The 66,648-nt window shown below is 47.3% G+C and overlaps 1 protein-coding gene and 2 non-coding genes across 3 annotated transcripts; 2 read left to right on the forward strand and 1 right to left on the reverse strand.

The window, feature by feature from the left end:
- Positions 1–4,881: 4,881 nt before the first annotated feature.
- On the reverse strand, positions 4,882–4,953 carry TRNAM-CAU (transfer RNA methionine (anticodon CAU)). The gene has a single exon. It is a non-coding gene; the product is annotated as a tRNA-Met (tRNA).
- Positions 4,954–27,766: 22,813 nt separating this feature from the next.
- TRNAM-CAU (transfer RNA methionine (anticodon CAU)) lies at positions 27,767–27,838 on the forward strand. The gene has a single exon. It is a non-coding gene; the product is annotated as a tRNA-Met (tRNA).
- Positions 27,839–38,329: 10,491 nt separating this feature from the next.
- On the forward strand, positions 38,330–39,520 carry LOC144126365 (uncharacterized). Its single transcript, XM_077660424.1, has one exon. The coding sequence runs from the start codon at positions 38,330–38,332 to the stop codon at positions 39,518–39,520; it is 1,191 nt and encodes a 396-aa protein (XP_077516550.1).
- Positions 39,521–66,648: the final 27,128 nt, after the last annotated feature.

A 66,648-nucleotide genomic window follows, 5' to 3' on the forward strand; every position in this document is an offset into this window, starting at 1 on the left:
AAGGACGACATCGTAGACGCACAGTGAAATTAGAGGAATTCTTTGGAAACTTTTTTGCATGATTCCTGCGCGTGCTACAAGTATTCTTCAGCCTGAGTCATGAGTTGGTTGTTGACTATGCTGCCGATTAGATTTCCTAATTGCGCACCTTCATTTTCATAGATGTTCTAACGCGAAACCGTTAAGGAGCCCGTGTATCAGAAAATTTGGCGCTGTCGGCGTCGCTGACAGTGAGCAAAAAATCTGCGAAAAATCCCCAAAGAAGCACACAAGAGGCAGGCTAGCCACTTCGGTGACGTCACCTTGTTGCGTCATCACAACCTGCGCGCCGAATTGTGAGCAAACTGCGCACCATGCAGGTGGCAGTTAAATAATGATTGGTCACGAGGGGTTTGCTCGGGAAGAGCAGCTTCTGTCGCACAAGCCCCACCGGTGGCAGCACCTGCCGTCGCAGGGCAGCGGTGCATCGCTGAAGCCGCTGGGCCACTTCCCCAGGGCTAGTATGAGGACTGCAAGGGATCTATGAGCGCTAAGTAAAGAATGACTATTTCTGCATATGTGGCCATAACCTATTAAATCTATCGCGTCATTCCCTTAAGACGGAGCTTAAGTGCCCTCACAAATTTCTGTTCGCTTTGTGGTGGTGTGGTTAATCAGCTATGCACGCATTTCTTTTAAGATCCGTAGCATTCAAAGGCGCTTGACCCGAAGTCAGGTGAGCGCAATGTCTGGTACCTGTTAGACCTGAATCTGTCCGCCCCTTCGCTTGGACCCATTTGCACACCAAAATGGATTTGCGTACCAAGCTGTGCTATACTTGTGCACTGCAAGGTTAAAGAAGGGAACAATTTTTTTCTTATTTGAAAACTGAAGAGTCTGCACACTTCTCGAAGGAGTCTCGGAGACACTTATCTTATAAAAGCAGAAAATACTTCGACAAGCCCGACTTATGTGACCCTTAATCGTCGAGGATTAAATTTGCTTAATTTTGAAGTCTGGGGGTGGCCGTGCATTGCACTCCCGAACGACTTCCACTTTATGAATAAACGGATGAAAATACTCACTTTGCACTGGTCAGCATGAGAACGGTATTTACTTACGGGTAGGACAGGTTTCCGTTTCTTATTCATGTTTTTCTGTGCAAAATCTGAAAGCGCAGTGTCATGACAGGGTGAGAGCGGGCATATACAAATCAGTTGCTTACATAAAAGTATGGTTAGAGAAAGTTTTTCAATGCACGAACGTTGGGCGCGAACCGCAAAAGCAGACGACATCATGAAACGTCTGTATCTTTCACAGCGCGTCAACGGAAATAAGCTTGTATAGTACACTATTTCCAGTGCTAAGGACTTTTTTTTTAATATGTGGTCCCAAAAGTGTGTTTCTTAAACGCAAAAAAAATCGGTGGCTAGCAGTATTTGCCGACACGAAGAGAAAGGCCTCCTTTTTTCAGAAATATTTTTCTCCTTTCCCAGAGTACCCATAAAGGTGGCTGTTTGATAACATTATTCCAGCACTTTGAAAAAGAAGGTGATAGAGTGCATTACGAAATTTTGAAGCTAACTTTTTAATGTGTCACGTTTAGCGTGTATTTTGAAGCCGGGTAAGCTTTAAAGGCTTTCTATATCCTTGGCGTTTCCCTGAATCGCGCAAGGTCCTCGTGTAGTTTGCATGCTGCCAAGTGCGCTATATTTGCTGACGAATACAGTCGAACTAAAGTGGTTCTCACTAATATGTAGCGGACTAATAAAGTGCGCTACATTTTCTTAATAATACATGTGCATAGATGTGCATTGGACGGCTCTCAACCTCAGGCGGCAAAGACCGCAGAGATTTTCCACCACTCGACGCTTCGCACTACGCGTTACGAAGCCCTTTTCTTCAGATAACTCCGTCCGAGAGAACTGGTGGAACACATGCCACGTTCGAAAAGACGATTCTACAAGATTATTTAACAAGCGAAACTACCGTTGATAGCCGTACTCTGCTAAAGCTCTTAACTAAGCTAGTCGCTTACTGACTCGACATAGTACTGCAGGCCAGAACAGTAGAACTAGCGTGTCTCCTGTCGTTTCTCTCCCGTCCATTTTATTTGTGTGCTAGTTGCTATGTTTGGAGTCGTACTATGTTCGGTCAAGTGATCCATTCTTATAGTTCTTACATCCCCGCAACAGACCAACTTTCTTTCGTTTTAAGTTTTCTCTCAAGCCATATCTCGGTACAGTAAACGGACTCTAAATGTGCAACTGCGTCCGACGTAATTACGTACACGATTTGATTTTTTCTTGTTCTTTGCTTTCAAATGCCTGCAAAGTTACACATGTGGCACGAAAACATCATCTATTCCGTTTGCTTGTGGTGATCATATACTCCGCGTTCCACAGCGTCCTCAACCTTTGTCCATCGATTCTCTAGCAACCCCATCAAACGTACGTTTAGCGCTCTGAAATGAATGCGGGAAACAAAGCGTTTTCAAGTTGGCCTCCATTTTATCCGTTTCTCTTTTCTGCCTGCTACGTAAGAGACGCATGTTGGGAGCGACGCAGCACCAACGTGCAGGGTCTGTTATTAACACAGCACTTAGCCAAGCACACTCCAAGGGGAGTAAAACGAAGTCTGAGGTTGTCGTGGCTCTATTACAGATTACCTTAGTAAATGCCTTGTAGGCAATGAACAGTAAGCTGATCGGTCTGTAATTTCTCAATTCCTTGGTGTCTCCTTTCTTATGAATTAAGATAATGTTTGCGTTCTTCCACGCTTCTGGTACGGCTGAGGTCATAAGGCATTGTGTATACAGGGTGGCTAGTTTTTCTGGTACAATCTCCCCTCCGTCCTTCAGCACATCTGCTCTTACCTGATCTTCACCAGCTGCTTGTCGCCTTTGCATTGCTTCTAAGGCTGTCTTTACTTCCTATTTATTTACTGGCGAGATGAGGGATTGTTATGCTGTACCGTCTCTCTCATTAACACTCTGGTTTTATTCACTACTGTATAGATTTGTGTAGAACTCTTCGGCTACTTTGACTACGTTAGCCATATTGCTGATGACATTGCCCTCCTTGTTTCTTAACGCATACATCTGATTTCTATCAATGCCTAGTTTCCTCTTCAACGCTTTCAGGCTACCTCCGTTCTTTAGAGCATGCTCGATCCTCTCCATATTGAACTTTGTTATGTCGGCTACCTGCCCCCCCCCCCCCCCTCTCCTTGCACTTATTTATTTAGATAGCTAAGCTAGTTCTATCCTGTCTCTAGGGTTAGACTCTCTCTTGCTTCGGCGATTCTTGATCACATATTTCGTCTCCTGAGATAGCTTTCTGGTATCCTGTCGAACCGCCCTACCGCCTACTTCTACTGCGCACTCCTTTATGATAGCTGTCAGATTATCGTTCAAAGTATGCACATTAGGATCGTCTTCCTCAGTTAAGGCTGAGTATCTGTTCTGCAGCGATATCCTGAATTCTTCTATTTTCCCTCTTATCGTTAACTTGTTAATAGACTTCTTCACTAGCTTCATTCGTTCTCTTCTCAAGTCTAAGCTAATTCGAGACCTCAAAATTTTGTGGTCGCTACAGCGCACATTTCCGAGTACGTCCACATCCTGAACGATGCCACGTTGAGCTCATTTGTATTATTTACCTGCTCTCCACGCATTGTTTACAGGCCAGAAGTTTCGAGCACCGGTTCGCTATAGGGCGATCACTCACCTATGGGGTGCTACTCGCCGCGGTGGCTCTGGCTTTGGCGTTCACATGCCGATACCAGCGAAGTCAAAATACACAAATGGTCTGGTGCTCTATAGTGCCAACGCAAAGGGAACAAGTCCAACGGGCAAAATTAATTCCAAGCCCTGCAAAACGGCGCATGTTACAGCCAAAGTGTCGCTTCGGTATCTGGAACTCCGCAATGTATATTCTGAATCCAAGGAGTGCCGATACCAAATGTGCGATCTGTAGACGCCAATTATTTTCATAATACTACTTACACCTCTGCTAGGTACATAATTAAATACCTTTCTACCCAGAATAAGGGTAATCTTTAAAACGGATGCTTGGGCGAGTTGGTACGTCAATTTCAAAACAGGACTGCGCACACTTTGACAGGGACTACGAGGAGGGCACGACACAGACGAGCGCTCGTATGTGTCGTGTCTTCCTCGTAGTCGCTGTCAAAGTGCGCGCTGTGTTGTTTTAAAAAGAGTACTCTGCCAGGCTCAGAAGTCTTACATTCTGCAGCTGAGATGGCATGCCAGCAGGGCGAGCAGACGAGGACAAATACAGAAATTTCAGTGTTAGTCCGATTGGTTGCTTCTGTGCATATTTGGAAGTGTCATTACTACACGGTGTCGCTTACGCAAGTTTACTTTGTTAACTCACAAACCCTGTCTGTTTTCTACATGTGTTCTTCAGTATTGTTACATGGCGATCTGCATCAGTGTCAGCGACACGCAACATCGGCAAGGTCTATATAAGGCGAAATTTGCCTGTACCCGACTCTGAGCATGAAGATTCATTGCTTACCTCCAAATGGTACGAATGGAATAAGGGTAACCAGTGGCAGATCAAGGTAAAATTTTACAGCTATCATGCTAAACAGACAAGAGATAGAAAAAAAGATATTGAACGGCTTCTGCTACATAGGTATTCATTTGGCGTCACACTTAGCGGACTTAAAAGAAGCACGCCATCATGTTTACACGCGCTGGCGCAGCGCTGTCGGGTATATAAAGAAAACTGCTCATTTTTGTGCTGGTTTTGATGCCCCACATGATGCGTTTGAAACACGGTACAAGGCTACTGTTCTGCGGTGCCCAAAGAATTGGGGCCACGGATTCATCGTTCATATGAAAAAGAAAGAGGGTAGGAAAAAAGGCCAACACGATAGCAGAGCGTGGTTTCGATCCACGGACCTCTGGGTTATGGGCCCAGCACGCTTCCACTGCGCCACTCTGCTGATTGCGCTGCACTGCAACGTAGCCTATATTAGAATGAAAATTGTAGTACAGATTGAATCCTACAGTTGAAAAAAAAGGATAGAAGAAAAAAACAAACCATAGCAGAGCGTGGTTTCGATCCACGGACCTCGGGGTTATGGGCTCAGCACGCTTCCACTGCGCCACTCTGCTTATTTTCTTATAAACCGGTTTCTTCAGAGGCTTAGTTGGGCCTCCTGAACCTAGGCACGGCACCGAATGCCCTTCGCACAGATGCAATGGGAGCCGGTCGCTACGTGAGGAAGTGAATGACCTTGACAGCAGCGGCCGAGCGGGATAGACTGTCCGCGTCCGGCCTAACCGGCAGCGCCAGCTCGAGGGTGCGTTGCCCTGCTCCATCTAATTTCTCGTTTTAATCATCGAACGTCTTCGTAAGTGCTGAGTTAGCTCCATGCAGAAGGCCATATTTCATGAACCCTATCGCACGCGAATTAGAAATGCTAGTGCGACCATGCAAAATCCGTATGTTGTGCTGCATGCTCCACAAATCTTGCTGCGTTTCAAAACAACCTGCTCGAAACATATTTAAATAACTTCATTATTAACACATTTTTCATTTCGTAGTGTGATTCAAATTCTTGCTAGTTTTGCAGCCGCTTTCCAAACATGTTCTGATTGCACTTGTACTGTTATATTCGAGTTATTTCCTAGTATTTTTATATTTATGTGTCTTTGTATGGCTTCGGTAGTACAGAAAATACTAGCTGCAGTCTGTACTCCACAGGGTGCTCCTTTCAGTTACTGGCGAATAGATTTTTTTTCAGTATCTTCCTGTTTTCCAAGCATGCAGACACGAATGCAATTCGAGGCTGTAGAGAACCATGTGTCTGAATTCGTTCTGGTGAGCCGTTCCAGAGCATGTCTTTTCAGCAACATTGTCGAGGCTTCGGCATCAATCTGGGCGAGTTGAAGTCTCATGATGGGATGTTCTGGGCCTCGAAAACAAAAAATTTTCGTGTTTCCCTCTCGCCTCCATCCTTGTTCAGATAGAGAATGTAACGTCAACCGCATCAATTTCGCTCTTGGCGAACCTTGTTATATCCCTAAGATATACGATCTATAGACTTCCCATAGACTTTTCACAGACTCTGTTGCCTTCTAGCAGAACTTTTTGCTGGGCTAGTTGGTCCATACTGACAATAGTGAAAACAGCGCTAAAGAGGAAGCCGGAAGGCGAAACGAGGAAGTGACAGGAAAGAGCGCTGACTGACAACTGAATTTATTGAGCGAAACTCGCGCAATATATAGGAAGGCAGTGGCAAAGATAGTCAGATGGAGTCAACGTCACATGATGCAAAGAGCCAAAAAGCGATAAAAAAACAAAACAAGGTGATAACAAGGATATCTCAATGGAGAGTTTTCTTTCTTTGTTGGAATTCTACCTTAGTGCTACTGTGGTCGAGTTTGACAATCAGGTGTACATACAGAAGAAAGGAATTTGTATAGGGTCCTGTGTAGCGCCAGTGTTAAGTAATATTTTTCTCGCAGCAGTTGACAAAAATCTGGACGATAGGTTTGACAAGAGCAAAGTTTTAAAGGTTTTAAGGTATGTCGACGATTTTTTAGTTGTGTTAGCAAAGCAAGACGCACCAGCTTATAGAGCCACTGTAAATTAAATTCTAGATACATTTAATGAACTGAGACATGGTTTGGAATTCACTTGTGGATTTCCTCAGAACAACAACTTACAGTTTTTGGACTTGGAACTATCCTTGGTACGAGATAGACACTGTTGGATGTACAAGCCTCGAAGCCAAAAAGAGCTGTTGTCCTACGAGTCAGCTCACTCAAAGACAGTTAAACGAGCCACAGCCACATCCGGATTAGGATCTGCACTAACAAAATCATGCGAGCATTGCATGCAAGAGAGCTTCCAACTGCAGACCGCACGGTTACTGCAGGCAGGTTTTCCGCAGACTGTGATTTCGGCAGTGACTGAAACTCTGCTTCAAAAAGTTAAAGGCAAGGAGAAGAAAGTTACTCAGGAAAGCAATAGGAGGGTGAGGCCAGCCGTTATCCCGTATTCCCACCGGGTAGCACATAATTTGAAAAAGGTTGCGAATAAATATGAGATTCCCGTAGTCTTTTCTGCCCCTTGCAAGCTAGCTACGTTGTGTCACAGGATAAATAACGAAAAGCCGAGACAGCAAACCTGTGGCGTAAAGCATGCCAACATGTTCCTCAGGTGTAGGGTAGGGGTGATTTACCATATACCGCTTACATGCGACAAAGTTTATATTGGACAGACTGGAAGGTGCTTGAATGAACGTTTAAGGGAACATGAGCGCTCACTTGAAAAAGGCACTGGCTCTAATCTAGCGGTTCATTGCAAGGAGTGTAAATGCATGCCTCGCTTACGCGAAACTGTAGTTCTTGATAGGAGTAGAGGCAGTGTAGCCCGGGAATTGAAGGAAGCTTTCTTTATAAAAAGAAAGGGCTTGGAATGTGTCAGTGACGCGTCTAAATCCTTGTACGGAAGTGAACTTGCCTTTTTGGAACAACATTGCTAAAAAAATTGTTTATTGTTAACTACGCGTGTTTCAATCGCTGAGTGTCACTGTTGCATCGTTTTTTTTGTTAAGGTCTGTGAATTTTTTACCCTTACGTTGCTACATTGTCAATTTTTATTCTTTCCACAATTCCATTTCTTCAGTTTTTATCGGTTTTACCCTTATTATCTGCTATGGATGTTTTATTGGTTTTTATGGCTCTTTACACCTTGTGACATTAACTGTTTAAGTCAACATGTAGTTTTTGTTACCATCCCTATGAGTTTCTGCGGATTTTAAGCCTTTTCATCCGGTTGTGGTTTTATCGCTATTATGGCTCTTTACACCATGTGACATTAACTGTGTATAGTCATTGAGTGTAGTTTCTTTTTTGTTACCACCCCTTTTGAGCTTCAGTTCACTGTTGGCTTTATCACCTTGTTTTGTTTTTTTATCGCTTTTTGGCTCTTTGCATCATGTGACGTTGACTGCATCTGACTATCTTTGCCACTGCCTTCCTATATATTGCGCGAGTTTCGCTCAATAAATTCAGTTGTCAGTCAGAGCTCTTTCCTGTCACTTCCTCGTTTCGCCTTCCGGCTTCCTCTTTAGCGCTGTTTTCACTATTGTCTGTTGTCTTCCTATAAACTTTTTTTGCCTTTACAGAGTTGATTGCTGTCTACAGGCAAAAATCTACAAAAGTGTGTAGCCATAAGTATACAGATAGCCTATAAACGGCGTATAGTATTTTCATTCTCTAAAGGCTAGTCTATAAGATTTGTTTATAGGAACTCTATAGACTTGATCACAAAAGACTGGACAGTCTGTTGACAGTCTAAAAATTTTTTCCTTAGTTTTGGTTTTTTTTTTTCGGGTATGTTGATCGGTCCCCATAACAAAAGACGCGTTTTTGTCAATTTAGAGGAGTCTTGGCCGTTATAGTGCGGCAATACACCGATACAGATCAACTTCAACTTGTACTCTGTTTTCTTTACACACTACAGCTTTCACCATGTTGAGAAAAATCTCGCAACAGAAAGCAGCAGCGGCCACTGATGACGCATATTCTGTACTAGAGGCCGAGGCTGCGGAATCTGACCTCACATATGGCTGTAAAGCGCTGGCCCAAGCGTACCTCTCTTGTTCCCAGGTAACATGATATCAAGGGTTGTACTACCTTTGTACCGCCTGTTGTACCAGAGAGAGAGAAAGGGAATTTTAATGAAAGAAAGGCGGAGAGGTCGGCCGGTGGTAACAGGGCCCTGGCCTGCTACTCCACACAGGGGAAAGGGAAGAGGAGGAAAAGGAAAGTGTGAATGAAGGCTGATGATGGCATAATACAATGAGTTTCACGGGTGATGTCTATGCACACGCACACACACACACACACACACAACACTGGCTGGCGCTCGCATCGTGGTTACTGGACACACATAAAACTCAAAACTGGTGTCTGCAACACAACACCGACACATGTCATTAACCATGTAGGTTGTGCACAGGCGGTCACAAACGAGTATCCAGGCCTGTTTCACACAAAAAGTGGAGCAGGGCTTTTGTCACACGCCACCAATCAGAACGTCTCGTCCTTGCGCCCAGAAGAGTTTCCTCAGAGAGAGGGCGAGAGTCCAGGTTTTTCACGGTCGCCTCCAATGTTGTTCTTTCAGAAGTATACTTCGGGCACGCGCAAAGAAGGTATCCAATAGTCTCTGGTGTGTTGTACCAGCTTGTGAATAGCCGGATGCAATGCCCGGAAAGTCAGAAATATCTGCGCCGGTCGCGTAGGCTGAGGGGACTTAAAAGGACTCTGAAACGGTTCTCAAGCTTTTCCGTAAATGTGTTCAGTGCGTATAACGAATACTTTTGATCATTCACACGAGATATAAGACTTTCAAACGTAACTAGATATTTGTAAATAAATATCAAAAACCGTACTTTTTTAAATCTGCCAGTTGATTTATCACCTACGTAGTGACGGTTTTTGGAATTATTTTTCAGAAATACATAAAACACGAGTCCGGGGATGTCATGGTGAGTGACAAAGAGCCCGGCGCTTCCATTCCGTGCAAGCATGACATCATGGCTACACCTCCCGTGCGACGGGAGTGTCCTATGAGCCAACAAGTCATCACTGCCATCGCCGGCTTTCAGACGCGCGTTTCTACGCAGGGCATGTTTGTAGCTTTCGAGGAACACAGCAGTGGTCCCTTGCAGGACTCGCGGCTTGAGATCGGAGTTCATGATGCGCTCACAGTGATAGCGGTGAAAGGTATACAAGCGATTGCGATCACGGGTGGGTAAGCGAGTGTGGTCACCAGAAGTAAACAAACCGGCTGTCGATGGGTGAAGAGTTCTCGGGCGGGGCGCCGACCAAACATGTTTTCTTTAGAAGTCGGACTGTATCACTTGAGGGAAGAGAGGGCACGCGTCATTTTTAATCGCTGAGTGCTTGGGTCTTAATGAAGCTAGCTGATAAATTCATACTATAAGGTGACTGCTATTGGAATACCTATCGCTCCAATGCTTTACTTAGCCGCGGTAGACACCAGTCAATCAATCAATCAAGCAAACATTAAATCAACAAATTTTTATTCCACACTCCAGGATCGGGGCACCCCAGCAATATAGCAGTCGCGTACTGCTTGAGCGAGGGTGGTAATCCACAAGTTCCACAGCAAATGAAAGTTTACATAGCAACAATGCCCAGGCATAAACAAGCAGCTTATATTTCAAGGCATCTGTTCAGCAGGAAAAGCAGCTATATAGCAATATAAGTGGAAAGCACTGGAACTTGAATATGAAAATTACAGGAAAATATCGCAAATTTATAAAAGACCTCGCAATCTGTCTTCGAGTAAAAGTAAAGTAATCAACACATTCTTTTTGTATTTATTTAGCAGGAAGGTAACTTGATAGGCAAGTGGTTGCAGTATGTATCCCACACGGCGATGTGGTATGAGCCATCGGTTTAATGCACCGGTTCAAGGATCACTTCTCTGTGCGGTTAGGCTAGAACCAGCACTTAAATGTGCCTAACAATTTTCACCATAAAAAAACATTGAGTGCGCCAAACGGAATTCAAATATATTCGTGGCACCAATGTCAGTAACATATTGGCGACTTGGTTGTAGTCGCGGCAAATTGACAATGCGCCGCAGTGTTTTCATTTGCATCCGCTTAATAATGTGCGCATATATAAAACTAGTTTTATCCCGCGTAAGCGCGCATCAATTATTGTGAGATGCAAAAGCAGTGTGATGAATTTGCAGAAAGGCTTAAACTGGCAGAAACTGCTTGCATCAGAATAGTGCACCTGCTGCTTATTAGAAGTAATCTGATAATGATTCATTGTGACCAGTCCAGGTCTTATCAGCTGAAAGGTTATGCCCAATTATTTTAAGCTCATCAACTATTGCTATCACCCTAGTCCCGAAAGAAAGAGGCTAGCGTATGTCTGCGAAGTTGTCCTTGGCTTTTTATACCAATTTATGGTCCTTTAAGCGAGAAATGAAGAAAAGTTGGTGTCTGCAGGGTCACTCCGCACGAATGATCAAGGTGCATCAACAGATAATGAGCACTGGATATTTATAGGAGAAGCAGACGCAAAGAACGAACGTCGAACCCGCGCTTGTACTGTGAGTTAGCGTTTGGCGTCGTATCATTGAGTACATCCTCTACTTGTCTATTCATGCGCATGTGTCAGTGAAAGAGCGCGCATTTCTACTCTCCTCAAATCGGGTCCATCGTAAGGTACGTGCGAAGTCGCTTTGTTTGACCTGGAACGCTTTCTTACTACATCGCCTTCACAGCAATTTTCCAGGCGACATCACCGAAGCAGTTACTTCGAGGACATTCTCCTCCCATTCACACATCACATATATTCACACATATCACAATTCCCACATATCACATATTGGTCATATCAAAACTCGTGCTCACAACGACCGCACATATAGAACATTGCTGATGAGGCTCACTACGTTAATCAGACAGCAGGAACCGGTGAAACCGAATGAAATAAACCGAGGTGCGTAAGAGTGCTCTCAAGTTCTCCCCCCCCCCCTATTTTTTTTGCCTAAGCGGCTCACGGAGTCGTTTTTGGCGAAGAAAATCCTACAGCAGCCATTCTTTTTTTTTCATTTATTGTCTCTCTTAAACATTCCTCCCGAGGATAACGGTCCGTGCGTGGCCAATCGGAAAAATGATCAACGCCTCTGAAAACGGTTCGGCTACGGAAACGCAGCCCACAGACTCGTGGCTATGGGCAGCGTGCCCGGTGTTGACATTGTCGTATTGTTCATCTCTAAATACGTTGGTCGCTGCCCCCGGTACCGTGCGTATTGTGCCATTGTTTGCCTGCCTGTAGCTTCTGATTCTACTGTGTGCGTATGTGTGTGTGTGTGGGGGGGGGGGGTGACCATTATGAATTGGACTCCACAAAATACACGCGAGAAGATCCGTACTAATTGTGGCGCGCAAAATCTGGCCTATCAGATAGCAGACCTCCTTAATCATATTCCTCAAATCATGTGCCTATCATAAATTAAACGAAATCTCAAGAAATGTTCAAGAAGCTTTGTGATAAATATGTATTGTCCGTTGATGATTCAACATGTTCTTCCCACAGCTCCTAAAAATTAGAGGTTTGCTTGAAAATCTTTAATTACTGTTAGTTATATCTACTGTACAGAACGAATGTGTTTGTAGATGCAGCTGTATGTATATGTTGTCTTTCCGTTTTTATTTCTTTTATTTCCATGTTCTGTATGATGCGTCCCATGTTACAGAAGGTTGACGCTTAGCCAGGCATGTTTTGCCTTTTCGTCAGCCTCCCTGACACCTGTCCCGTTGCCAAAATAAAACTCAGCTTCAGCTTCAATTAACTTTGAGCATCCATTTCTTTTGAAGTCATCTCCCTCTGTCCGCAGCAACCAGTGGGAAAAGACAGCTTGCTTCGCCCGCCGTTCCCGTTCTTCGTCCAGGAAAGACATGTAGTTTGCTTTCTACGACGCCATCCGAGTGGCGCAGCCCGGAGCCATCGTGGACGCCCGCCGAAATTGGCCTGCCAGCGATGTGGGGCTGGATCCCTTTCTTCCCGCAGGGACGAAAAAGGATGGTTTCTAGTATCATCACCGCGGCTAGGGCTATACCGGGACCCGGCCCCGCGACGACGCCTTTCCTGACTCATCGTTGCCCAACCATAGACCGCCTGCTAATCCACTTAGGCTGGAGGTCGACGCCCGATCATAACACCACTGTTACTTGTTTCATTTCCGGACTGATAATAGTTGTGGTAATAAGGGTCGTTTACATGAACCCGACAGGCTCGGGTTGAGTCGAGCTATCAGGTCGATAACCGGCTACTAGGTTCATGTAAGCGCGCGCCGATTCGGGTTGGGAGTCGAGTCGTCGGCTCCAGTCAACTCTCCCGCGAAGGTTATTTCGACTCAAGTCGACCCTGCCTCGATGTGCTTGTAAACGCGGTGGAATCGAAGAGCTAGGGAGGGGGAGGGCAGAGAATAAACGGGAAATTGTTTTTCGTTTGCGCCGTCGTGCCTCCGAGACTGCGGTGCGGTTCTGCGATCTTGGAGGCTGCTACTGCTTCCTGGCACTGCGCTGGTCGACGCTTGGCGTCGCCGCAATTTAACCGGTCTCGACTCGTTAATATCAAGTTAATGTAAACACGCAACCGTCGAGTTGGGGTGACCTTGCTCAACCTGACCCCCGACTCAACCCGACGCAATCAGGTTCATGTAAACAGGGCTATTGTCCCACTTTTCTATGCAACGTTTCTCGATTTCTTCCTCGACGCCTTCTGCTATCTACGCAATAATTTAATTATCATTTAATTCTCCGTATTCGTTCTGTGTCATCTGCATTTCTCTTTTGTTGACGTCTCCCTTTTGCAGAGTAATACGTTTATGATCACTTCCAAAAACTGTGCTCCCGCTCCTAGTATGTTTCCATTTTTGCCAGCTTGCTATAAATTCCCTGCGACATTAGGTAACAGTCAATGGTCGACTGCCTGCTCCGGAATTCCCGCGCGATTTGTCCCCCAGATTAAGTTTCTCTATTTCCAATAACTAGGTTGCGCCTCTCACAAAGTTCTAGCATTAACTTTCCGTTACAATCTCAGTATGCATCCAGATCCTCGATTGGTCATTCATGTTCCCTCATTAGAGTGATATCGGCATTGTCTCCAAACTGCATTACATCTTTATTGAGACACTTAATAAGATCCTCGTTTTGTTGCCTATATGTTCCCCGTGTCCACATATAACTTCTTCTCCCGCCATTTGTCCCTGATACTTAGAAATGCTCTTTATATAGTTGATTTTATTCTTTGCCAATTAGTTCCTTGATGTATCAGCATGCCTTCCCCTCCCCTTCTTCCCTGTTGTTCTGTTATACCCTTCCCAGACATAGCCATCGATGAACGCTTGATCTTTTAGACATCTAAAATGCATGTCGCAGAGAGCGTATACACGTATTTGATCGCCCTTTAACTGCTGTTCTATTTCTAACCAGTTCGCTCTATTTCTACACCTATGTATGTTTATGTAGCTCATACTGGTGTTAACTTTCTTTTTAATAGTTTTGTTCCTGAACATTATAAAGTCTATTTTGCTGGGTTCATCCTCCAAAACTACACTTTCTTCGTTTCCACCTACCCCAGCACCCGGAGTCCCCGTCGAACCCCTACAGAGTGCTCACAGTCTTGGATAGCAGCGCCGCCATAAAGGAGTGGTTCCACTGTGACCCGTAGTTAAAGCACGTTTTTCGTGTAGTTTGCTAGCAATCGCATTCGTTCATCTAAATCATTGCAGGCCGACCGCGTGAGTTACCAAAAAATGTTAGAGATCACTGCGGCTACCCAAAATGCGAAAACCCTGATTCCTCTCTTTGCCCCTCTTTGAGTCCATTGACGTTTGTTTCTAGTTAATTAACTAACTAATCTAGATCAATCAAACTTAGACAATCTATGGTAGACAGGTTTATAAAACCTATGCATCTCAGATTGTTTCCCGCTCATTACTGCCATTGCACGTCGCCTAGGCGGTGCAGCCACCGTCGTGTCCGTGATGTTAACGCTCTTGCAGACGCCAACTGCAAACTACCACGAGAAATTGACAGTTCCACAGTTTCTCTACGCTACAGCCAGGCGTTCATTTATTTGAGAAATATGCTTTCGATTCTTTCAGAAAAAAAATATTGCCGAGAAAAGTTAGCACACCGTCCCTATAAATGTGGTTAAATTCATGTGACATCCCGAAACTCCACTCAGAAAACCTGTTTTCTTCTACTTATCAGAAAAGCGACTAATAAAGCCCACCGGACGGGGTCGAAAATTCTTAAAATTTTACGAAAGCCACGCCTATGTGTTAGTCAGGGCGGGTGTAAACCAACCTTTTGCTTAACTGCAGCTACCGATGATGTCAAAAGGAGGCATATTTATGGGCAACCGCGGCGCTTTTAATGTCAAACAGCATGTAATGCAAGCGCGTGGTGGATGAAACTATGTGTGTTGATGGTTCATACTTAAAAAGAAATAACAGCGCACAAAAGAAGACAGGGCGAACGAGAAGACACAGACGAGCACTTGTCCGCGTTTTTCCGTTCGTGCTGTCTTCTTATGTGTACTATTATTTCTTTTTAAGTAAAACCATAAACCCCGAAAGATTTCTGTCTGCAACCTATTTCGGAATCTCACCCGCGGTGCCGAAGTTTCTCGACCAGCGTCAAATTTCGAGAAAAATTACGATTATCTGGACACCGGCACATGTTGCCGTCCCCGGCAACGAGGCTGCTCATGAGCTAGCTCGAGGTTTAAAGCACTGGGCATGTGACGACCCTCTGGAGCAAGGGAGCGGTGAACGCTTGGCAAAATATGGGGAAATTACTCAACTTTGCAGATTGCAACGCAGGCTAGTATACACCCACCAGACTCGTCATTAAATAATACGCAGACAGTCGCGTGAAAATTACTCTAAACATGTACGTACCCACAACTGGTCCTGGCAAGCCAAATATTCGTGGAGGTAAGATCAGACGAGTGTACACACTGCGAGTTGGGAGGGTCTCTATAATATAAACTGAGAATGCCCAAATTCTCCTATCAGGGCGCTAAATATGGATTCATAAGAATCCTGGGAGACCTTGCTGCGTAGTTCGGGCTCTGAGATCCAGTTCCGCCATGTCCGATTGGCTGAATAAGCCGCCAGGACAAGAGGCCAGCATCTAAAGCAGTGTTTCCAGCCTCCTGCCTCCCCGGCCTAATGCCGAGGGAGGTGGGAGAATGCCATTTGTTGTTGTTTCTACCCTCTATAGGACTGCACATACCCACAGAGAGGGATTTGCCAGGGTGTCTTCTGATGATGATGATTGCCTCACAAAATACCACATGCCCACAAGGCCCAGTAAGACAAGTATCACCGCGCCAGACAGAGCGCGAAAGGTGGTTCTTCACTGCAACGCGCTTTGATTAAGGTCAAAACCAAGCCACAACTTTTCTTGGGCACCGGTTAAATTTGTTAACCCCTTCTAGTTTATTTCTCACCTTTTTTATGGCTGGGATTCTACTTGTGCTCATACTTAATTTAATAGCTTCAGTTTACTGACGTCATGACCATTTTGCGCCGCTCGGATCTCGATAGCCAGAGGAAAAAGACGACAACGAAGGACGTGGCCGCTGAATCCTTCTGTTCAGTGCACCACACAGGCGTGATATCAAGGCCGCTTGTATTGGAGTCTCAAGTAAGAAGACATTCCGAGACTAAGATGAAGTCAGGTATCAACGAAAGTGCGCCTTCTGGAAACGCTGGCACCTCCGTTCCCTCATCCTCAGGAGATTGCACGAAGTCCGTGAGCCACGACTGGACGACCAGCAGCGGCAGCAAGGTGAGGTTGCTGTCAAATATACGCGCGACCAAGAAATCTCTAGAAGGTCCGATTGCACGCGCACGCAAACGCAACGCCAACGCAACGGTGGTAATGAATCCCATTGGTTTATGTACAAACTAAGAATTATATATTGTCATATATTGCTGCGGTTTGAACGACGGTTTTATAATCCAGTTTTTTATTTGTAACCAGGTATAGATATACATAAGACAAGCCCGATCTTTAAATAAAGACAGTTATTGTAATTCAAGGCGTGCTTCATGTGCCCGCAGGTCGACCAGGACACATCGAGTTCAAGCAAGAAAAAGAGCACCCATTCGGCCCTTGTGCTGGGGTCGCCCTCCGACCTCAGAGCGGACAATGAGCTCCACCAGTCGGCAAGGGTGGCCACGGTGGGTGTCATCGCGGTGCTCGCCCTGAGCATGTTGATGCTGCTGCTGCACGTGGGGCGCAGATACCTCGAAGCCACGACCACCGAGGTAGTCTTCGAGAACTACTCTATAGTAGTGCCGGAGACTGAGCTGAGGACGGCTGTCACCTGGCCGACGCTTAAGGAGACGCCCTTCAGGCCGCCGGTCACAGAAGGAGAAAACTCCACCATGGAGGAGGCTACAGAGAGCCTGCCCGAAGATTCACCATCGAACGTAACGGAGCTCACGAGGGTGCCTACCTTGGAAGAACTTAACCAACGCCGAACGTGAACTCATCCGCCCCAGAACCAGCAACGGAATCAATAGCGGAATCGAACGGAAACTCTGCGACTGAGGAACCAACAGCGGAATCGACCCCTCCCCCAGGCATCTTAGTAGTACCCGCATGACAACGGACGTCACCGCGGTGCGACCACCACGACTACAGGAAGTGTACTGTAAACGAGCGAGTTTTATCGCGACGGCGTGAGTGAACGCGCTCGTTAAAGGCGTGCGCCGATGCTTCCCTTGACCCGCAGTGACTGCTTCGCCTCCTTCTCTTAAATCCACCTCAAGATTGCACTGCTGAGTTGCGATAACAAGCAGGTTATATAACAGACCAAAGCTCCTGCTGTTACTTTGTTTTCGATGATTTCATACTGGTCTCCCGATTTACTCCTGATTTCAATAAAATAGGTCTGTCATTTATTTGAAATAGTGCTCTGGTGTCTATATTGTAAGGGAAAGTCTTTTTATCAATGTGCCTTTTCTGCAGCGGTGGTTCAGTAATCATGGTGCTCAGCTGCTGACCCTAAAGAGGGAGTTCATTTCTGGCTGTGGCGATTTCATTTCGATGGAGGCGAAATGCTAGATGCCCGTACACGCTTAAGAACCCCAGGGGATCGAAATTACCTGGATCCTCTCATAACGGCGTCTCTCATAACATGAGTTGCTTTGGGACGTTAAACTCCATAAAAGTAAACCAATCTTAATTTTATTCTGCTTTCCCGTGCAAAGAGCGCGTGCGTTGGGATACACCGTTTGCTTTAGCCCTACTCAAGTTTCCACTGCAAGGGAGGAAGATAAGTGATCTGTCTTTGCAGGTTGTTTTTTTTTTGGGGGGGGGGACGGGAGGGGTGGGCGGGGGCAGGCACTCTTACTCTCCTCGACTGGGTAAGACAGAAGGGTATCTACAATCTTGGTATCGCTAGCGCGAGGGGCGCCGATACACGGGCAAGGCCAGTCTAGCTGGTTCTACGGCGCCGATGAGACGCTTTTAGGGCCCCCGTCTTCCCCCAGCTGAGCCAATGACAACGCAGAATATTACGTCTGTAATTTCAGCTGCTACAGAATGTGTTCCTTATAAGCTCTTCTGTCCTCTTCCCTGTCTCTCCCGCAAGCACGGCGACCAATGCTGACTCAGTATTTGTGCAATTGAGGAAGACTGATCAGAGTATACTTTGATGTGCAGAGGAGGTTTTAAACAGACGCATAAAGAATGTGCAAGAATGGCTAGAAGCTCTTTTAACGTCCATCTCTCCTATAATACTGCTTGATAGCGCTCCAGTTCCAAGGATCGTAGGCAGATGGAATGAGCAGCGCAGATAGAATTGAGCTGCGCTTCAGCTCAGAAAAGATTGTATGCAGTTGTTTTTCAACAGTAATTTTTCGCAACCGCTAAAACAACACGGACAAGAAAGGAACAGAAAGGACGTGACAGGAAGCGCTCGTCCTCCCTGTTCCTTGTTTGTCTGTGCTCTTTTAGCGCTTGCGAAAAATGACAAACGTGCACCAACTAGCCCGATCCGCCACTCTTCTGCTTTTCAACAGGAAGCGGTTCGTAAATTGTTTGGTTCAGCCTTCGTCATAACTTGTCCAAAAGGTTACGACGCGCACGTCAAGAAATGAATTGGTCACCTCGGAACAGAGCATAGTCAAAGTAGAAGCCTGGGCGAGTTGGCATGCACTCATCCTAAAAACAGCGCAAAAAAAGACAAGGACAGCGCTCGTGTTCTCCTTTCCTTCCGTGGTCCTTGTCTTGTTTGCGCTGTTTTTAGGATGAGACCGAGCATAGCCCGAGCTTAAAAGGTCTGCAAATTTATCATAAAACCAACGGGGCTAGAGTCACGCAGTTTTAGTTGAGGATACCTTCATTCATAACGCGCACACAAGGTAACTTCTTATGACGAAACATTGAGTAAGAACTTTCGTGCCAATATAGTCAAGCGCGATGTGCCGGACGGCATTTCAATAGCTCGTAAGGAGTTGCCTTCGCTTCTTGAGTGCCCGCAGCTGACACAGAGTTCGTATTTATGATATCCAAAGCACAACGCCACAATGATCAACACAGCGAACATGACATTGCTAAATTACACTGCCACCTCTCCTCTAGTTTCATTATAATTTCTTAGTGTCAGCAGATTTGCCCGCTAGATTCCAAACTGTATGCAGCGAAGATAATTTGCCTTTTAAACAGTGAGGAGCAAACTTTAGCGAAACCCAATATTCACGGAGTTGCAGAGAATTTAAAAACCGAAATTGCCCCACTTTTACAAACGTTTTGCGTTTTTAAGCCACTGCAGCGAAAAAGGGAGAGAAATAGGGATTTCTGGGTTTGAATTAGGGAGTTTTCGGTTAAGGCACAGCTGCTTTTAAACTAGCTGTATTCTTATATACTCGCGTTCTAGTGAACTCGTAGACAGCGTAGGACCCTCGTAATAATTTGATTTGCGGTGCTGCGATGACGGCGCAATTTCCACCTTTCGTCGTACTGGCTTAACAAAAAAAACGGTTATGGTGAAATTGTGCAAGGCGCGCAATGATTGACAGTGCGCTGTGGAGATGGTTGCCAACAGCGAAGAAGATGAAGAAGAAGTGGGTGGAGAGCGGACGCCATGGCCTTCCGTCAAACGGTTTTGTCCACGACGGCAGGGGCTCAAGGCCAGCCGTCCATGACAAACATGCGTACAGCGGTCGGCAACCAGGCACCCGGGGCCCTGACACCCGCAAGAGATCTGCACGAACTCGGAGGTGCGTGTACGGCAGCAGCAACCAACGTGGTGCCCATCGCCGTCGAACATCGGCCGCGGGCTCCGAGCAGAGGCGCCGCCATCGAGGTGGCCGAAACCACGACCACCGTCAGGGGAGTGCCCCAAGCCGAAAGCGCCGTTGTCCGAGGCGGCCTCAGCCCGTCCCAGCCTCGCCAAGTCCGCCGCCATCCCGGCTGCTTGTGCATGCTGTACTTCGGGGTGATTTCCGGCCTGGCGCTCTTCGTGGCCGCCTATTGCGTGTAACGTGGCCGCTTCACGGGCTACGAACAGGTGCCCTCATTCCTCGAGCCTTCGTATTCGGCGGCTTCCAGAGCCCAAACGTTATCGGCACCAAGCGCCAGTACAGCAACGTGGACGGACGGAAACGCCACATGGGAAGAACCCGGGACGTCGTCTCCAAGCCATAGGCAGTTTCCCACTGCCATCGCTTCGACGCAAAAGCACAAGAAAGCGAGGCCTGCGACTAGACTGACTGCGGCTCCGCAGCGCAGAACCTCCAGGCATGAGAAGTGTTGTGGGATGGAAGAAGAGCCAGTGAAGGACGTCGAACACCCACACAAAGAGGTCGCCATCAAAGCTGTCCGCCGAGGCCGAAGGCAGCGACCAGAGAAAGGGCCTCATATTGTGAAAGTGAGAATACTGGGCAGGAAGGAACGGGGGTGACATGTCTACTCACGATAGTCGCTTTTCTGAAGAACAGACTTCGTCCTGATCATTTTTATTTACCCGGCTTGAAACGCAGCCTGATTTGGCGACGCGCTCTATTCAGAATGCGTCTTGTACGGTGCACAAGCAACGCTTCGTTCTTTCTCTTGTGTTATTGCTCGCATAGCGCACCAAATCGAATATACATCGAATATATGGAATATATAGCGTTGGTGTCTTGCTGTCGTCATCATCCCTTCGTCTCCGTCCTCCTTGCGCTCGTTAACCATGAACACGTGCCATCTAGCACAACTTCTCACTTTAACAAATATATGAAGAAAAATAGAGCCTCGCTTGAAAATACTATGCTTCATATGGTTGTGACTAAAATAACTATGTTATCATACATGACGGAACCAACAGTCACGGAAACTATGGCGTTTAGTTGCGAAACTAAGGAGCATGAAGAAGTACTCTTTAAAAAATTTGTGTTCATCACTGTAAAATTATTATGGTAATAATTTTAGACATAACTTATGAGATAGCTGTAGAGAAAACAACCACATGCCACCGGGGGCATTCGAACCCACGAAATCCGAATATTGCGCCTGGTGATCTACCAGCTTAGCGACTAGCTTGCTCATCTATGGGGCAGAAAAGTGAAGGCTAACCAAAAGGGTTCAACTTACGTTAAGAGAGAAATAGTTTATTCATGGGAAAGGCAGAGAGGTTGGACGGAAAAATGAACATCTGGCCTGCCACTCTGCACTGGGGTAGGGAAAGAGGACGAAAAGAGGGTCACAAGGGGTTGATGATGACGAGGGAAGGCTGATGAAAATAAGTAATAATAATAATAATAATAATTGGATTTTTCGGGAAAGGAAATGGCGCAGTATCGGTCTCATATATCGTTGGACACCTGAACCGCGCCGTAAGAGAAGGGATAAAGGAGGGAGTGAAAGAAGAAAGGAAGAATGAGGTCCCGTAGTGGAGGGCTCCGGAATAATTTCGACCACCTGGGGATCTTTAACGTGCACTGACATCGCACAGCACACGGGCGCCTTAGCGTTTCTCCTCCATAAAAACGCAGCCGCCGCGGTCGGGCTCGAAGTTGAAAATAAGAAAAGGAACATTGAACATTTTCTAAGATTACAAACTAAGTCCAGGCGCGTGCCGCTTAAAAACCATGAGAGCGCGCACAATGCCTGCAGAGTTTTCGAACTCTCTAGCCAATTGCCTAGGATCAAATCCTCCGAGATGGGCCTGCGGTCAAAACACTTTACATTAGGTGCTAACATGAGTCTTTATCGTTCATATGCTGCGCACGCCACTAGGACATGCTCTGCAGTCTCGAGCACGCCACATGTGGAACAGTCCTGCCCGTCCGCTTGTCCAATAAAATGAGAGTACTTGCACGTGAAGGCGATGTTTATACGTAAGCTGTGTATTAAGCATACAAATGGGCGGGGTATTCCGCGAGGAACAGAAAAAACCATCGCCGGATCTAGCCGTTAAAGGCGGATCTGTCGAGTGTCTGGCAAGGTTCAGTATCAAGCCATCGCACTTCTAGCTTAAGATAAGGACAAAACAGCCAGCTATGGAGAAAAAAAAATAGATGTAACGTTAAGAGAGCGGAAGCGGCCAGAGTACGTGAGAAAGCAAACATGGGTTAATGACATCTTAATCTAAATCAAGAAGAAGAAATTTGCTTGGGCAGTGCATGTAACGCGAAGGCAAGATAACCGCTGGTTCTTAAAGGTAACGGAGTAGATTCCAAGAGAAGGCAAACGTAGCCGGAGGCGGCAGAAAGTTATAGTGCTGACAATGGCGCAACCGAACGTTGAGAGTGTTCAGCAGCGTCACCCTCGCGCAAAGCGGCGGACGTAGTACGTCCTGTATTACCGCGAGTGCGACGTAGTAACAAGGTCGAACGTGGAGGGGGGAAACTGTGCGAGAACCCTCTTATGCTACCTTATGCTACCTATGCTACCATATTATGTTATTCTTAACAAGGCACGAAGTGAATGTGGCGAATGGTGGTAAGGTACATGGCATACATGAAGAATGGCAGCAGGTAACCGAAGCCGCCTTCCTATCGGTCGGGCGCATTTTCTATGAATTAATAACGCACACTTTGAAAAGATGTGGAACCAGAAAATATATCGTTTCGCATTTTCAAAAGAAAGGCTTGCGGATGAAAATCGTTCAGCCATTTACACACATCCTGGTCCATTCAAGGTGCTCTGCCGCGCGAATCGTGCTTGCGCCTCCACGCCCTCCGCAGGATGAAAAGCTGCAAGTGAAGAAACGAATGGTTAATACTTATGGTACGGGTAACAGCGACCACTGTATTTAGAAATGAACACTAACCATGATCAACATTGGGAAGTTTACGTTGTGTGCAACCAGCCACAAGTCCCATGTCAGCGTTTTCTGTTGACGCTTAGTGTTCAAAGGCGTTAAAAGTATTAAGTGTTCATAGTGTTCAAATGCAGGAACCGTTACTTCTCTACGGAACGACCAAGAGAAACACTGAACGAAATAATAATGATGGCTTTGAGATTTTCTTCGCCATTAATAGACGCTACGATCCAAGTATGCGGGAAAAAAAAAGATGCAGGAGTAGTTGAGAGTTCAGTGTTAGGCACCTTGGTTTAATTTGATTTGGCATCGCTGGTTCCTGCTGTCTGATTAACGTAGTGAGCACGGTGGAAGAAAGAGTGGTGATCCCACGGCGCGGCCGCTGTGCGGCAAGAGAGCGGCCACTTGTTGCCACGGGAAGTGAGCGCCGCCGCTAGGGGCAGCACGTGTTCAGGCGAATTTCCTCTCCGCCGATTCTCATGGTGTTGGTAGGTGCCAGAAGAGCACGCATGGAAACTCTGCGACATAATTTTGCCTTCAAAAGGCGACCACCTTGATATATGCCTCCTTTCTTTATTTAGCCGTTTAATTCTGATCAGGTCGAAGCTTTCTTACCACTCACCGTTAAAATGCTTCCATTTCCGGCCGCCGAGGGACCCGTAGTCTGCTGAGCAGGCGACGCGCAGGCGAGCGCGTGCGGTGGCTGCACCATCGCTTCTTATTACTATCTCAACACTACAGTGCCTCCTTCAAAGAAGAATCATATGACAAACGTATGCGGTGCTGGTTCTGGTTTTGTGTTTCTCTTCTATGTTTCCTGCACTATTTGATGTTTTGTTTTAAGCATTCAAGGAGACGGATGCTGGCTTCTTCAAACGACATCTGGGACCTGTCTATAATGTTCGATATTAGCTTTCTTAAGACAACTAGAATGTTCTCTTTTTTCTGGTTAATACATCTCGTGTACAATTCGAATTCGATTATCAAACACTTAAAATTGTGCCATGACACGATACACGCGACAGCTAGCTACTTCAAAACATGGCGTGCTTGTTGGCAGCTGTGTACGGTTTTACTGACCTTGTGCTCTTGCACCACTCTAAATACACATTTGCACACTTAGTTTTCAGTCAGTGAAAATTATACTAACAACGTTTCCTTAAACTTCGAAGTTACAGTAGAATGCAGCTATGCGCTGAGAAGGCAGCTGCTACCTTCATCATTTAAGGTGTCACTCATGCGCCCTGAGTCGAATTACGGCACGAAATATGAGAAGTATAAAGAGACGTCCCTCCAACAAATCAGCGTCGTTAAAAGCATGTGAGCACCATATATATGTATCGAAATCAAGCGCCCGTCTCACTCGCGGCCATAGAAACACCAGCAAAAAGAGTGACAAAAAAAAGGTTCCCAGTACTGGTGCTGCAGCTTACGGCCGCGCCATGCATATAAGAAACTGGCCACGCCTCGCGACGCCATCACATCACCTCTCTCTATTCTACCGTGATAGTGAGCCCCATCAGCAATAGTCCGCTTCCATGCTCCCTGTGAGCACATGCGTTGTAATGAATAATCAAAGAGAATTTGAATCAATCAAATTGGGAATGTGTTGTGTGAATTGGTGAAGCATATCCTCGAGGTCACTGCTCCGAAACTGTCACCTGGAAAATGACTCTACACAGTGGCCAAGGCGAGGCAGTATACACACGCCTTATACGAAACACAGCTCATTCGTCGCTGCGCTACGATGGACCCGATTTGGGGAGAATAGAAATGCGCCCAATCTCGCTCACATACGCACACCAATAGACAAGCAGAGGATGGATTGGACGGCGCTCCGAAAGACCCTAACTCACGGTATACTAGTTCTCGCTCAGCGTTCGTTCAGGGTGCCTGCTTCCCCTAGTCATGTCCAGTGCTCATTATCTCTTGATGCATATCGAAAACATTGCTGTACACTGACTCCAGACACCAACTTTCCCTCATTTTTCCTCAAAGGGAATGTGAAACATTATGGATAGCGAAGAACACGCAAACATACACCAGAACTATATTTATTTATTTATTTATTTATTTATTTAGGACTACTTTAAATCCACCATTCAACGGGTATCACAAGAGGAGGTGGGTTACAGAGCATGCTTCAGCTGATGATTTGCGTTCGGATAGGGACTAGTGCGACAGAAACAGTTGACAAGCATACAATATTGGGCTTAACGTTTTCAGCTGATATGACGTGGAGTGATGACATGGAATCGCTATCAAATTACTCCTCTTCAGCAACAGGTACAATATCCCGATGCCGGCAGTTTCTACTATTATAAGATCAACTGCAAATTTATCACGCTCCTTTAACATCTCATATTAATTCCTGCACGCTTGTGGCTGTTAGCAATAGGCACATTTTTCGGCGTATCCAAAAGAAAGCACTGCACTACATTGCCAATTGCCCATCATTAGACCCCTGTTGTCAATTACTTACGGATTTCCCATAGTTAATGTAACGAATATATTTGAATTTCGTTAGGTTCACTCATTGTTTTTTTTATAAGAATTTTAAAACAGTTTTAAGCGCCTGTTCCAGTCTAACTGCACAAAGAAGCGATCCTCCAACCCGTGCACCAAGCCGATGGCTAATACGGCATTGCCGTACGGGTACATACTGCAATATTTTGCCTATCAGGTACCTTTCGTGCTGAATAAATACAATAAATATGCGCGCATTTCTCTATTTTTATTCGAAGACAAATTCGCAAATACTTTTTGAAGCAGTAGTGGTGTTCTTTTTCTATATTTCCGGTATTGTTCAACAATTATGGACACATGTACTTATTCTCTGAAATTATTTTTTTATTTTTCGCTATTGATGCGGCTTTCCAGTTATATTGTACTACAGCTGCTTTTCGTAATGAAGAAATGAACTGAAATGCAAGTTCTTCCTTTGCCTGTAAACGATTATATTTGAATTCCGTTAGGTTCACTCATTGTTTTTTTTTATAAGAATTTTAAAACAGTTTTAAGCGCTTGTTCCAGTCTAACTGCACAAAGAAGCGATCCTCCAACCCGTGCACCAAGCCGATGGCTAATACGGCATTGCCGTACGGGTACATACTGCAATATTTTGCCTATCAGGTACCTTTCGTGCGGAATATATACGATAAATGTGCGCTCATTTCTCTATTTTTATTCGAAGACAAATTCGCGAATACTTTTTGAAGCAGTAGTGGTGTTCTTTTTCTATATTTCCGGTACTGTTCAATAATTATGGATACATGTACTTATTCTCTGAAATTATTTTCTTATTTTCGCTATTGGTGCGGCTTTCCAGTTATATTGTACTACAGCTGCTTTTCGTACTGAACAAATGCACTGAAATGCAAGTTCTTCCTTTGCCTGTAAACGATTATATTTGAATTCTGTTAGGTTCACTCAATGTTTTTTTATAAGAATTTTAAAACAGTTTTAAGCGCTTGTTCCTGTCTAACTGCACAAAGAAGCGATCCTCCAACCCGCGCACCAAGCCGATGGCTAATACGGCATTGCCGTACGGGTACATACTGCAATATTTTGCCTATCAGGTACCTTTCGTGTAAACTGTTTTATGTAAACTGTTTCCTGCTCCCGTATCTGTGGGTTTCCGGTTTCCGCCAGCAGTATGCGACTGCCTTTTCGCTGGGGTGCCACCAGCTGGATTGTGAGATAAAGATTGATTGATTGATTTTTTCCTGGGTTGAGTACGCCAGACGAGTAATGGTATTCCAACACACGTCATTCTAACACAAGAATTCTCGAGCTAGCTTCGTTAAAACCGAAGATAACGGGGATTAAAAATGACACTCGTCCTCTGCTCCTTCAAGTGATACCTTCCGCTTTTGTCTATACACAGTTTATCAACAATGAAAATGAAAAAAAAATCTGTAGGAAGGTTATAGCGTCAGTTAAAAGTCTATAGGAAGACTACACACCATTTTTATTAGGGATGGAATCAAATTTCCCTAAGAAAGAAATTGATGCGGTATCTGAACGAGGATAGAGACGAGAGGAAAACAAAAAACTCTTTTGTTTCCAGGGGCCAGAGCATCCCATCATGAGATGTCGACTTGCCCAGTTTGATGCAGACGGCTCGACAATGTTGCTGCAGCACATGCTCTGGAACGGCCCACCAGAAGGCATTCACGCCCATGGTGCCGTTACAGCCTCGAATTGCATTCATGACAGCATGCTTGGAAACCAACACTTTATCGAAATTTAGGAAAAAAACCTGTTCACGTGAATCGAAAACGAGCACAGTTGGACTACATACTTCTGCTAGGACTTTTCAATGCTATCGAAGCTATGCAAAAAATAAAATACACATCACACTAACAGATAATAAATCATATAGAGCACCATGTGTGCAACCAAACAGCGCCTTAACAGAGACAGAAAAGCGAGCAAAAATTTCTTTAACACTAAAGTATACAAAACGTTGTTAATAATGCTTTTATTTCAATATAAGGCGGGAAGGTTTTTTATAAGCAAGCATCTTGTAGACAGTGCGGTACCGCGAACAGTTTTTGCAAGGCTACATTGGCAGTACTCTTCGAGCTGCACACGTCTTCGTGCTATACGACCAGCTTGATGGAGCAAACTAAGCCGTTGAGACAAGTTTTTTGTTATTAAGCACAGGAAGTAGCAGACACAGGCTTACACGCCTTCGAGTTGGCTCTGCCGGTTAGACCGGGCGCGGGAGTCTTTACAGCTGGGCCGCTGCTGCCAAGGTCATTCACTTTTTCAGGTGCACAGCGACCGGCTCCCGTTTCGTCTGTGCGAAGGACATTCGTTGCCGTGCCTAGGGCCAGGAGGCCCAGCTAATCCTCTTAAGAAACAGGTTTACGGTTGCCATTCGAATAGAGACTGTTTCTGCAGAGTGCAATCAGCAGAGTGGCGCAGTGGAAGCGTGCTGGGCCCATAACCCAGAGGTCCGTGGATCGAAACCACGCTCTGCTATAGTTCTGTCTTTTTTTTCAACAGAAATATTCAATCTGTACTACAATTTGCCTTCTAATATAGGCTACTTTGCTGCGCTGCGCGACCAGCAGAGGGGCGCAGGGGACATTCTACTTCCGGCCACCGAGCGTGACGGACGCAGGATCATGAGCTCCGGATGAGCGGCGGCAGCGGCCCTTGCTGGCCGCGGAAACAGGATCGAGGGAAACGAAGATACGGTTTATCAGGTGATCTTGCCACAGCTGCCTACCGGACGTGTGGTTTTAAACAAACTTTTTCTGCACGGTGATGTTCGTGTTAGGCCGAGGATTTTCGTGATGGGCTGGCCCAGGCTGGTACGCTCCCTGACGTGGTGGCTTTGGGGGCGTACCAAATCCACCAGGTTTAGGGCTGTGACTTTCAAGACCGCTGAAGAAGCCAAGAGGCTTCTCGCCTTCAAGGAACTGAAAGTGAAAGCACGGCAATGTCTTATCATCGATCCGGAAGACCAACAAGTCAAGCTACGGCTCCACTGGATGCTGGAAGGCGTGGCCGACGAAGACATCCGGACGGCTTTTGCTTCGTTCGGGAAGGTAACCGAAGTTACACGGGAACGGTGGCGCATCCAAGGCGTGCACGTCAAGGGATCTACAACACGAACTGTGCTCCTAAAACTGAAACCTCGTTTGAAGGTCGACGATCTGCCTCACCAGATACGTGTCGCCGGGGAGTTGGCCCTCGTTGTGGCGACGGGGCGACCGATGCAGTGCTTCCGCTGTCATGGCACGGGCCACGTTCGGCGAGAGTGTAAAGTGCCCCGGTGTTCTAAATGCAGGCGTTACGGCCACGCCGACAGCGACTGGGTCCGCACATACGCTGTGGCAACCGGGCTGGCAATGGGGGTCGACACGACGGAGCACATTATGGACGTCGCCGAGACAGAAGAGGCGGCAAAGGGAACCGACGTGACGACGACACCGGTGGTGACGACGGAGTCTTCGGGGCACCCGAGCAGCGACGGAAACACGGCCAGCGGTGGTGGGAGGGAACCGGGGACGGTAATTCCTGCTGGGACAAATGAAGCGTAGTCCAGCGACGGGACCAGTCATGCGGCTAAAAATATCGACCAACCACCGACCAGCGAGGAACAGATGGACCAGAGCGGCGCCCGTGTGACGACCGTCGCCGCCCCAGCCAAGCGACCTCACGACCTGACCGACAACGAAGGGGACAAGCCCGCAGCTGGCGGCGTTGAGGAGCCGCCAGCAAAAGCAGCCCAGTCCAGGCGATCAACACTCAAGCCAACGCCCAACCTTGCGGTAGGCAAGCGGGTCGCCGAGAAGGCGCCTCCACTGCCTCCGCAGCAAAACCAGACATCCGCTCCTGACGGCTCCGGTGGTGGCAACGGCGTCTAGCTTCGTGCTAGACGTGAAAGGTTTGCACGGTGCTCTCGGCGTCTTCACACGTTTTAAATATGGCTTCTGCAACCTCCTTGACTTTTGCAACGCTCAATGTCAGAGGTTTTGACGCTGTGAGGAAGCAGAGCCAAGTGCACCGCATGTTAACAGATTATAATATCGATCTGCTTGCTATTCAGGAAACGAAAGTGAGAGGGAAACAAGACACCGAGAGCATCGTGCAACGTTTTACGTCAAGATTCTATGCTGTCGTGAGCCATGCCGTCGGCACATCTGCCGGATGCATTGTGTTTATAAGAAAGCTGCCTAGCCTCGACGTGCAGGCGTACGCATCGTGCCCTTCGGGTCGTTGTGTAGTAGTGGATTTTGCTTTCGCCTGCTCTGAATGGCGACTAATTTGCGCTTACGCACCTAACGTGGGCGAGGATAGGGTAGCTTTTTTGGAGAGCACACAGCGTTTCTTAAGCACAGAAAAACACATGGTATTGTTAGGAGATTTTAATTGTATCTTGAGCGCGGCTGACAAAACCAGCACGCAGTCCCACCGCGATGAAAGCACCGAACTGCTCCGTCGCTTGATCAATAAGTTTGTATTGGAGGACGTAACTGAATGTGTGGTATACAAGCACGGCATGATGTTCACGCACTTCCAACGAAGCAGCCAGAGAGGAAGACGACGCTGCTCGATCTGTTGTCACCTGAGCTCAGTAATTTTGCCTTGTTTTCTAGCTATTAACTAGGTTATTTCCATCCTTGCAAGACGGCCGCGTCTTTAGGGCGGTACTGTCCCTACGCGAAGGGTACTGCAGCTCCGGCGCCGGTATCCTTAAAGGGACAGCGCCATCCGAAGGAGCCCAGTGGGGCGGAGGCGGCCATGGCATCACATGGCGGGGATCTGCCAGTCATCAAGGACGTCCAGCAGTGCAGTGCGTCATCATCGCTCAGTGGGGACGACTCAACTATCGTCGCCTCTGAGGAGGAAGTGGCTGACATGGCGGAAATGGACAACGATGGCTTCAATGTGGTGAGTCATCGGAAGCACCGGACAGTCGGCATCCCAGCGACAGTTCAGCCAAAAGAGAAAGGAGTTCACTTCAGAGAGTGGAACCCTATCAGGCTGTTCGATGATAATAAATTACTACTGGGATCTGCTCCGATTCGCAGTCGCTTCACAACGCAAGGGGATTTTCATCTAGATATCTCAACGGAAGAGCAAGTAGACATTCTTCTGCGGTGCTCTCAGATCGGTGGCATACGAGTTCAAGCCCGGTTGCCACACTCCTACATGACTAACACATTTGTTATAAGGGGAGTACAAGTGTGGTATTCGGAAAGTGACCTTCTTGACTACTTGAAACCGCAAGGTGTTCTGCACGTGCGACGGTTAATGCGCCGGGTGGAGCCTTGAGAACAACAATGGGCAGCGAAGCCTACAAACTCTATTGTGCTAACGTTTGCTCCCAACACCGAGCGCCCTGGAATAATTGACCTTGGTTTCACCAAACATGCAGTCCACGAGTTCGTTGAAACTCCTCTCCGGTGCTTCAGGTGCCAACGCTTTGTACATGTAGCGAGAGTTTGCAACAAAGATCAACGTTGCAAGCGGTGTGGTGGTGGCCATGATTACAAAGAGTGCAAGGCAGATTTTGCTTGCGCTAATTGTGGAGGTGACCATACAGCGAGTTTCAGTGGCTGCACATTCCGTGTAAGCGCCGTACACCGTAGCAAGTCCTTCATTAGTGCCCCAAAACACAACTTATTGTGAAGCCGATACATGGAAGTGAAGAGTTCCCTGCGCTCGAGTCGGAAGCTCGGGACGTGGTAGCAAGCGACGTCGCTGCACGACCTGATCCGAGCAAGTCGGCAACGGCCTCCGAGGGTGAGCTGGCTGTTCGATCTGCTTCTGCAAAAAGTGTCCATGTTCCTCAGCGACCAGATCACATCAAGACTCGACAGCATGGAGGACATCCCCTTGCCTTAAAAGAGATGCAGACACCAGCTACCGTGGCCAAGAGTGGGTCCCAGTCCCCGTCTTTTGTCGAAGTGGTGCGCCAGTGCGTGCAGCAAAATAAGGAGCTCAAAAGCCGGAATCTCTCCGACCTTCTACGCGTTGCAAGCGATGCAGCCTGGCACGTTGAAGAACTTTATACAGCTGGTGCTTTCCATTGAGACCTTGATCACCGCCTTCGCAGAGAACTTCAACTCCTAGATGGCTAGTTTTCTTCAACCTGTTGCAAATAAAAACCCTAGAAAAGTGCCGTTTATCATGCAATGGAGCTGCGCTGGGATTATAAGTCGATTAGCAGAACTAAAATTGTTCTTGAAAGAGACCTGTGTTCCAGAACTGGCCCTCTCGGAGGCTGGCTTGCTAGGCGGGAGGTCTTTGCCGGGATAAGTCGCCCACAAGAATTGCAGCATAAAGTCTTTTCCCGCAGGAAGTGCCGCCCTTTACATACGAAGGGAGATTCCTCATGTGGCTTTGAACGTCACCGATCTTTGTACCTACAGTATGGAGGTAGTGGCTGTGAGGATTCGGCTCGCCTTCCGAACTCTGTCCATTGCATGAGTATACGTGTCCCGCGGAAGAAGGTCGATATGGCTTTGTTCCTCCAGCAACTTTGTGACCGCTGCCCAGCACCCAGAATCATCTGCGGTGACTTCAACGCCCACCACCCTGCCTGGGGTGACAAGAACACAGATCCTCGCGGACGCCAACTTGTAGAAGTCATCGACAGTTTGGATCTGTGCGTGGCCAGGGACGGAAGTCCCACTTTCTTTCGGCCTCCAACCTCACCCACATCTATAGATCTAACCTTACATTCACCTGACGTCCGTGTACAGTGGTCAACTAGAGCTGACCGAATGGGAAGTGATCACTACCCGATATTTGTGTTTACTGCCGACTTCCATCTGCGTGGTCCTAAAATTTGCCATGTTGTTAATTGGGACAAATACAGGGAGCACTTAGCCTGTGGTTTCGGTGATGTGACAGACAAAATGATTTATGCTAAGATGGCTGCTACCACGGCGCTCAAGCTACCTGATCATTTTCCGGCTCCGGATTTAAAACTCAGGAACCTCTGCGCAGCGCGTAGAAGGGCGGAGCGACAACTGTTGCGGAAGAAGGACGACAGAGCCTTGAAGACAACTTTCAACAGGCTCAACTCGGCCATTAGACGTCATGCGAACAAGCTCTGTAGGTCTCAGTGGGCATCCTTTTGCGCTAGTTTGACTGTTTTCTCACCGATAACAAGAATTTGGCGTGTCGTTGGCAGTCTTGCTGGTGGCTCTCGTCCGAGTAAACCTTTCGAGGCGCTTGCATTGCGCACGCAGAAACATCTTGTGTGCTTGGCAGAGGAATTTGCGGATGCATTTGTAAATTCCAGACCAGGCATTCATCCCTGCGCTCTGCCTGCTACGTCTCCGTCTGTTATGGACGCCCCGTTCACACTTCGAGAACTACAGACAGCGCTCCGCAGCCTGCGGCGTCGCTGTGCACCAGGTCCTGACGGAATTACCAATCAAATGTTATAGAACCTGCCTCTGGAACACAGGAAGATGCTCCTAACCTATCTCAATCGAGTGTGGGAGTCTGGTGACGTTCCCTATTCATGGAAGATGGCTTGTGTAGTCCCACTGCTGAAGGCCAGCAAAGAGATGACAGACGCGGCCTCGTATCGTCCTGTATCGCTGACGTCGTGTGTGACTAAGCTCATGGACAAGATGGCAAGTAAGCGTTTGTCTTGATGGCTTGAGAATAGAAGGGCACTACCAACATGCATGACTGGATTTCGCACAGGCTTAAGCGCCCAAGATGGCGTCCTGGACTTGATAAGCCACATTGAACATCAGAGTGCTTTTGGACTTTCAACACTAGCTATTTCCTAGACGTATCAAAGGCTTATGATAGCGTCCTCCAGAGCTCAATACTGAATAGTCTGCAGGTCATAGGCGTACAGGGCTATCTTCTGCGATTCATTCACTCATTTCTCAGTGATCGTAAATTTCGAGTGCGGTTAGGCAGTACAATGAGCTCCGAAAGGGTGGTATCGCGAGGGGTACCTAAGGGTAGTGTCCTGTCTCCAACGCTCTTTAATGCTGTCATGGCTGGTCTTCCCGCAAAAGTTCAAAAACATTGTAGGCATGTCCATATGTCGATATATGCAGACGACATTTGTCTTTGGTTAACCGGATATCAACACAAACGCTTAGCTCTATTAGCGCGACAGGCCGTGCTTTCAGTTAAAAGTTACCTTCAAGGTGTTGGGTTGACTCTCTCGGTGGAAAAATCTGGCTTCGTCCTGTTTCCAGGTAGGGGACGACGGTATGCGCGGCTAAGCATAGACCTTGATCAGTCTTGCCTTCGTCAGGTTAACCACATACGTTTTTTGGGCGTCCCTATTGACTCACGTCTATAGTGGCGACGAGCTGTGGACTCGATTGTGGCTTCACTATCTTTGCGTCACAATGTGCTTCGTAGAGTTGCTAGTGAGCAATGGGGAAACCATCCTGCTTCAATGATCAGGCTTCACGATGCCCTGGTGACAAGTCGCATAATGTACCAGCACCCTTTAATTTCCCCCTCGGTATCGCAGCTGGAACGCCTTGAGGTTTTGCACACAATGGGACTAAGGAGGGCTCTCGGCGTTCCGCAGGCTGCTCCAAACAATGCAGTACTGTATGAGTCTCAATCGAAACCTCTTCGGCTAGCCGCTTCACAAAGACTTTTGCTGCAAATTGGCCGCCTCAGAGAGACTGTTGCCGGGAGAGCCCTTCTACAGCGCCTTCGAAACAGATCTGAGTCCCGGGCGTACTTGGCTTTAAATACTCTTCGTTCTCTGGGTCTCGACCTTCGAGATCGACCTAAGACGTTGAAGCCACCTTGGTCCTTTCCGAGCCTCGATTGTTCCTTCACAATTCCCCACGTTCGCGCTAAGCGGAATTCTCCTTTAGCGGCAATGCGTTCGCTCGTACTGGAACATCTTGAGACCGATTATGCCAGTCATCTTCAAATTTTTACAGACGGCTCTGTGAACAAGGTTAGAGGATCTAGTTCAGCTGCTTTTCATATTCCGTCTTTGAAGTATGATTGGTCTGTTCGTTTTACTAAAGTCGTGTCCTCCACAATGGCCGAAAGCGTTGCCATTGAGGCAGCTCTAAAGAAGCTACGGTGTTGTACGCCTCAACCTACTGTCATAATTACGGATTCAAAATCTGCTCTTCAAAGGTTAGAGTACGGGTTCCCCACTGATGCCTTGAGTCTTAGATCCCTACGTTTGGTGCAGAATCTACATAGCAAAGGCTTCTCTATACGCTTTCAATGGGTGCCCTCGCACATAGGTGTCTTAGGCAACGAGATAGCAGACAACCTCGCCCATACAGCTCTCTCCGGGATTCCAGAACATGGAGTCCCTCATGAAGTCAAGCAAATGTTCAGAGATGTGGTGTTGTGCCACTTCAGTTCTTTGTGGAGCTCTCCTCATCAGCCATGTGTGACCAAGGGTCTCAAAAGGTACCAAGCCACCTTGCTGCACCGCTTTCGCACGAATTCTGCTCATACGCCGGCGTGGATGTATAAGACTGGCCTAGCGTTGTCACCATTGTGTTCAACGTGTGATGTGTGTGGTGGCATAGAACATTACCTCTTGTGCTGTACTTTGTGCAACGCGGAACGGGCTGTGTTATTCGGATCCCTCAAGAAGGCAGGAGTTCCTCACAGTTCTCTTCAGGACATTGTTTTCCCGCGCGGCAGCCAGTCGAGTAGAAGGGATGCTTCTCGCTTTCTTCTACTTTACCTGCAGGACACGGAATTGGCCTCCACATGGTGACCTCAAGAGTGTCTATTTTGGTTTTGCTGACAGTGTTTCTGTGATTTCTATTGAGGTGTCGCTACGGTGGAGCAATTGCCGGCAGCAACTGCAAGGCTTATCCCACCGGTAGCTTACAACCACTCAACTCAACTCAACGAAGTAGCCATGCCCGCCTTGATAGAATATATGTATCGGTCGACCTGTCGCCAAAGTGTCACAGCTACGATGTTGTTCCTGCAACTTTCTCGGACCACTGCTTGGTGAAATGTAGCATAGGCGCGGTAAAACGTAAAAACTATTTCCAGTGGGACCTGTGGAAATTCAACAATAAGCTTCTGAAAGACGAAGTTTTCACCGGGTTTGCAGCACAGGAAATTAATAAAATAACCGTTAATGGCAATCGAGCAGCTAGAGAAGAATAGGAAAGTTGCAAACAGCAGATAAAAGTGTATGGAATAGAAAGAACCATCTGCATACGTTTTCAAGTAAGGTTAAGCGAGGCACATTTGAAGTCCTTACTGGACAAGTTATTAGCTAAGGAATGCAAGGCACCGGGTGTTTTCAGTGAAGACGTCCGAAAAACCAAACAAAAGCTAGAAACGATAGAGGAAGAGCGATATCGCGGCGCACTTGTGCACGCGAGAGCCGAGCAATTCGCCGCGAGCTAAACACCCACAAAACGGGCGTTAGGAATGGAAAGGGCGCACGCTCGGCGAAACCGTGTCGTGGAAATTAAATGGGGCGGTGCCACTGCATCTGACGATGACATCATAGCAAAGGCTTTCTTTTTAAGTACTGTCAAACGCTTTTCGCTTCGAGGCATGTTGACATGGGAAGGTTTAAGGATATATATTTTAGGGGCCATGCCACGTGTTGATGACGCAGACAGAAAAAGATTAGAGCTGCCAATTAGCGAACAGGAAGTGGAACAGGCTATTGATAAATTAAACTCGGGAAAGTCGCCGGGGCCTGACGGCCTGAGCGCGGCTTTTTATAAAGCTTTCAAGAAGGAACTAGCACCGCTCCCCTCAGTGGTATTTAGTGAAGCGTATGTGTTGCATGCTCTGCCTACATCATATGCATCCTGGAATACTGTGCTCATACCAAAAACCGATCAAACAGAAGAACTCAGACAGGTAACATCGTACAGGTCCATAGCCCTCGCAAATGTAGACTAAAAAATTTACATGAAGGTTCTTGCAGGAAGGCTACAGACCATAATGCATAAAATAGTCGGACCTCACCAAACGTGTGGGATCAAGGGGCGTTCCATTGTTGAGAATATTCACAAGGCTAGGTGCGTGCTTGAGTGTTGTGACGCAATATTGACCTTGAGAAGGCGTTTGACTATGTGGCACACGAATTGCTGCTTTGCATTATACATTACATTAACGTTGGTTCTGTTATAAGAGAGGGTGTGGCCATGGCTTACCGTAAATGCACTACGAGGTTAATAGTAAACAAGACCATAGGGGCCCCCATTAGTGTGCAGAGATCGGTACGCCAGGGCTGTCCCCTCAGCCCCCTGTGTTTTGTATTTATATTGAAACCCTCTGCCTAAACATTATAGGAAATGAGGCTGTTCATGGTTTTCGTGTACATGCATCAGAAGTGAAGCTCTTAGCATACGCAGATGACGTTGCTGTTTTCCGCGTTAACCAAGATAGCATAAGCAGGACAATTGAAACAGTAAAGGGTTTCAGTGAGGTCACCGGAAGTTTGGTGAATTGGGGCAAGTGCCTGGGATTCTGGCGTGGAGAATGGCCGTCAACTCCAGCTGTTTTCGCCAGCGTTTCTTGGGTGACAACACCCGTGAAATACCTAGGTGTTCCACTCGAAGTTTACAGGGAACTGAGCCTTTTTGGAAAACACAGCTTGAAGAAACGCATGAGAAAGCCGAAAAATGGAAAATTGGTAATTAGTCTGTATTTGCAAGAGCAACTGTGTGCAGTTTGTTTTTGATAAGCAAGCTCTGGTACGTGATTCAAGTACTCCACTGCTCATGGTTAAATGTGCAAAAGCTGCACCGTATTTTCGCTGTCTTTATATGGGCCTCAAAATGAGAGAGGTGCAGCCGGACAAATTTGTTCAGGAGCGTCAAGGTAGGGGGACTTGGTCTGGGGCACTTGTTTATACGGCAGACAGTAAACAGATTTTTGTTTCTCCGAGACTTTAAAGATTCCTTTCTGCGTACCGTATGCCAAGTCAGGCTCGGGCGTGCCGTGCCAGATTTCATTGTTAGAACGGAGACTATGACTGGAGGTATTTTTGGTTTTCTTAAAGAAGTTCAGGTGTTTAGGTTAAAGGTGTTTAGCGTCAGGTTTTTGACGGCGAGGTTTTCAAAAAATTATTTAAGTGGTGTTCAGCGGAAAATATTGTACAAGGATGTATGTGACGTGTTATTGCCGGAACCAATGTACAGGGCAATATGCTCCGGAGGCCCAGGCAGAGATGTCCTGAAACGTGTGAAAAAAATGCAGGCACCACCGGGAACCAAAAATTTCTTCTTCAAGCTTCACACCGGGACTCTGTCTGTAAAATCTTTCCCAGAAAAAAAGGGGTTTTACCTACCTTGGGGATCCCCCTGCCTTATCGTTAAACAACCAGAAACTATTGATCACGTTTTCTTGCACTGTTGGGAAAGGGTATATTTTTGGGACGTCCTTCAAAGGACCATCAAAAAAGAATTACCATTGGATCCGTATGGAATTCGATTCCTGCCTACAGCAAAAGAAGATGGCATGCAGTTTGATTTAGTAATGCTCGAGGGTCTCCATAGCAACTGGCGCTCCTGAATGGCAGGCTTTCATTGTGACCCGGATGCGCGGCCTGCGCGATTATATTTCCGTGAGACAATGCACAAGTTCATCGAGGTGCTGAAAACCCAAGTATCTCCTACTGAGTGGCTTTCAGAGCTCGAACCTTTGACGGAACTCAGGGAATTTTAAACTGACAAGGCCTGCCCCTCTGGGGGCTGTAGGCTACCTTTTTGTAGTTTGGGTGTCTACCCGTGTATGTTTTTTTGTTGTATTCTGTCGAAGCCCAGCAATAAAAAAAAGCAGAGTGGCGCAGTGGAAGCGTGCTGGGCCCATAACTCAGAGGTCCGTAGATCGAAACCACGCTCTGCTATGGTTTTTGTCTTCTGTTTCTTCTATACTTTTTTTTCAACAGTAAGATTCAATCTGTACAACAATTTGCCTTCTAATATAGACTACGTTGCTGTGCAGGGCAATGAGCAGAGAGGCGAGATTCGACTTCCGGCCACCGAGCGTGATGGACGTGTGATGACGGGCTCCGTAGGAGGGGCTTCAGCGGCCATGTCTTGCCGCGGAAACAGGTTTACAGATGAGGAAAATGCTTACCAGGTTTTTCTGCCAGGATTGCCTACAGGGCGTTTCGTTGTAAATACAGTTTTTTTGCACGCCGATATAAGAGCCCGCCCGCACCGGGTCGAGGATTTCCGGGATACCCTAGCTCAGCACGCGCTGCTCCCCGATGTTATCGCCCTGGGGGCATATAGGATGAGCCACGTCTGGGCAGTCACTCTCAAGGATTCCGAAGCCGTAACGAAGATGTTGAGCGTCGGTGAAATGCTTGTGAAAGAAAGCCGCTGCCTGGTTATTGAGCCGACCAATCAGGATGTGCGACTGAAGCTGCACTGGCTGCGGCACAACGTACCCGACGAAGACGTACGTGCGGCCTTTGCGCCGTACGGGAAAGTCACGGAAATCGCTCGAGAGCGTTGGCGAGTGCGGGGTGTGCTAGAAAAGGGCTCGACAACGAGGCTCATCACTCTAAAATTGAAAGCCGGAGTTAAGCTTGACGACTTGCCGCACCAGCTGAACGTTAGCGGTGAGTTGGCGCTGGTCGTCGTACCAGGCCGGCCCCCGTTATGCCTACGCTGTCGCAATACGGGCCACATCCGAAAAGAGTGTCGAGTCCCACGTTGCGGAGCCTGCCGACGGTTCTGCCACGAAGACGGACAATGTGCCAGCACTTATGCGAGCATTGCTGGCCCCGGGACCAGTGAACACTCGGCTGAGCTGCTAATGGACGAGGCGGACGCGGAGGACGCGGCCCGTGAAACTGGGCAGCCAACGACACGGGATGGACCTACGTGGACGCGCCTGACGAAGCAAGGGGCGAAGACGTCCACCGCAGTTGCGGCGGACGTACCAGTGCAGCGTGACCTTCCAACAGAACCCGTGAGCACGCAGAAGGAAGCGACGGGAGCTTTTGCTGAAAATCCCGATAACGTGGGACCGGACAACAGCGAGGCCATGGATTCCAACCATGAGGCTGCCGGCCTCATAGCTGGGAAGCGCCCCCACGAGGAAAGCGTCGGTGAAAAGCCCCAGGTAGGAGCTGGCGCTGACGAGCCGCCGTCGAAATGCCCGGGAGTTCGGCGCTCGTCTTTGAAACCACGGTCCAACTTTGCGGCCGAGACAAGGCAGGCGGAGAAGCCGCCTCCCTAGCGCAGCAATGTGTTTGTGTAAGTGTGTTCCTGTTTTCCGCGGTTGTGGGTGGAAGTACCAAGCAGAGGTATTTCCAAGGTCTGGAAAGGCTGGCGGAGGACTGCCTAGCGGTTTTCCCGGTGCCTGCAAACGGTCTAATGGATTGGCGACGCCGCACAGAGCACAATGTGAGTCTAGACGTGTTTCGTCTGTTATGCTGGGCACTGTACATCATATATCAGCTATTCCTCGCGCATGGCGATGAAACTTGACTCAGTTTTGTGCATAGTAACATTGAATGTGAGGGGTCTTGGTGCTCGTAGGCACCAATGCGAACTTAATCGTCTTCTTGCTGACAATGCGCTGGACATCGTAGATGTACAGGACACGAAGATTGAAAGTGAGGAGTTTACTGGGCGTATGGTGTCCACCTTTAGTGCGTTCTATAATGTTTGTGTTTGCCATTCTGTTGGCACCTCGGGTGGGTGCGCCCTTTTTCTGCGCAATAATTTAGGCATCAGTAATGAAGTCGATTTTTTCTTGTTCAAGTGGACGCCTTCTTGTAGTAGACTTTTCTTTTTCGAAGTTATACTGGCGCATTATATGCGTGTATTCACCGAACGTTGACTCGGAACGACAAGCTTTTTAACAGATTGAAGTCTTACATTGTTTGTGATAAAGTGCTGTTGCTTTTGGGCGATTTAAACTGTGTGTGCCGCTGCCGATCGAGTGAAGCATCCGCCTGTGCGTGATAGGAGTGCAGTATTATTAAACGCTTTGGTTAATGACAACAGCTTCGAGGATATTGGCAGCATATTTACCTGCGGTAATAGACCGCTATACACACACTTTCAACGTGATAGCCATGCCAGATTGGATAGAACTTATGCATCTGTTGAACTTGTGCCCCTTTGCACAGGTTAAAAAGTCGAACCTGTGGCGTTTAGTGATCAATGTCTTGGGATAGGAGGGTTCGGTGTGAAAGAAAGGTGTACGCGCTTCAACTGGAATCTCTGGAAATTCAATGCCAAACTCTTGGAGGACGGGAGATCTTTAAAAGCCATCGTAAATGAAATGCAGAGGCTGCTCGAGGAGCGGCCCAGTCTTTTTGCCGTTCAGTGGGAAGACTTCAAAAAGTGGCTAAAACGTAAAGCCATAGAAAGGGTTGCTCCATTCGATACAAAGAAAAACAAGAAAAGCAGCGCGCGAGCAACTGCAGTTTTTATTAAGCATGGAAAGCTCCGAGCCCGGCAGATATGCAAAAGATATAAGGGATGTGAAAAGCCAGCTTGAAAGACTTGACAGTGAAAGGTATAAAGCAGCAGTTATACGCGCAAGGGCACAAAAACTGTGGGCCGGTGAAACGCCGACAAAGCGAGCCTTAACAGATGGAAAGCGGTACGCTAGACAAAGAAATCTTGCAGATAAGAAATGGTGCTGAAATTTCATGTGATGCCAATGTAATCCAGCAGTCATTTCAAAAGTTCTTCAACGACCTTCTTGGCCAAGTAAGAGAGATTGGCGATGCTTTCTTTTCAGACTTTTTGTCTTTCATGCCAAGACTTGAGGATGATGTAAAGGAGAGCCTTGAGGTACCCATAACTGAGAATGAAATAGAATCTGCAGTTGACGACTTACGGACCGGTAAAGCTCCAGGACCTGATGGGCTGGGCGCCGAGTTTTACAAAACATTTAAGCCCATAGTCGCTCAGTTACTGCTAAGAGTGCTGGATGAGGCGTATGAACGTGAGCAAGTACCGCTGTCATTCACCACATCACACATTGTGTTGATCCCAAAATCAGATGACCCAGAGAAGCGTTTGCTGGTGGAGTCCTATCGCCCGATAAGCCTCACCAACTTTGACTACAAGATATTCATGAAGGTCCTAGCTAGGAGATTCCAGAGCGTAATAACAAAATTGGTTGGACCGCACCAGACTTGCGGAATTAAAGGACGCAGCATTGCCACGAATGTACACGTCGCACGTACTGTATTGGAATGCTGTGACTCGATGGGGGACCGCATTGCTATGATGCAGCTAGATTTGGCAAAAGCCTTTGAATGCGTGTCACATGATGTACTTTTTTACATATTAGAGCACGGTAACATTGGCCGCATTATCATAGAAGGCGTCAGAATGGCATATGCAAACTGTACCACGCGCATTGTTCTAAAGGTGACCTCACAGATAGGCTGGCAGTGCGTTCGTCAGTAAGGCAGGGATTCCTTCTGTCGCCCCTCTTGTTTGCGGCTTACCTAGAGCCACTATGTTTAGCTATTGCCAAAAGTGGCCGCATCTCGGGCTTTCGATTGCAGTCGGCACATGTCAAAATCTTCGCTTATGCGGATGATATCGCAGTATTCTGTTCCAATCGAGACAATATTACTGAAGTGATTAGTATCGTTGATAAAATTTGCAAGCAAACGGGGTGTATTATAAACTGGGACAAGAGCTCTGGATTTTGGCACGGTGACTGGGAAACGAGGCCTGATCACTTCTCCCATCTGCGATGGTCATGCCTGCCAACGCAATATCTCGGCGTCCCCCTTAACTGTTATCGAGACCCAAGTGAAAGTTGGAACGAGCAATGCTCAAGGGAGAGGGAGAAAGCAGATGCATGGCAAGGGAGGCAGTTATCAATGTTTTCACGCACCTCCATCTGCAACCCTTTCCTTGTTTCGAAAATGTGGTACATAATGAATGTTCTGTGTGCGAGTCGAGCCAGCATTCAAAAGATGCATCGCGTGTTTGCTGTGTTTGTTTGGGCGTCAAGCTGGGAGAGAACTAGCCGTACCAGTTTGTTTCTTTCGGTTAAACGAGGAGGGCCCGGCCTCGTGCACCTATTCTTGCGCCAAGTTGTGTCGCGTTTTATCTTTCTCCGAGATCAAAGGGATCCTTTTCTGCGGACTGTTATCCAAGTAAGGTTGCAGAGACTTCTCCCAGAAATCGTTGTCTCATGCTGTGAAGGTATGTGCGGTGCTGTCAATGGTTACATGCGAGAAGTTGTACTTTCTTTTCGACTACTGTACGCGCGTTTTTCACTTGAGTACTTGTGTAATGTTTCCAAAAAATAGTTGTAGAATAATCTTGTGGAAACAATGCTGCTGATTCCCATTTATCGTTTACTGCACCGTGGAGGCCCAGTACAAGACGTCTTAAAACGAATTAAAAGAACGCCGGTTAAACCAACCGTAAAAACATTCTTCTTTAATTTACATTGTAATACACTTCCTGTTAAGACGTGGCTGCATGAAAAGGGGATTTTCGTCCCATGAACAACCAACTGCCTGCTATGCAAAAAGCCTGAAACGGTGGAGCACGTGTTTCTTGAATGTTGGGACCCAATTTTTCATTGGGATGTCCTCCAACGAACCGTGAAAAAAGATTTTTCCCGGCATCCATACGGCATCAGGTTTTTGCCGATCACAAACGAAGGAGGAGTGCCATATGATTTAATCATGTTCTTGGGCCTCCACAGCCTTTGGAGGACACGAATGCAAGTGCGACATGCCGATGTTAATGTCCGTTCGGTGCGAGAAAACTTTATTGAAAGTGTTGTGAGCCTGAGAGAAGTGTATCGTGAGCAAGCTGAACCGCCCGAATGGACCTCTGTTCTGGACGACTTAGTCGTCTTGAGAAGATTTTAACCTCTCCCGTGTCAGCCAAGTAGGCTGCTGCTGCAGCTGTTTTTATCATTTCTACTTTTGTTTTAGCATGTAAGAATCGGCAATAAAGAAAAAAAAAGCAGAGTGGCGCAGTGGAAGTGTGCTGGGCCCATAACCCAGAGGTCCCTGGATCTAAACTACGCTCTGCTATTGTTTTGTTTTCTTCTATCCTTTTTTTCAACAGTAAGATTCAATCTGTACTACAATTTGCATTCTAATATAGGCTACGTTGCAGTGCAGCGCAATCAGCAAAGTGGCGCAGTGTCTTTGTCACAATAATAGCCTGCCATTCTGGAGCGCCATATACAGTGGAGGCCCAAGAGCATTATGAGATCAAATGGTACCCCATCCTCATTGTCTGTGCTTAAATAACGAATTCCCTGCGCGTCAAGTGGTAGCTCTTTCTTTATTGTCCTTGGTAACACATCCCAAAAATAAACCCCTTCCCAGCAATGCAAAAAAACATGGTCTATTGTTTCGGGCTGTTTACAAATTAAGCAGTTCGATCCCCACGGTAAAAAGAAATCCTTTCCTTCCAAAAACTTTTTAACTGGGAGTGTCCCGGTGTGTAATTTAAAAAACGTCTTTACTCCTGGTGGCACCTGCATTTTCTTTACCCTTTTTAAAACATCAGCTCCAGGACCTCCACTGTACAAGGCCCTGTACATAGGCTCTGGGAAAACAATATCACAAAGATCATGGTACAACTTCTTTTTTTAGTTTTATGCAAATAATCGCGAGAAAAACGCGCTGAAAGAAACCAAACACTTGCTACAATCTCTTTGTAGTAACCAAAAATTCCACCCGAGAGCTCTTCTGTGGTAACAACAAACTCGGGCAGCAATCGCCGCAGCCTCACCTGGCACACGGTGCGCAAGAACGGGTCTGAGACGTCGCGAAAAAGCAAAAAACGGTTCACCAGCTGCCTTAAAAAGAGGTGCCTTAGCCCCAACCCCCCGTCTTTTACCCGCCGGAACAGGTCCGTTCGGCTGCAACGTTCCCATTCGGAAGACCATATAAAGACGGCAAAAATCCGGTGTAACTTCTGAATGTGCACCCGAGAGCAATGCAAAACCTGCATCACATACCAGAGCTTGCTAATAAAAAACAGGTTGCAGACTGTAGCTCTGGCGAAAATGGAGAGATTGGTGCCTTTCCATTTTCCAGCTCGGTCACGTGCTTCTTTCGTTTGCTGTTTCCAATACTCCTCGCTTTCGCGATAAGCATCAAGCGGAACGCCCAAATACTTGCCCGGTGTCGTCGCCCACGGTACGTTGGCAAAATGGTCCGGGTGGGATGGCCATCATCCATGCCAGAGTCCGAGGCATTTGGACCAATTAACCCCGCTACCGGTGACTTCGCTGAACTCGCGTACACACCCGACAGCTTCGCTTATGCTCCCCTGATCAACCGTGAATACAGCAACGTCGTCAGCATACGCCAGCAGCTTAACTTCAGCAGCTTGCAACCAAAAGCTATTGTCTTCTATTATTTTCCTACACAGTGTTTCGATGTAAGTACAAAATAAGAGAGGGCTGAGGGGGCAGCCCTGACGCACCGAACGCTGCACGCTAATGGGGGCCCCCAGGCACTTGTTAACAATCAATCTTGTCGTGCAGTTTCGATACGCCAGGGCTACACCCTCGCGGATAACTGAACCGACATTCACATGGTCTAAAACGGAAAACAATATTTCATGAGAAACACAATAAAAAGCTTTTTCGAGATCAATCTGAAGCATGGCCACCCGCCGAATTTATTTTCGGGAAAGAATGGACTGCTTTCTGGCCATCCAGAAAGCAGCTGCGGAGCCTCCTGAGTGGCTCTCGAGGCTACGGCCGCTCTGTATGCTTCGGGAATTTTAGAATGACGAAGCCAGACTCATGCTGGCTGACCACGACGGTGTCTTATGTACATAGTGTTTTGTGTGTTTTTTGTTGAATGTTTTTTTTGGTTAAATGTTATGAGCCAAAGCCAGGCAATAAAGAAAAAAAAAAGCAAAGTGGCGCAGTGGAACCGTGCTGGGCCCATAACCCAGTGGTCCGTGGATCGAAACCACGCTCTGCTATCGTTCTGGCCTTTTTTCCTACCCTCTTTCTTTTTTATATGAACGATGAATCCGTGGCCCCAGTTTTTTGGGCACTGCAGCACAGTAGCCTTGTACCGTTTTTCAAACGCGTCATGTGGGGCATCAAAACCAGCACAATAATGAGCAGTTTCCTTATACACCCGACAGCGCTGCGCCGGCGTGAGTAAACATGATGGCGTGCTTCATTTGAGTCCGCTAAGAGCGACGGTAAATGAATACCTATGTAGCAGAAGCCGTTCAATATCTTTTTTTTTCTATCTCTTCTCTGTTTAACATGATAGTTGTATACTTTTACCTTGATCTGCCACTGGTTACCCTTATACCATTCGTACCATTTGGAGGTAAGCAAGGAATCTTCATGCTCAGAGTCGGGCACAGGCCAATTTCGCCTTATATAAACCTTGCCGATGTTGCGTTTTGCTGACACTGATGCGGATCGCCATGTACCAATACTGAAGAACACATGTAGAAAACAGACAGGGTTAGTGAGTTAACAAAGTAAAGTTGCGTAAGCGATACCGTGTAGTAATGACACTGCCAAATAAGCACAAAAGCAACCAATCGGACTAACACTGAAATTTCTGTATTTGTCCTCGTCTGCTTGCCCTGCCGGCTTGTAATCTCAGCTGCAGAATGTAAGACTTCAAAGCCTGGAAGACTACATTTATTCCGGTTAGAAAGATATTTAATTATATGCATAGCAGAGGTGTAAGTAGTCTTATGAAATAAATTGCTGTCTACAGAACGAACATTTGGTATAAGCACCCCTTGGATTCAGATTATACATTCTGGAGTTCCAGATCCTGATGCGACACATTGACACTAGCAGGCGCCGTTTTGCAAGGCTTGGGATTAATTTTGCCCCTTGGACTTGTTCATCATGCGGTGACACCACAGTGCAGCAGACCATTTGTGTATTATGACTTCACTGGTGTCGGCATGTGAACACCAAAGCCAGAGCCACCGCGGCGAGTAGCCCCCTATACGTGAGCGATTGTCATATAGCCAACCGGTGCTCGAGACTTCTGGCCTGTAAGCGATGCGTGGAGAGAAGGAAAACAATACCAATGCGCTCAACCTGGCATCCTTCAGGATGTGGACGTCCTCGAAAATGTGCGCTGTAGCGACCACAGAATGGTAACGTCTCGAATTAGCTTAGACTTGAGAAGGGAACGAAAGAAGCTAGTGAAGAAATCAATTAACGAGTTAGCGATAAGACGGAAAATAGAGGAATTCAGGATATCGCTGCAGAACAGATACTCAGCCTTAACTGAGGAAGACGATCCAAATGTCCATACAATGAACGATAATCTAACTCCCATCATTACAGAGTGCGCAGTAGAAGTAGGCGGAAGGACGGTTCGACAGGATACCGGAAAGCTATCTCAGGAGACGAAATATCTGATTAAGAAACGCCGAAGCAAGAGGGCGTCTAACCCTACAGACAGGATAGAACTAGCATAGTTATCGAAATTAATAAATAAGTGAAATGGGGGGCTGTAGTGACATAAAAAAGTTCAATATCGAGAGGATCGAGCATGCTCTAAAGAGCGCCGGTAGCCTGAAAGTGTTGAAGAGGAAACTAGGCATTGGTAAAAATCAGATTATGTGTTAAGAAACAAGGAGGGCAATGTCATCAGCAATATGGCTAAGATAGTTCATGTAACCGAAGCGTTCTACACAAATCTATACAGTTGTAAATGTAATCAGAGCATTCATGAGAGACAGTAGAGCATAGCAACGCGCCATCCCGCCTGTAGCGAAATAGGAAGTAAAGAAAGCCTTAGAAGCAATGCAAAGGGGAAAAGCAATTGGTGAAGATCAGGTAACAGCAGATGTGCTGAAGGACGGAGGGGATATTGTGCTAGAAAAACTAGCCACCTTGTATACGCAATGCTTTATTACCTCGGCCGTACCAGAAGCTTGGAAGAACACAACCATTATCTTAATTCTTAAGAAAAGAGACGCCAAAGACTTGAGAAATTAGAGATCGATCAGCTTACTGTCCATTGCCTACAAGGTATTTACTAAGGTAATCGCTAATAAAGTCAGGGAACCTCAGACTTTAATCAACCAAATGATCAGGCAGGCTTTCGTAAGGGTATTCAAGAATAGATCATATTCACACTATCACTCAGGTGATAGATAAATGCGCTGAATATAACCAACCCCTATATATAGTCTTCTTTGATTACGAGAAAGTATTCCACCCGGTGGAAACCTCAGCTGTCATATAGGCATTGCGGAATCAGGGTGTAGAAGAGCCCTATGTGAAAATACTGGAAGATATCTGTAGCAACGGCACAGCTACCATAGCTATCCATAAAGGAAGCAGTAAAATTCCAATAATGAAGGGCGTCAGGCAAGAAGACACGATCTTCCCAATGCTAATTACCGCTCGTTTACAGGAGGTATTCCGAGGTCTCAATTGGGAACAGTTGGATAAAAGAGTAGATGGAGAATACCTAATTAATCTGTGATTCGCTGATGACATTGCCTTGCTGAGTCACTCAAGAGGTAAATTGCAAAACATGATCAATGGTTTAGACAGGCAGAGCAAAACGGTGGGTTTATAAATTAACACGCAGCAAACCGAAGTAATGATCAACAGCCTAGCAAGGGAACAGAAGTTCACAGTTGGAAGCGAGGTGGTGGAAGTGCTAAAGGAATACTTAGGGCACGTAGTGACAGCTGGTCGGGATTATGAGAGGGAAATAACTGGAAGGATAAGAATGGGTGGAGAGCATATGGCAGGTTCACTCAGATCATGAATAGCAGTTTACCAATATCCCTCAAGAGAAAAGTGTACAACAGCTTTATCTTGCCGGAACTCAACTACGGGGTAGAAACATCGAGGCTAACGAAAGGGGTTCAGCTTAAGTTAAGAACAACGCAGCGAGCGATGGAAATAAAAAATTATAGTTGTAACGTTATGAGACCGGAAGCGGGCAGAGTGAGTGAGGAAAGAAACGCTGGTTAATGACATCCTAGTAGAGGAGGAGGAAAAACATTTATTCAGAGCATAAAAACTGGGTGGGTTCAGTACGAGAAACCATTGGTCGCCATCATAATCCAGCCCCTCTCATCCAGCGATTTCTGGTCGACGGGGCTGTGGCTATGAAGGGTTGCCTCCCAGCGCTCACAAGCATATCGGGATTGCTGTCAAAGTCTGGGTTTTCTTGACCTTCCCAAACCGCGTGAAAGAGTGTGCCAACTGCTCCACAGAAGGGGCAGGACGAATCGTAGGTGTCTGGGTATCATTTACTCATTAGATAAGGATTGGGCACAGTATTAGTTTGTAGTCGCCTGATTATGTGCTCTTCATATTTACTTAGGGTTTTGTGAGGAAGAGGATATTTCCTTCTTGTGATCTTATACTACTCCGTAATTTATGCGTAGCTCAGTAAGGGTAAGGGGTTGTCAACTGTGTCAGAGAGAGGCTGCGTGCCAGATGTTCGACGGGCAATGAGGCGGCCAATACAGCTGCTCGAGTTCTCCTCATCCTAGTCGAAATCAAGAGTAAGAAATGGGCTTGGGCAGATTAGTGCGAAGGCAAGACAACCGTTGGTCCTGAAGGGTAACGGAGTGCATTTCAAGAGAAGGCAAGCGGAGCAGGTGGCGGCAGGTTAGGTGGGCGGATGAAATTCAGAAGTTCGCAGGCATAGGGCGTGGCGCAGGTGGCAAAGGACCGGGATAATTTGAGAGACATGGGAGAGACCTTTGGCCTTCTGTTGGTGTAGTCAGGCTGATGATGATATGCTGAGGCACCTTAGCACAGGGGGATTTCAACGGGGGCGCAATGTCCTTAGAACGTTGGAAGAAAAGATGAAGGTAGTGCAGGCCAGAATAAGTATCGTGAGGAGCAATACCGCAAAACAGGTCGGGATTGAGGCAGGCGACAACACTGGCTGGTTTTTCTCCTCACGATGTCCTACCAACTGGCCTACAACCAAGTCCTAAATTACCGAATAAGTATGAAGATTTTTTACGAGGGCCTTTATTCACGCTAAGTCGAGAGAAGTTCGCTTACGAAGCAGTGCATGGAATAGTGGCGGATGGGTCATTCATATCGGTCTTAACGACAGGTGCGATGTGCACGCTCTTTAAAAGCTCTGGGTCACTGTCGACACAGTTGCTTCCATCGCCAACGTGTCCGTCGTGTCTTCTGTGCTCAACTCTGATGTGTCTGCTTCTGACGGCGACCTCTCATTGGCCGATTCTGCAGTCGAGTCTGCGGCCGTTTCAGCGGTTGACTCTGTTCCTCGTTCAGTCGACAAAGTGTCCTTGGGCGTACGCATGTCAGACGTGCCTATAGGGCCTTCCGCTGTCGACTCTGACGTCTCTGGTTTTCTCACGGATGTGTCCGTTGGTGCGCCCGTTGTGGATTCTGCTGTTTCCGGTTCTGTCACTGACGCGTCCGTGGCCGCGTCCACTGTCGACTGTGCTGTTTCTGATTCCATCGTCGACGAGTCCGGAATAGGTGCTTCTGTTGATGCCGTCGTGGATGACTCTATGCTCGACGTCGCTGATGAATTGGCGGTTGGTTCATTCGAATGAGGCACGCGCGTGGGCTCTTCCGCGCTCATCGACGAGTTAATGGTCGATTCTTGTTCTGGCAATTCCGTCGTGATTGATTCCATGCTAGATGTTTGTGATGAATCGGTGGTTAGTCCTTCCGAATCAGATGCGTCTGTGATATCTGGTTCCGTCGATGGTAAACTAACAGTTTCCCTCTGTAGGCTCGATGGTTATTTCTGAACGAGGCGCCTTCGTGATCTCCACTTCCGTCGTTGGTAAACTAATGGTCTTGGTCATTGTAGGCTCCCCCATAGTCGAGGTGCCTACTTTCGTTGCCGGCGGGATGACGGGCGGTGGCTTGAGCGTCGGCACAGGGAGAGGCGTTCTGCTGGCGACCTCCGGCATCACCATTCCGGAGAAATTGTCAGAAAATTTCTCTGTGGCACACAGGGGTATCCAGGTACAAGCGGCCTACGTGTTGCAGAAGCATAAGCATACTCAAGGTCAGCACCGAGAGGACGCCGACCGCTGCCGACTTGGCCGCCAGGTTGAGCTCTTTGTCCTCCTTTATGTCGCCGGGCGACTCCAACCGCAGCGATGGGTCGACCCCTCGTTTCTCGGTCTGCAGAGGAAGCATACCTTGCATTGAATAATGAAGTAAACAGTTTGGATCGCCATCTACGACTGCCTAAATATGCTGAGATGAACTAGATTGCAGCATGAGCGGGGAGACTACGAGGTGTTAAGAATCCTTAAATGGTTATTATGAATATGAATGACAACAAAGCCTTCGGAGTTTTGAGCACGCCATCCCCTCCGAAAAATTTTAAAGTATAAACCAGGTCAGTCATATGCGGCTGCCTATTCTGGAAATCTTCAAATCGATTCCTCTCGCATATTTATCTGCATTACAAGCGAATTGCTAAGTGCAGAATAAATGAAAACCTCACCCTGCTGCTGCTGCTTGCCGTCAAGTCGTGGCTGGTAGACCGAGAGCCGCGTGTTGAGGACAATGATGACGGGTAGGAGACGCCAGCCGTTGTAGAGAACGCACTTTCGTTGGTGAGGGGCTTCATGTTATCCGGATAATGCTTTTTGACTTGAAACTGCAACGCAAGCTGCCTCGGAGACCGTGGGGTGTACCTTACAGAATGCTTCTGCTGGCACGACCTTGTAGTCTTTTTCGTCTACCTGCTTACACGCGTAAGCGGCACTGGAACGGTGAGAAAGTCCAGCAACTGCAATCAATAAATCTAAAAACCTTTCCGAAATTGAGTGCATGTCCCAAAAAAAGAGGTGAGCCGTAAAAAGTCGCTGCGTTGCGAACGTGAAATAACACAAAAAAAATTGAAATGACGATTACAATTACATATGGTTGCTGCATTGAGACGCAGTGCCGAGGATCACCCGCTGATGTTAATCTTCATCTTCTCGAACGCAGTAAAGCTTTTCGAGCATAAAAATGGCAAAGGACACAATACAGCAGCTAAGAGCTTGACACGTTTAAATAAGTTATAGGCATACGATGAGGTCGTACAGAAGAAACAATTCCCATGTGTCAACTTCCCGATGCGGTGAAGGCGGGGCCGCGAATGATGGCCAAAACGTTGTTGCTTCAGCGTTTGCGTCCTTAGGAGAGATCTGGCAATATGCTTTGCACTTTTCTGGTTAAGATAGCCGTCCGCATAACTCACCGGCGGCGTCCACTAGTCGCCGCAGTCGAGCACAAAGTCGGGCACACAGAAGTGAGAGCTTGTCTATATTGGCTGACCATACTGGAAAAGCTCAAAAAGGCGGACGGCAGAAGAGGAGAGGTGAAAAATGGCACTGCCCTGGTGTAAGCACCTGAACTTTTATTGAACAAGAACAACTTATATAAATATGAAAGACGCATCTGCACGCGTCGCCCAAGCAGGTGAAAAGGCACAGATTTGCCGTGCAGTTCTCATATGTATTGGAGTTTGAGTATGGCTGTGCAGTGTCTTGATAGGTTTGCCTGCTATTTTATTTGTTTATTGTTTATGTAAAGGCGCTTTATAGCCCATGCAGAGGGCATTACAGAGGGGAGAGAATGGTTACAAAGTGCTACATAAGAACAATGCTGAACAGGTTTTACCAGTAGTAACGTTGTTTATATTTTATTCATGTACAACACAGTTCTGCTGGCCTTCTACGCGACAACAGAACAGGTAGGGATGGCTGCAGTGGATCTTCAGTATTTTCTGCTTATTCTACTGCCAGAACTAGAGTGAACTACTTCACTCTACCAGAACCAACCGCACTGGCATTTCAACCGCACTTCCCATTTGTCTAAGTTTACACTATGCCTCATTGGAGGATCAGGTCCTAACGACCACAGGATAATGTTAGCGCATCAATATCTTGTTCATAAAGGGATAGGTGTTTATTTACTGCAGATGTGGCATGCTTAAGGAATTTTCGATAAAGAAAGCAGTAACAGAGGCTGTTTGTTTAGACAATTTTTTATTTCTGTTTACGAGTAAGAGTTTTGCCTTACAGCAAATCAGCAGAGACATAATAAAGGGCCTCGCCCCCGATTTTATGCAGAAATTATTCAACGCTTTTCTGCTCAACAAAGGTTTCTGCATTGGAATTAATAATAATTATTATAGTGCACGAAAGCTGGTGGTAAAAAGGAGTGAAAAAAGTGTATTTGATTATTTTAACACTGGCTATCGATGAAGAAAGCGCGCTGGAAAAAATTTCACTCCCATAAAGTTAACATACCGAGCGACTCACCTTGCCTGAAAAAGTAGCAGCTTCTGTTACACATGCACGCGCCCCACACCCGAATATTTTAAGTACTTGCGGGAGCGGGTGCACAAGGGCCAAATACCCGTCAAGGTGACAAGGTGTCCCTTTCAAAAATGCAAAGTTGGGTTCACCTCGGTGTTGCATGCCAGGCGGTAGGCAGAAATCTGGCTGGTTCCTACTTTAAGTATTAATACTCGGGAGCAGCGTTCATCATACACGTCACGCTCTGTTTTGAATGCGTACATATTGATGAGTTGATTTTTTCTTCATACTGGAATCTCCGCCTTCTGCAAAATGCTTACTTTTGAGTATTTGTTTTTTTTAAAGTATTCTTTTTTTTACTGGGATTGGCTTTCGTTCAAAGCACGATTACTAATAAGCTTATCTAACATTTCGCTTATGGTGCCAATTTTGTTTATATTTTTTATGTGCTTTTTCTGCGAATATAAACAAACCAGGAAGAGTGGGCTAGCGAAAACTGCCTGTGTGCAGCTTTCTTCTCGACACACTACCGTGTTATACGCAAGATTGCAAACAAAACAATATTATTTGTATAGTCAACGGTGTGCACGCTTCCAAGGGTATAAGAAGCAGCAGGAGCAACATATGTTCGCGATATTTATTTGCAGTCACAATGGAAACGTCCTCGCTTTTCTAGGGCAATTTCATTTCAGCATCGCATATAACGTCACCAGTTATCTTTGCGAATGCTAGACGTTCCAGATGCCAAGAGATGATGGAGCACCCCACGCTATTGATCGGGAGGAAGACGAAGAGGAAGAAAAAGTGTGACAATGGCGGACCGCCTGTGTCTTGGCCACTCCCCCGTAGTGGGTATGTGCCAGCAACGTCTGAGGCCTTCCTTCCTTCCTTCCAGTCTTCCGACAAAGGGCTTTGTTGACGACGGCAGCGACACAAGGCCAACCGACCTCCACAAAGCCGCCGGTCAGCAACCAGACACCCCGGCTCCTGAAATCCACCAAAGACCCGCACAAAGCAGGAGCTATTCCGGCTGCAGCAGCACTGGCAGCGACCGCAGCGGTGCCCATCGGCGCCGAACATCGGCCGCGGCCTAAACGCAGAGGCGCCGCCATCGCGGTGGCCAAATTCATGACCACCCCGAGGGTAACGGCCGAAGCCGAACGCGGCCTCGGCGGCCTCAACAGTTCCCAGCGTCGTCAAAGCCACCGCCATCCCTGCTTCTTGTGCCTGCTCTACCTGGGCGGGATGGGCAGCCTGACGCTCATTGTGGCCGTGTACTTGGTGTCGCATGGCCGCTGTGCGGGGTACTTGCGGATGCCAGTACTCCTCGCGCCTTCGACCTCGACTGCGTCCGGAACTGAGGCGACGCCGGCGTTGAGCGCCAGTACAGCTGCATGGACGACGAGGACTGGGACAATGGAAGGACCCGGACTGCCGTCTCGAAGCCATACGCAGTCTTCCCCTGCCGCCACTTCGACAAAGAAGGTGAATAAAGACCGCGTTGCGACTAGACTGACTGGGGATAGACAGCGGAGACCCTCGGAACATCAGGAGGGTGTTGTGGGGGAGAAGGCACCAGCGAATGAAACCGAACGACCAGACGAAGAGGTCGCCCTCAGGACTGGACGCCGCGGCCGGCGGCAGCGAGAACAGCGAACGCCTCGCGTCGTGAAAGTTCGAGGACAGCGCAGCACGAGGGGGCGCGCACTAGCTAGCTCACGACGACACCATGCTTAACTGAGTGCTGTCTCTCTTCGAATTCGTTTTACTCCCCTTGGAGTGTGCTTGGTTAAGTGCTTTGTAAACAACAGACCCTGTACGTTGGTGCTGCGTCGCTCCCCAACATGCGCCTCTTACATAGGCAAAAAAGAAAAACGGATAAAATGGAGGCCAACTTGAAAACCCTTTGTTTACCGCATTCATTTGAGAGCGAAAACGCGCTTTTGATGGCGTTGTGAGAGAATAGATGTACAAAGGTTGAGGACGCTGAGGAACGCGGCGAATATGATACACCACAGGCTAACAGAGCAGAAGCTGTTTTCCTGGCACATGTGCAACTTTGCTGGCATTTGAAACAAAGAGCAAGAAAAAATTAAACGCGTACCTAATCACGTCGGACGCAATTGCACATTTAGAGACCTTGTACTGTAGCGAGATATGGCGTGAGAGAAAAATTTAAACGAAAAGTTAGTTTGTTGCGTGGCTGTAAGAACATTAAGAATTGATCAGTTCACTCACCATAGTAGACGACTTCAAACATAGCAAATAGCGCAAAAAAAAATGACGGGAGAGAAACGACAGGAGGCACGATAGTTCTACTGTTCTGGCCTGCAGTTCTATGTCTATAGTCAGTAAGCGACTAGCTTAGATAAGAGCTTTAGCAGAGTACGGCTGTCAGCGATAGAATTTCGCTTATTAAAGGATCTTTGAGAAGACTCTTTTCGAACGTGCCATGTGTTCCATCAGTCCTCTCGAACGCTGTTATCCGCAGAAAAAGTCTTGGTAACGCGTAGTGCGAGGCGCCTGGTGGTGGAAAAGCTCTGAGGTCTTTGCCACTGAAGGTTGAGAGCCATCCAATGCACATCTATGCACATGTGTTATTGAGCAAATGTAGCGTACTTTATTACTGCTATACAATTAGTGAGCATGACATTAGTACGACTGTATTAGCCAGTAAGTGTAGTGCACTTGGCAGCATGCGAAAAAAAGCTTGCGCGATTCAGGAAAACACCCAGCGTATAGAAATTCTTTTCAAGTTCGCCCGGCTTGAAAACACGCGTTTTAACGTGACAGATTAAAAAGTTAGCTTCGAAATTGTGTACTATACTCCATCACCCTCTTTTTCAAAGCGCTTGCCTAATGTTAACGAACAGCCGCCTCCATGGGTACACTGGGAAAGGGGAAAATATTTCTGCAAAAGAGAGGCCTTTCTCTTCGTGTCGGCAAATACTGCTAGCCGCAGAAATTTATTTTGCGTTTAAGACAAGCACTCTTTGGACCAAATATTATAAAAAGTTCTTAGCGCTTGAAATAGTGTACTATACAAACTTAATTTCGTTAACGTGCTGTGAAAATGCAAACGTTTCATGATGTCGTCTGCTTTTGCGGTTCGCGCCCAACGTTCGTGCATGAGCTTGGTTGGTGCATTGAAAGTCTTTCTCTAACCATATTTTGTGTAAGAAACTGGCTTGCACATGCCCGCTCTCACCTTGTCATGGCACTGCGCTTTCAGGCTTTGCACATAAAAACATGAATAAGAAATGGAAACCTGTCCTACACGTAAGTGAATGCCGTGCTCATGCTGACAAGTGCAACATGCGTGTTTTTCCCTCAGTTTATTTATAAAGTGGAAGTCGTTCGGGCGTGCAATGCACGGCCACCACCAGACTTCGAAATTAAGCAAATTTAATTCTCGACGAGTAAGGCTCACATAAGTTTGGCGTGTGGAAGTATTTTCTGCTTTTATAAGATAAGTGTCTCCGAGACTCCTTGGAGAAGTGTGCAGACCCTTGAGTTTTCAATTAAGTAAAAAAACTTTGTTCCCTTCTTTAACTTTGCAGTGCACAAGTATAGTGCAGTTTGGTGCGCAAATGGTTCCAAGCGATGGGACGGACAGACTTCAGGCCTAACCGGCACCAGACATTGCGCTCACCTGAATTCGTGTCAAGCGCCTTCGAATGCTACGGATCTGAAAAGAAATGCGTGCATAGCTGTATAACCACACCACCACAAAGCGAACACAAATTGGAGAGGGCACTTTAAGGGACACTGAAGAGAACTCTATCGGATTTTTTTCGTTAGCACAATCTGATATTTCTGCAATTCATGGCTTTGTTGCCGCTTGTCCGGGAGCGAAATATGCATTCATGTCAAAGAAATTTGGATTCGAATTTTAAAAATTTTTCCCGCGTCTCCGATTCAAACTTGAGAACTCTTATGATATCACGGAGAACTCTTATGACGTCGTAGGACGGAGTGACGTGAAACGTGACGTAAACGCAGACTCCGTGATTTCTGGTGGCTAGCGGTGCGGTCTAGCAGCTGCCGAAACGAAAGCTACCCCCGCCGCACGTTGAATGCATCTATCGGGGGTCGCTGCCGTCGCTTCTTTTTCGTTTGCACCGGCGTCTTGCCAGCGTTGCGATGGATCCCGTTCCCGAACCCGACAATGCATTTCTCGCAAAATCTCCGGCCTGCTTTTCAGCGACCTCAGCCCCACAGAGCGTGCGATGCTTTTGAGGGAGCACGGTTAGGTTAAGCGCCGGCGGGTCGTTTCCCCCTTTCCTCAGTAAGCAGCCGTTGCAGACTAAATATCATAATACCAGTGCGGGGAGTCGCGAGGCGCCAGGACCAGATCGGCGCGTTGCGCCCATCGGAGGCTGGCCGGTGCTTTGGGACCAACGGATTGGGATTCCTTGAACGGCGCGGTTGCACGGGGCAGCAGGCGGCCTCGAGGTCTCCCACGGTTGCAATGGCCAAGTTATTTATTTTATTGCCACAAAAAACGGATAGGGGCTCAAGGGCGGTCGCGTTTATAAAGTGGGCGCCTTGAAACTAAAGCCGACGCACGACGCTTCAACGGCTTCCGCTAGATCCAACGGGTCCACTGGATCGGGCTCTCTCGCCCACTTGCATGTACCTTCATATGTGTACCGTGAATCGATCAAATTAGCCGAGAGCTCGAAAAGAACAGCTCCGCCCAAGTGCCGAAGTTATTTAATTACGTCTCAACGCGCACCTCGCCGCGGAGCCGAATCAGTCTGGCCGGGCCGGCGGCGGCTGGCGCACTCGGCGCGATATAGAGGCCTGCTCCAAGTCTCCGCCAGTGTGGTCCGAGTGTGCCGAAGCCGCCGAACGCGTCGGCGGTCAAGCGCAGTATAGAGGGTCTCGCTTTGGCCGAGGTGACGTCGCCGTGCAGCACGCGCGCGCGCGTTACGCCGGAGCATAAACGCGCCTTAACAGAGCGTGCGTTTAACCGCTAACAAACGTATTCGGTGGCGGCATCTATGGGAGCCGCTGAAACCCCCGCCCACTCACTGAATAAAAAAAAAGTGCTGTGCCCAGGTTCGGAATCGAACCAGGGCCTCTGTTGTTTAAGGCGGTGACGCTACCACTCCGCCACGACGTCTCAGGGTAAATTCATCAAAAGGCGCATCTAGTGAATGCACTCTTCCGATGCAGAAATCTCCGCGCTTTCGCAATGTATATCCTGGCCTAACAGGGCTAGGCCATCAGCAGTTTTTCTTTACTGCCTTGTACTTTGGCTCCCGTCCCTAATAAACGATTTCCGTTAAATAGTTCGAAGATGGCACAGCCGGGAATGTTTCGCCGGGCTAGCGTGCGAAGACACAAGTGCTCTTTATACTGCGAACTGCCTTGTACGGTCACGTACCATCGTGCCATCATAGCTTTTCATCGACCGTGGCGAACATCTGACAAGCTTTAACAGGCTCCTTCAAAGGTTAACCAGCACTTGAAGCGGCACTTGGAGTTCCTCTGCTGTTCGGCGCTTGTAAATCAAGGCGCGTCAAAAAAAAAAAACCACGGGGAACGCAAAGCTCATAGACGCGAAGCGCCATAACAAATCGAAACTCTCTTGGCCGCCTGTGGCGCCGCCAAGCATCGGTTTTCTTTGCTTCTAACATTCAGGTTGTCTTTTGTCTGCCTTTCTTGTGTGATAAAAGTTCACTATCGGTTTTAAAACAAAACTTACTTCAATATTGAACCGCGCAACGGTCATTTGTCAGCATCAGAGATTCGCGCCACAATGTAGGAAGGAAAATTCTTCCAAGGTTGCGTCTCTTGTCCTATGACGTCGCCACACTATACTTTCGAGATTGGCCATAGTGGCGATACCTGTATTTTGATTCTTGCTATTTTCTACCTTACAAAAGCTTTGTTTTAAGTAAGAGCGGCGTTTTCGTGATCAGGAGCTGGTATTCTAACGATTCAAACCAACTTAAATTTCTCCTGTGTCCCTTTAAGCTCCGTCTTAAGGGAATGACGCGATAGCTTTAATAGGTTATGGCCACATATGCAGAAAGGGTCATTCTCTACTTAGCACTCATAGATCCCTAGCAGTCCTCATACTGACACTGGGGCAGTGGCCCAGCAGCTTCAGCGATGCACCACTGCTCTGCGATGGCAGGTGCTGCCACCGGTGGGGCTTGTGCCACCCAAGTTGCTCCTCCCGAACAAACCCCTCGTGACCAATCATAATTTAACTGCCACCTGCCATGGTGCGCAGTGTGCTCACAACTCGGTGCGCAGGTTGTGATGGCGCAACAAGGTGACGCCACCTAAGTGGCCAGCCTGCCTCTTGTGTTGCTTCTCTTGGATTTATGGCTGATTTTTCGCTCATGGTCAGCGACGCCGACGGCGCCAAATTTTCTGATACACGGGCTCCTTAACGGTGTCGCGTTAGAACATCAATGAAAACGAAAGGGGGCAACCAAGAAATCTAATCGGCAGCATAGTAAACAAGCCGCCAGATGTCAATCTGAAGCCTCCAGCTTCCCGGGATACATCGGAGTCTCTGGTGGTTGCAGTGCAGGGCCGCCAGCTGTCCCTCTAGTTTACGGTAACAAAATTCATGACTCGGGGTGAAGAATACTGGTAGCACCCACACAAATCATGCAAAGGAAAGTTTTCAAAGAATGTCTCTAATTTCACTGTGCCTCTACGATGTCGTCCTTTCGTGGAGAACTACCAAGTTCATATTCGGAGTGGCAGTTAATGTACGAAGCGTCATTTCGAAGGTTCAAAACACAGCGCTACGTGCACGTGGAGATCACTCCCAGCAGGCGGTGCAGACCAGTTGAGAAGTGCATTAAACAAGCGTGCGACAAACTGCGCTACGTCATTTCGAATATGTAATTTTAAAACGCCACGATAAAACTACGCCGTGAATCCATAGATACCCCCAAAAGGTGCTTTATGCGCCGTGTGTTCCCCCGAACAGCAAAAGCTTGTAGTGTAGTCTGGAATTTCCGCCGCGCACGCTCTATTCCGTCGCTAATACTGCCGTTCAAACAAGTAGCAAGGTTTATATTGAAGGCAGTCCTCAAACAGCGTGTACGATAAAGGAAGCGCGCACTGTAACAGGCTACTTCGATGGATTTCGTCGATATCGCTGATTATATTCCTGTATTATTTGCAGCGATTTCGGCTTTTGGTTTTGCTCTTCCTGAAGTTACTTGCTATATCACAGGTTATCATCTTTGCAGATTGCATGCCTTTCACTTTAATACCTCCCGAAGCATTTTGCCAAGCGCCTTGAAGGACAGCAGAGCGAATCCGAAGAGCGACAACACTTAGTTAAGCCCTCGGTCATCGTGAACTGACTTGTGCTCGCCAACTCTTGTTGCTCAGTCCTCGATCTTCCACGACGCGAGGTCCTCGCTGTTCTCGCTGCCATCGGCCGCGGCGTCGAGTTCTGAGGGCGATCTCTTCGTCCGATCGTTGTGTGCCGTTCAGTGCGGCCTTCTCCAACCCATCAAGTTTTTTATGTTTAGATGGTCTACGCTGCCCATCCCCACTCAGTCTACTGGCAGCGCTCCCTTTCTTCACCTTCCTTGTCCAGGAGGTTGTAGGGGATGAATGCATATGGCTTGGAGACGGCAGCCCGGGTTCTTCCCATAGCACGGTACTCTCCGTCCAAGTAGCAGTACTGGCGCTCAACGCCGATGTCGCCTCAGTTACGGGTGCAGTAGAAAACGAAATCGCAAGGAGTATAGGAATTTACAAGTCCCCCGGAAGACGGCCACGCGACACGTAATACGCGGCCTCGACTACCGCCAGACGGTCCATCCTATCTAGGTAGAGCAGGAACAAGCATCAGCAAAGGCGTCGGCATGAGAACTCCAGCGGCACCTCTAGGTTTCGCCCGGGGCCTTTGTCCGACGCCGAAGGGCACCACTCCGGCCGCTGCCGCCGACGCTGCAGGTCTTTGGTGATTTCAGGAGCGAATTTGTGGAGGTCCGCTGGCCTTATGCTCCTGCCATCGTCAAGAATGCCTCTTGTCGGAAGGCCATATCCTCCATTTTCAAACTTCGTTTTCGTCTCGGTACATGGCGTGGTGTGCTCTATCCTCTCAGGCTATCCCTTTCGACTTTGCGTTCGAAAAGAGAATAGGCGACGTTATGAGAGATACTAAAATGAGAGTGCCCTAAAGAAACGAGGACGGAACTGTTGTGGCTGGAAAAAAAGATCCCGAATACTTCTGTCGTCTTCTGCTTCTCATGCCCGCAAAAGTGCGCGCGCAAATTATTACTTTTATTATTGTTTGTTGCGCTAAAGGTACCACATGACATTAAATGTGATATCTGTAACGAACGTTATGAATCCTTAGAAAAAAGCATGGAGTTCAATTATATGTGAAAAACCATATAAACTTCGACCATATATGTTTTGGTGTACCACAAGTTGAAATTGGAGTGATTATTGGAAGACAGGACTGCCTCTTGAAGAACGCAAGCGCGCACCAGCGAAGTTCCTGGGTATGTCTGCTGTAGGCGGTGCACTGTGGTGTCGAAAGCGGGTGCTTCACAGTAAGGGCACTTTTCCGGCGCAGGAATCTTCTCACTTTTCCACTAGCTCAGGAATCTTCTCATTTTGCCACTTGTTGCAAAGGAACACTAGTGGTGAACTGCAGGCGCAAGGGCCCCTCCGGCCTGCAGCCGCCTCACAGACCTCCTCCGCCCGTGTTAGGTTGGGGGAGGGGGTAAGTACACGTGGAACTTCTTAAGAACACGTATACGCTGCCTGAAGGAGGTTTAAGATGTTAAATACGTCAGAAGTAGATCTGGCGGCCAAGGGGAAGGGGGAGTCTGTGGGACGTCTGTTAAACGGGAGAGCATGTCAGCTGCGATGTTATAGACATCTCTGCTAGCTTGCACCAAGTGGATGAGTATAGGCGCCGGATAAGACTGACAAGGAGCATGTATGGCCCGGGAAACCCGAAGGGCACCACGGGCTTTCTTTAGGAGCTTCAGAGCTTCGTGTGAATGAGTAAATATGTACACCTGGTTATAAGAAGGGTCGGCAGGTAAAGCTTCGGCGACATTCAAATCGCTTGCAGTTTGAAGGCAAGAGGAGATGAATTGCTAATACAGTAGGTTTGGTGGCTGTAGAGGCGAGGAGTGTAGGGCTTATAAAAGCAGTTGATGCCCCCGTTAGCGTTATGCGACATCTGCGTAAAGAATAGGGCCACCATGCTTCGTACATAAAGATGGTGGTAATGGCGGAGAGGAGAACTATGACTTCCTATGGCGAGCAGGCTTGTTTGAATTAATGTGACTGTGCCCCATGGTGGCGGCTGAGGCTCGGACGTGGGACGAAGCGAAACTTTCCGTGCTGTGTTGGTTTGTCTTTGGGCAATTAAATCTGCCAGTTAGTTGAGCTGGGCATCCTCCTGGAGCAGACAAAGAGGAGTTGCTCAAGGTAGAACAGTAAAGACACGCATGGATTCGTGGTTGAGTGCTTCAAGTGTGGTCCAGTGTCTTTTCGTAAGTTGTTCAAACTGAGCCTTAAATAGGAGCCGAGGTTGAAAGACAGCACGATCAAGACGGCAAGCTGTATCTGAGCGGGCACCTCCAGAACAATTGGCTATTCTGCGGGTGAGGCGAAATGTGTGTTTAGCACTCTTGCACGTAGCTGACAACCAAGCCATGCTTTGACCTGAAGCATGAACGCGCAGGCCCAAAATATTGGTATGTTCCAATTCAGCAAGTGGTGCATTGTCAATGGTGAATAGGAACGGAGTGGCTTTGAAAATACGGCGGTCAGCTTTATTGACCACATGGACATAGCAGGATTTGAAGACGTTGAGGGAGAGGCCAGGGTTGACAGGAAATTTGTGAAGATGCAGGGAATTTTACAGGGAGTTTTGCAGCACCTGAGCTGGGCGGTTGGTGGACCAAAGAGTGATGCCATCTGCATATGCTGGAGCTTGAACATTAGGAAGAGTGGAGAGAGTGTTTTTGAGATGAATGAATGCGATGTTAAATAGAGTTGGGGCTAAAACTGAGCCCCGCGGTACTGCGATATTATAAATGAAGCGTCCTGTGAGTGTAATATTAACGCAGATTGAGAATGTCCCTTGTGAAAGAAAAGCATGAATTGCTCCACAAAGCTGCAAGGGCATGTCAAGTGATGGCATAGTGTTGAGAATGGTTGCGTGGAGAATGTTGTTGGCCTTCGTGATATCTGTTGCTAGGACTGTACGAACAATATTGCTATGAGATGAGTGACGTATCACGTCGTTGGCGAAGTGGTCAAGACCATCCTCGGGTAAATATCCTAGTCGGAAGCCAATTGGGGAAGACAAACATTCCTAATGATGGTCGGGCCACGAGGAGAGTTGAGTGGGAAGCGGTTTTTTATACAGCTCGCAAATATTTGAGGTAAGAGCAATCGGTCATAGTGCCCCAAGAGTAGTGGGTGATTTGCCAGGCTTTTGTACCGGAACTACCAATGAATGTTTCCAACGGATGGCATTTCACTGAATATCAAGAGTTCGTAAAAAATTCTGACAAGTGAAGTCTATGCCTCATCGTTCAGATTCCGGAATAGGGCATAATGTATACCATCATGGCCAGGAGCAGTGTTAGGGCGGATGTCTTGAATAGCAGCTGTAAGCTAAGCCATGGTGAACGGACATGTTATCTTATCTTCTGCCTCATATTTGGGACTGAATAGAACGGGTGCTGGTGGCAGTCATAATTCGGAAAGAACTGAAGGGTCTCTTGCGAAGCGAATTCATCTGAAGAAAGACGAAGGGCAAGGCGAATACTCTCGGTGTAGTCTTTGACGGATGGCTTGCGTTCCATGGAATGAAATATGGCAATGCAGCATTCCATATTTTTCATATTGAAAATATAGAAATATTGAATGCTGGCATGCCGCACAGGAGTTGGCAGGAGTAGCAAAGGGGCAGACTTAGTAGCAGGCTAGGTGGTAGAGGGTAACGATGAATCGCCCCCTGCGAGTGAAGACGGCGACTTGAGTAGCAATGAAATTCCGGGTGCAGGAGGAACTGAGGTGCAGAGGAGGCACCGTTGAGGTGGAAGGGTAGGCGAAACAGCAGAGGCATTGATAGCAGGATGTGATCGTTCGATGTCATAAATACTCTTCATGTGCATCGGCCCAGCTACGGTAGGCCTAACCGCCGCACATAATGAACGTGGACATTGTGAAGGCAACGTCGGAGGCCTTGTCCTGAGATTTTCTGGCTCTTTTGTGTTCTCCAGGCAGCGTGAGGAGGTGGCCCTATGGCCAGAATGGTAAACACACAGCATCAAAGCACAAAAGTAGCCTATTGATTGTTGTTGTTGCCTCAAAAGCGATGGTACATACTCACGGTGGGGGATTAGCCAGAGTTTGGTGCTGATCCAAAAGAGAGAAAACTCATCCAGGTTTATCTCAAGCGGCTAATAAATATAAATAGAGGCATCTTCGAAAAAAAAGTCACAAATTTTTAGAGATTTTGAGGAAATCAGAATAAAAATCGAGGACGCGGTGGGGTGGGGGTTGAGTAACTAAATTTTATATCGATAGTCAGAAATAAAATAACTGAGAGAAAAGTAAATGCCACGAGAAGTCAACACAAAAATGTCCCGGTTTCGATGACATACCTGTGAAGAAGCTCAAATACCTGCCTAAGGGAATGCCCTTTGATGGATACAGCGAAGGACAGGAGGACGCGAAGAGTAAACGAAAGCCCTAATTGAGCGAGAGGATTTTGCAAAAACTGAAATATCTGCCGTGCAAACCACGGGTAGAAGAGGATGAAATGATCTATAGTTTCAACGTGCCCGCATGACGCAAATAGATTCGACGGGGAGAGCTCAGAACGGCATAAATAAAGATTGAGGCGGTGAATCCTGGAGCACAACAGCGTGATGGGAACCCCAGGTTGCTTTGATGCGCATGAACGCATGCTCCGTGGGAATTTTAGGTGTTCAAAATCCGCTGTAGCAAGGATGGGTTCATGACTCGGGCTCTGGTGCTGTTGGAAACGTACGGTACAGACGGTGTTGTTGTTGTTGTTAGCCTATCAAAAGATGGCACATACCCACACTGGGGGATCGGCCAAGAATCGGGTGGCTATTCACCTGAACGCAGTTAATAAAAAGGAAAAGCACGTGGGAGCGCAACACCGGTGAATTCTTCCTCATGAACAGAAAAGGGATGAGAGTTTTGATTTCAAAATTATAAGAATAATAATAGAGGAATTTAATCATAATGATTAAGTCAAAATGTAATAATTGATATAAAAGAAAAATTTTGGAACACTTAGCTTGGCAGTCGGTGAGACTCTATCAGGAAATTTAGAACAACGGTACAAACAGATCTGTGGCTGAACCGAAATGTGGTGGCGCCAAATGATAGCAAGAGTGGGCTGCTCAAACTAAGGCCAAGATGCTGCAAGGGCTCCTCCAGCAACCTTTTTCTCAGAGAGTTGAATCGGCTACAATACAGCCAAAAATGTTCTATAGATTAAGGCTCACGGCAAAATGCACAAAGAGGAGAGAGCGCCAAACCCGACTTGTGTAAATAGAAATTTAGAGGGGGGATGCGGCAGCGCAGCCTCGTCAGTGATACTTCAAGCTGCCGAGAGCAACAAATTTTCGTGTTCCAATAATATTTAAGGTGCTCATAATTCGCCGATGTTAAAAGTGTTGTGTCTTGCGTGCTTAAAAACGCACGTCGCCGAAATCTAGATGCTGTTATATAGGCTGTAGCCGGGATGATTGGCAACACGGGGCCGCTGAGGGAAGCCTTTGCGAGATTGTCAGCAATCTCATTTACTGTCACACTGCTGTGACCGGGAACCCATACTAAATGAACAAGACTCAAATGTGGAGGAAGTACGGATAAGAAAGTTGTTATAATGGGACCGCCAACTGGTGAAGCGAGGGACGAACACAAATATAAAGAATCAGTAATTACTGCAACTGCAGTAATAGAGGGGTCTAGCTTGCGTAGTGCAAGTACAACTGCTAGAAACTCTGCTTGAAAAATAGGGCTGAAATCTAAAAGGCGCCGTGAAAAGAACCAGTCTAAATGCGAGCAAAATATTCCCACTCCTGCTTTTTCATTGCATTGCGATGCGTCAGTGGCTATTGCTATATCTGTAGGTAGGGTCCTCAGGTGGATCTTCTAGTAGACCATTTAGTATACTCGGTGGCAAAAGTTTTGCATTTTTTGCGAATATGTCGTCGAAAACAATGTGGATAGCGGGCCCATTGCGAAGCGCAGGAAGGATATCATAAATGTTTACATCTAAAGGCTGAAGCAATCTTTGCACAAACACTACCTGAGGGGAATTGAAACGAGACCATGGGACACCAAAAAAGGAGGTCGGCTGACAACAGAAAATGCTTTGGGAACGGTGGAAATGGGATTCATAGATCCTCAGGTAAGTTTGCACAGTTAAGAATTGAAGTCATGATAAGAGAGGCGGAATGCGGGCTTCAAGGTACAGCACATTGGTAGCCACAAATTTTGGAAGGCCGAGGCACATGCGAAGTGCTTCCCTCTCTAAAAGGACGAGAGGACGAAGTTTATATGTAGCTGAGCCTGAGGACAACACCGATCTAAATTCTAAAATTGGCCTGACATACATTATGTAGATCATTAATAGCGCATTTCTGCGCATGCCGTACCGTTGATGACATAATCCCTGTAACATACCCACGGTACGAGCCCCTTTTGCCGCGACATGGTCAATGTGAGGTCGCCCGGTGAGTTTGTTGTCATAAATGACGCCTAGGTATTTTAGGGATTGAAGCTGCGGTATTATTTTTAACTGGCAAGTGAGAGAGACCACTACAGGAGTGTATAGAGGGAAAACAAGGGTGACGCGCTTGCCAACATTTACCTTCAGGTGTAGTGCGCTCAACCAGTGCTCAAGTGTATTCAAATATGACTGCAACAGACCATACAGGGAATTTATATCCGGCGCAGCAGCAAAAAACGCAATGTCATCCGCATAGACGTAAGTGCGTACATGGCGGTGGAGAGGAATTGAGCTCAACAGAATATTAAAGAGCACAGGAGAACGAACAGCTCCTTGCGGTACACCTCGCGTTTGTCTGTACCTTTCTGAATGAACAC

This window comes from Amblyomma americanum, chromosome 3 (assembly GCF_052857255.1).
Source record: "Amblyomma americanum isolate KBUSLIRL-KWMA chromosome 3, ASM5285725v1, whole genome shotgun sequence".
Classification (NCBI taxonomy): domain Eukaryota; kingdom Metazoa; phylum Arthropoda; class Arachnida; order Ixodida; family Ixodidae; genus Amblyomma; species Amblyomma americanum.

What these genes read in the sequence shown, in the direction of transcription:
- LOC144126365 (XM_077660424.1), top strand. Translation starts at nt 38,330, where the DNA reads ATGACGGGCTCCGTAGGAGGGGCTTCAGCGGCCATGTCTTGCCGCGGA.